Consider the following 70,930-nt stretch of genomic DNA (forward strand, 5'->3'; position numbering starts at 1 on the left):
CCAGGCAATGGAGCCCTGAGGCCAGTGGCCCCACGTGTGAAGAGTCGGAATGTTCCCTTGGGGTGTAAGGCCCCTAACTGCTTCCATGTTGGGCTTGGTGATCACTAGGCAGGGGTGGGGTGGGGTGGGATCCCTGAGCACCCCTACGACCCGATTCTTGTAGGCTCACTGTGAACAAGGACTCAGCGAGCTGCAGAGTAAAGGACAAGCCTCAGGAGAAAGCCGTGTAAGTCCGCGGGGCCGTGTGTCTGACGTGCTCGCCACTTGGCTGTGACGACGGCACATGGGGTTTGACTTCCAGGCAGCTGTGGTGTGGCCGTGGTGACGAGAGCTGCCACCCCAGGGCTGAGCGCGCAGGACACCCTGTGCTGGGGAGCAAGGGGTGGCAGGAGGTTACATGGACCTGCTGCTTGGAGGCAGGAAGCACTCTGTGTAGGTAAACTGAGGCACCACAGACACTCGGGGGGTCGGGCTGAGGAGCAGAGGGTGTGTGCAGACAAGAGCAGACGGCAGTGGGGTTCAGGCTGTCAAGGATGTTCTCTGCCAGGAAGAGTTGGGGGTATTCTGTTGTCAGGGGGCATCCTGGAATGTGCCTGGGCTGAGTGACAGGAGAACACCCCAGCTTGCTTCAGCTCAGAGTGGGTTGAGGGGAGCTGTGGGGACACCTTTCTGGAAGTCCTGTGCAAGAATCAAGTGCCGCAGCCCTGTGGTGTCGCAGACTTGCTTCTGGCCCGAGTGGGAAGGGTCAGTGAGGAGGGGAGGGCTGGGAGGGCCACAGAAGGACGTGTACAAGCAGCGGCGTTCCACAGCTCCACTCGGAAGGACGGATGGATGGGGCCCTCTCCACCCGGGAAAACGCTTAGCCCACACCTGGGCACCAAGGAAAAGACACTAGAAACACACTTCTCGCAGCTGTGTTTGTCGTCAGGCTCCCCTGAGGACCCTTTCATCTGCGTGAAATTGCAGGTTTGTCATAGTGGCCAGGGCCCCTGCCAAGTCCCTCAGTTAGCTGGGGGACATGAGCACAGGGTGCAAGACACTTCTCCTGGGAGCGTCCTGAGCTCCCTAGGGGGAGACAACTGGCTTCCGCTCCCTCCTCCCGCCTGACCCTGCATGCTTGCATCATGGAAACTGCTTCCAGAAACCCGTTGCCTGAACTGCCCAGCCGCAGGGAGGCAGGGGTCAGCTCAGCAGGCAGCACTCAGGTGACTGCGCAGCGGCCTCTCCCCCGAGACCCCCCAGGCCAGCAGGGCCAGTACCCCCGAGCTGTGACGTCACTGTGGCTCCATGCAGCTGCCAGGCGCCCAGCAAGAAGGCCCCTCCTGGCCAGCTCAGCACTGACGCAAATCAAAAGCTTCCAGCTCCCCAAGCAGCTGCCACCCGCTCAGCCGCTGAGCCAGTGGCCCTGCGGGCCACAGTGAGGGGTGGGGGAAGCAGCGGGCTCCAGTGTGGGGCCTGGCATTTGAGATAATCAGCTGTTCTTTAAAGGGAGGCCAACGTGGCGTGTGTGGCTCCTTGGAGGTCAAGGACAGCCAGCTACTCTCGCAGCTCCCTGTGGAGCCCCAGAGTCCGTCTACCAGGCCACGGCCTGCCTCTCCTCCCCACCCAGAGGGTGCCTGGGGCCCTTTGCCCTTCTCATGGCTATTTACTGGAGTGGCACTGGAAGCATGGGAGTAAGTCAGGCCAGGTGGACCCACCCCCGGGCAGAAAGGGCAGGAGACAGGCCAGCCTCTCTGTGCTGTCACACAGGGTCGGGTTCTGTTTCCTCTGGGTCTCCTTACACCCGCGGCTTGAACAGCCGCCACCCAGAGCAGCTACAGCCGGGCCTCCCTTGGCCTCCGGTGGCTGGTGGAGTCTCACCTTTCACAGATCCTCACAGACCGGAGTGGCTCACAGACACGAGGCACACATCATGTGCTTGTCAGAGGGAAGGGGGGAGCTGGGCGTGGTGGTCATGAGGACTGAGAGCCCCTCCCAGGCCCCTCCAGACGAGAGCTGTCCCAGGAACCAGGACTGCCCTGGAAAAGGCCACCGGTCCTACAGGCATACTCTGCCAGCCTACCAGTGTTCTGTTCTTCCTTAAACACATGTGCACACATACTCACACATACTCACACGTGTGTGCACGCACATGTGTACACACATAGCTCACATGCACACAAATGCATACATGTGCAAACACACAGCATATGTGTACATGTATGCATACATGTACATAGCTCATGTGCACACAAATGCACATGTGCAAACACACACAGCACAATGTACACACATACACACAAGTACACACATATACTCACAACAGCATACATGTACATGTGCACACAAACATGCACACATGGCTCACATGCACACAAATGCACATGCATGCAAACCACACTCACACACGGTGGGTTCAGCTGCTCTCCATTTCCAGATCAGCACTTGCTGTAATCGACAGGGCTCTTTTCAGGGTGTTGACCACTTCCTGCACAGCACAAGGACCCTCCTCTCCTCTCTTTCTGCCCCCCCAACATACACACACACTGTGCAGTCAGGACCACACCCTCTGCCCAGGGCTCAGAGAAGAGCAGGGTGTTCAGGGGCTGAGAAGGGCCACCTGAGAGGGTGACAGTGAGGCAGCCACTCAGGGTCAGTTGGCAGGTTCAGGAGGGCGGGTAAGACAGGAGCTGAGGACGATGACACCTAGACATCTGTGGGCCCTTTTCCATTCGGACAGTCGAGGTGCCGTCCAGAGCTGAGGGTGGAAACACCCAGAACAGCGGGTGGCAGTGGGAGTTAGGGAGGCCGACAAGCAGACAGGCAGACTGTGGCTGCTGGGGCCTCGCAGGAGACCCCCTGCTGGCTGGGCTTCCTCTGAGTGTGGGTGGAGGCCCTGGACTGGAACCCAGGCTCCGGGGGCGGGGGGTCTGCAAGCCTCCTGGGCAGCCCCGTGTCCTTGGGACACCACAGCAGAGTCCCCAGGTGGGGCCAGCCTTGCCTAGCTGCACAGCAGCCCACCTGGGCGGCGGCAACTGGGGCTCCTTACAAAGGGGCTGTTCTCAGCAGGCACAGCATTCCTCGTGCCCCCCCCTTCCGCGTCCCTCTTTCTGCTCTCCGGGTTGAAGCTGGCTTTTGCTTTGTTTTGTTTTAATAACCTAAACAATTGGCAGAGGCTGCATCAGCCCATGGGCAGTCGGCCAGCGGTCACGCCATCCACGTGGCTGGGCTGGTGGCCGTCATGTGCAAGTGGGGTCAGGGCTGGGAGGGGGAAAGAGTTTTGTAGAGTCGTCCAGAGGTGTAAGGACCCCCTCCCTTCCATCCCACACCTACTTTTCCAGACAGGAAAGGCAGTCGGGAGGCACTGAGCCACCCCGTGCCCCGCTCCGCTGACAGAGTCCAGGCCGCCCGCCCATGCTCCCCCTGACAGAGGGGGCTGTTTCTTCTGTTCCTTCAAGCTGAGCAAGCGCTGCCAACACTTTCTCTTTTCCTGCCCACTCCCCGTCAAGCCGCTGTGCCAGTGCCCCAGAGCCAGTATTCCCACATGTTCCAACCTGCCCTTTACTTTACAAGACGTAAATATTTGCTCTTCCATTAAGAAAATAATCAGAAGTTATCCTTTAAGTGCAGTGTACACACTGGTGCCCTTTCTAAATGATGGAAGGAAAAGCTTCGCTGGGTGGCTCCAGGGAAAACCAACCCCGCCCTCTGCCTCCACCTGTCTGAACGTTCTGGAAGCCAGGGCACCTGGGAAGGGAGGATTGCAGGAGGCCCTGGCCTGAGACTGAGGTGGGAGAACACCCCTGTCTCCTCCGCTGGGCGGCCACCCATCCTAGGCTTGGAGCTGAGTGGGGCTGGGGCTGGGAGATGGCAGAGCGGGAGGCCCAGAGAATGTTCTAGGCAACATGAGGGGCAGAGAGTGAGCAGTCACTGCCCTGGGGCCCTTGGGGGCTGTTTGTCCAAGGACACACGGAAGGACACTCCACCCGTGAAACGAAGCTCCCGAGGCAGACAGCTTCCAGAGGGGGCACATTGGCCCCCATCTGCTCCGATGCAGGGCCTCCTGTTAGCGTTTGCTTCCTGGTCTGCTGTGGGTGCGGTCCCCCCTCCAGGAACAACGGTGACACTTGGCTCTGTCCTCGACGCTCTGACGTCTGCTTTCTGTACTCTGGGCCAAGACAGAAACCGAGTGAACATTCCTGAGATGGGATCTCCTTGTCCCACGGTCCAGTGGCTCCCAGACCACATGCAGGCGTTGGAAGGCTGTCTCCTCGCTGGGTTACCTCACCCCTCAGGGGTGGCAACGCCATTGTCCCCTGTCTGTTTTGGGGGGAACTTCCTTACAACAGGCAAGAGGAGCAAGAAGACGAGGGCCGGGGTGGTCTGAGCCTGGGCGTCCTAGGGGGCATTGAAGGCCATATCCTGACACCCCCCCGCCACCATCTCCCACCAAGAATCCATGGCACCCAGCCCAGGCTGTATGGCTGGAACCGCAATCCTACTGGTCCCTCCAGGATCCAACTGGGAAGGCAGGGCTGGCCCCACACCAACAAAACACATGACCCCAGATACCCCACACTTCTCTCAGTGTCCCCAATGCACAAGTGACTTGTCAGAGAAGCAGACTTCCTGTCCCCACCGTGGGGCACCAAGCTGCTCACATTCCCACCAGCCGGGACTCTCAGAGAGTGAGGTCTTACTTTTTTCTCCATGAAGAATGCAGGAGAGTTTCACTCTTTTTGGGCTCCTTTCTTCCAGGGCAGGGCAGGATGTAGGTCTGCTTTTTAAAAGTCATGTATCGATTTTAGTGCATTTTAGAAAAAATGCAGAGCCTCAAAACCAGGGTTGCGGGACTTGATTGCTTACGGGCAAGGCTGGCTCAGTAGCCATTAGCCTCCAGCAGACAGAATGAAAGGCACTGAGCACGTCTTGGACCCGGCTAACACCTTGCTGAGGTCTGTGAAAGCGGAAGTGTGGGAAGCACTGACTTGCCCAGGGTCTGCGCACGGTTTCTGGAAAGGGACAGAGGTTAACTATTTTAGAGGCCATGGCCACACAGTCTGTGCTGCAACCACTCGCTCTGCCATTGTATCTCGAAATCTCCCATAGACGACACACGCAAATGAGTGGTCGCGGCCGTGTGTCAATAAAACTTTACTCATGGACACTGAAATGTGAATTTTACATAATTTCCATATGCCGTATCTTCTTCTTTTTTGAGCCATTTAAAAATGTTCAAATCATTCTCAGACAGTGGGTCAGACACAAACAGGCCAGATTTGGGCCATCGTTGGCCACTCTGATCCCACCTAACGCTCCCATTTATAGATGAGGTGACAGACCCAGAGGCGGGAAGGGCCTTGCCGAAGTGCATGTGTGGCATGTGGCAGCAGAGCCTGGATTGGGGTCGATTGCTGTCAGCCCCGTGGAACAAGCCCCTGGCCCCAGCAGTATCCTGTCCCTTTGCGGCACAGGCGTAGCCCGACTCTGAGTGGTCCTGGGAGCTGCAAGTCTCAGAACCCAGCCCACATGGAGCCCGGGGTCTTGTACACAACCTGCCACCTGGCTAATAGGACTGGCCCAGGAGTGGGTGCCCAGGAGCACTGGGTGGGGGGGAGGAGGGAGAGGGTAGAGGCAGGCATCCTTGGATGTGGCAAGAAGGGGCTCTCGTTCCTCTTGTTCCCCTGAGGTCTCTAAGCTGGATCAACACACAGGCCATGGGGTGCTGTGGCCAGGACACCCTTGCCCAGGCTCCTGCAGGAAGAGAGAAAGAGGCTTCACCAGGAAAGAAGTGGGGCGGGAGATGGCAGAGACGTGGTGAGACCGCCTGCCCAGGCAGGATTCCCAACCATCTCCCTTTGTTACGTTACCTTGAGTTGGGATTTTGTTTTCTGCAGCCTTCCAAATCCTTTAGCTGGCCTCGTTCTGCCTGGAGGAGGGCCACACAGAGGACGCGGGGCCCGGAGCTCACTGTAAAGCAGCTCTGTGCAGTGCACGGTGGTGCTGCCAGGCCCGGTGGGGTTGGGGGTCAGATCAAATGCCGCGGCCCTGGAACACGCTGGCCCTGGGATGGTCTTGTCTCCTTTGTGTGCTCAGGGCCCTGTCGGCATGTCTCCACTCACGCCTGAAGCCCTCCGTCTCCGGGCAGCTGTGATTCATGGCCCTCCTCCGCCCTCACCCCTCCAGCCGCTGAAGCCGCCTGGGCCGCCTGTCGCTGTACCAGGATGAGCCCAAGGAGCTGGCAGCCAGCCAGAATATTCCAAAGGCCCAGGAGGCTGTCAGAAACTGTGACGTGTGGTGAAATCCCCAAATGTTCCAGGACAGGAAACCGGTTTAACACTTGTGTTTTCCCTACTGACTGTTACGTCAAGGCCTGCACCTCCCAGCCGCAACCTGCTGGGAGCCACCAGTTAACCTGACAAGGGTCTGAAACATCTTCCGGCAAGAACGCAGTTGGCAGACACATGAATAAAAGCTCGATTTCTTCGATTAAAGCATCGCTTCTCTAAGACAGAGCTTTTGTTTGTCCCTAAAGGAAATCAGGCAAAGGCTTGAGGGGAAGCCGCCCTACACGTCAGATCAACGATGTGTGGCAAGGCCGGACGCTGCAGCCTCTTCTGACGTCCCCTGATTGCAGCCCAGGGGCTGTGGGAGCCCCAGGGAGGTGAGGCCTCCGCCCTGTCCGCCAGGGCACCCTGAGGTGCAGGGCTTCCCTGGGGAAGGGCTGGCTGAGTTGGAGCCTGGCCATGCCAGTCCTCGTGATAGGACCCAGTGGTCATGATGAAGGCAGACGTGGTGTGCAAAGGCAGCAGCGAGAGAGGGTGACTTCCCTGACCCTCTCAGGGAAACCAAGGCCCGGGTGGCAAGTCCCCAGACGCCACATGGCACCGCTGACTCACTCTGGCCTTCCTGTGGGGGGGTGGGGCTGGACATGCCATCACTTTGGATGTGAGCCGTGTGGCCCCTGCTTTCACACATGCACAAGGCAAGTCCTAAAGAGCAGACCCCCGAGGCTGGGGTCAGGAGAGCAGAGAACAGTTCCTGGGAATCATCGAATGCAGACCTGGAAGCCTGGCTCCTTCTTCCACATCGTGGCTTGACTGGCAGAATATTCCGGAGAGCACTGGGTCAGGCGGAAGCAGCAGCCAAGCCTGTGCCACCAACCTGCCCTGAGCCGCCCCAGGGGACGCAGAGCAAGGGAGCCCTTTAGACCCTCACTTCTTTGGGTGTTCAAATTTCCAGCATCATAGTTTTTATTACATATACAAATATGTGTATATGCAATGAGTCAGATACGATTAGCAAAAGTGTATTTGGCCATAATTTCTACACAAGGTCCCATACATAACGACTGTGACTTTAAATACCTGAACAAATATTAATAAAGGTTTGAGTTCTCTGGTCCTTTAACTGACCTCTTGGAGGCTATGGCTGAATCGAGGCGTGTTCTGGATACAGGAGCTATCTGGGTCTTCCCTTCACGGCCAAACTTACTTCTCGCCCTTTCTCCTTCCCCCTTCCCCTCCCTTTTCCTCTCCCCCTTCTTCCGCTCTCTCCTCTTTTTCCCTCCCTTCTCTTTCTGTTTCACTGTCTGTCCCTCCCTGCTTCCTGTCTGTCTGTCTGTCTCTCTCTCTCTCTCTCTCTCTCTCTCTCTCACACACACACACACACACTCACACACACTCACACGCACACACACACACACTCACATATCCACTGCCTTTTCCAGACAGAGCCAAGAGTGACAGGTCCGTTCCGCCACGCACCCCATTACAGGCGGTCATGCAGGTAAGCCTTCTAACATCCCTCCCAGCATCCGTGCCAACTCCAGAGGTGCCAGGCCATAGATCCCATTGAACCAGGATTGTTCAAGACCTTCGGGGCTATGGGACAGACACCCACTCAGGCCAGGCTCAGAGGTGGGGCATAGAGATGTGGGGGTCCTCGGTGGCTCAGGGTGCTGAGGGGAAGATTGGACTGTTGGCAGTAGGTGACCAGCCATTCCTGTTTGTCCAGGATGGAGGGGATACAGAACTTTGAATGCCGAAACCAGGCAAGTCCCCAGCAAACCAGGACAGTTGATCACCGAGCCAGGAGTGGGACTTGGGGGAAGTCACCGAGGCGGCCGCTCGAAGTCACGGAGGGCCACCTGGAAGGGCTCTGGCAACAGCACTTAATGGTCACGCCGTCCTCAGAAATGAATCTTGGAGAAGAACCCAGTTTGGGCACATTCCCTGGATGGTGATTAAGGGCCCCAGAACAAGGAGTGGCCGCCCCAGCACAGGTGATGTGAGATGACCACGGTGAGGACAGAGACTGGCAGCATAAGGACGCAGGGTATTCAGGTCGGGGCAGACCCAGGTGGCCTCAAGGCCTCTGACGTGCTGGGCCAGGGCCAGTGGGCCCATCCACAGTCACGCCAAGGTCAACAGGTCAGCCAGACCGAAGTGGCTTCCACCCACGCTGGGCCGTGCACCAAGCACCTCTCTGGCCTCCCCTCATTCCCGCTGTCTGGGCCTTGCTTCCGAGGAGGCAGGGGACTGCAAACTCCCTTCCCAAGAGCTCGTGCCCACAACTGCTCGGTCAACCCTGCCCATGGGACAGCCAGCAAGGACCGACAAAAGCACCGACTCTTCCCTCTTCGAGTTTCCATCAGTGGCCACTGAGATCTTGTCCCCACACTGCTCAAGGTGGCTCCTCATTAGCACACCCAGATCCAACAGCAGCTCAACTCTAACAGCAAGAAGCACAGGTTCAGGGGGCCGAGAGCAGCCCCTAGCTCTCGGGAGCCCTCTTCTGCCTCTCCCCTTTGAAGCCCCACCTGCTCCATCCTTTCTTCCAGCACCCAGGTAGCCGGTTCTTGGAGTTAAAGCCCCTCCGCTAGTTTTTCTGACAAGACCCTGCCTGCTGAGCCTGCTGCCCTAAGTGCATCCACACGCCACTGAGTGAGGGAGCGCCCAGGCCAGGTGCAGCTGGGGTGAGTCCCGTGGTCTTGCCCGCGGGCCACTAGGCCCTCCTCCTGCAAACACAGCTGCAAGCGCCAGGCCTTGCCCCGCCACCTGTGGGCCTGCGCCCTGCAGACCCTCGGGCCACACGCGCAGTGACATCTGGCTGAGGGCTGTGTTGCAGCCCCATTTTGGATAGCAAACTCGTGGAGTCAACCTACGATGGTTACCAGCCACCTCACAGTAGAGAAGGAACTCTGACACGCGGGATTACCTGAGAAAGCAAAGTGTAGGCAAGCACACCACATGCCACCAGCTCTGAATAAAGGGGGTCAGACAGTGCAGGAGCCTGTGTGTTGGGGGAGGGATACACACCCCCATGGCCACACTCTCGTCTGTGGGAGGGGAAATGAGAGGAAGGGAGGACCTCCCTGAATACGTACCCCGCTGTGCTTTAGAACTTTAAAGTGTGTGCCACTACACAAATATGTATAAAAATGTGCTCTTTGTTTGAAGAATGAAATTTGAGGAAATGATTTTAGAAAAGACCGGAGGCCCCGGGAAGGTTGTCCGGGGGCTGGCGAACGTGCCTGCTTATTTGGCCGTAATGAGTAGGTGCTACCAAGAGCGGATGTGCCTAATGACAGGCCAGCAGGGCTGCCCCGCAGAGCCGACCGCCGGGACCCACTTCAAAGTCTCCCCCTGGCAGCTGGGGACGCTGCTCCTGAGTGTTTATGCCACCCCCAGCCAGCCAGAGGAGTCCGGCAGAGCCCCTCAGGGCAGTGTGCAGGAAGCACTGATGTCCCAGCCCCCGAAGGGACAGGCCACACAGCAGCCGGGAAGCTGATCTGCCCACGCCACCGATCGCCAGCAGCGAGGTCAGAGCGGCTGGGGCCTTGAGCAGCCGTGGATGCCAGACATGATGAAGGACAGGCTGCCATGGGCTCCAGGGTGAGCTCCACGACCATAGACTGACTACAGTGCCTTAACGAAATAAGACATTTTATATTTTTTATTTCAGAAGTGAGTGCATCTTGACAGTGGATTATCTGCTGAAATCTGTGTTTGATGTTTCTTTGTTGAAAGCTTTAGTGAACCTTGTTGAAAGCCCTTCCAGAGACGTCTCTCTGTGCTCCTGACTTGCTTGTTTTCTGTGCAGAGGGCTCTCCTTTTCTTCCCGTCAGCTCAGTGCCCACTGCTGTCACGGCTGGCACAGCACGCTGGGAAAGCCCTTCTTCCTAGGCCCTTTCTGACACTGGCCACATGGCCTCTTCCACTAGGGACAGACAGGTCCTATGGCTGACTCTGCATGCTGGTGGCCCAGTTTTCCCTGGTCCCGGGCACACACTTCAAAGGGGCAGCCTGGGTTGATGTCACTTCTAGAAATTTATCAACTGCATTAGAGTCTGGAAATCTGGCTGTAGATCAATAGTGCTAGTCTCTAAGAAAACAAACTCTTAGCAAACTCTTAGACTCTGCACTTTAAACACAGAAAACAAACACAGCAAATCTTCAATACTAAAATTCATTTTCTAGCAGTTTCATAGTTGCATATGTCTTTCCTGGCCCAAATAATAAAGTAGCAGGCACTGGGCAGACCTCACACAAATAGGAGTCTGGCCCCAAATCAATGAGTTGCAACACTAATCACTATTAATTAAACACACACACACACACAGACAATTTACTAATTTAAAGAATAACCCACTTAAAAAGAAATTAGTGAGGTGACATAAGCAAGATGGCAGACGAGGAGGTCCTAATGCTCATCCCCCTAAACAAACAAAAACAAAATAGAAAACAATGACTGAACAACTACGTACTGAAGAAAATAACTCTGGGACAGCTCCAGAGTATAATAAAGAAGCTTCAGAAACCCAGATGAGCGCAAACACCAAGAATGACAGCATAGAAAGCATGACAAACATTTCACCTGCATCACCCATCTGGCACACCTCAGCACCAAAAGAGATCTCCTTGGCATGACCTCCCAAACATGGCTGTGGACACCTGCAGCTTTCAACACCAAGGACAACCACAGTCTTTGCCAATACTGAACCAGCTGACAGTGCCGCCTGGAGTCTCTGCTGCTGCAGCCCACCCACCACCCCAGACAGGGAATGAGCAGCACTGCCCCATCCCAGAAGAAGAACCACCACTGTGCCTTGCCACCCGCCTGGAGCTGTAGCCGCCACCCACCTCCTGCAACTGTGCACACACCCTGGAACCCTGCCTGCACACTCACGTGCTTCAGACTCAGGCACTGCTGTGTCTTTCATGAAGTCAGAATCTCTGTTTGTACTCCCTCCCCCCATCTGCAAGTGCTGGATTCGCCACACCTTGCTCAGGTGGTGCCCTCACAGTCACCTGTAGGTGAAGGTCTTTCCCCACTGCAGTCAGTTTGTAAAGTCTGGAGGAGGTAACTCAGCTCTCAAACGCACAGACATCAACACAAGTCTACAAGAAACATGAAAAATCAAGAAAACATGATATCACCAAAGGAGCACAATAATTCTCTAGTAAACGACCCCAAAGAAATGGAGATCTATGAACTGCATGACAAAGAATTTAAAATAATTGTTTTAAGGAAGCTGAATGAGCTACAAAGAACACAGCTCCATGAAATCAGGAAAACAATACATAAATAAAATAAGTTCAACAAAGAGAAATCATTTGAAAAATAGAAATTCTGGAGCTGAAGAATATAATGACTACAATAAAAAGTGAAATACAGAGCTTCAACAGCAGACTCTGTCAAGCAAAAGCAAAAATCTGCAAACTCAAAGGCAGCTCATTTGAAATTATCCAGTCAGAAGGGAAAATAGAAAAAGGAATGAAAAAGAGTGAAGAAAGCCTATGTGATTTTTGTGACACAATAAGAGGACTAATATACACATTATGGGAGTCCCATAAGGAGAAGAGAGGGAGAAATGGGCAGAAAGCTTATTTAAAGAAATAATGGCTGTAAACTTCCCAAATCTTGCGAGGAAAATGGACATCTAGATTTATGAAGCTCAAAAGTCCTCAAAAAGAATCAACCCAAAGAAGACCACACAAAGTGACATTATAATCAAATTGTCAAAAGTCAAGAATAAAGAGAGAATTTTGAAAGCAGCAAGAGAAAGCAACCTGTCACATACAAAGGAACCCCGATATGACTAGCAGCAGATTTCTAAGCAGGCCACGTGAGAGTGGAACAATATCATCAAAGTACTGAGGAAAAACAACAACAAACCTGCTAACCAAAAATATGATACCCAGAAATATTATTCTTTAAACATGAAAGAGAGATAAAATCCTTCCAAGACAAACAAAAACTGAGGGTGTTCATCACCACTAGACCTGCCTTACAAGAAATGCTTAAGGAAGTTCTTCAAATTGAAATAAACATGCACGAAACAGCAATGTGAAAGCATAGAAAAAGCATAAGTCTCACAGGTAAAAGTAAAGGAACACACATATATAGATTAATATAACACTGTAAAAGTGCACTAATTACTTTTACCCTAATATAAGTCAGTATAGGAAACTTTGTTAATGGATACAGAATACAGAAAGAAGCAAACTCTGTTTATAAGAACACAAACAGTGTGTGTGGGAGGGGGCAGAAGGGAAATCTTTTTGTATGTGATTGAAGGAAAGTTGTTATCAATGGAATATTAAAGATTATAACTACAAGATTTTATGCAAATCTTGTGCTAACTACAAAGAAAAAAATTCTATAATAGATACACAAAAGATAAAGGGGAAAACAACCAAAGCAAATCACTACAAAAATTATCAGATAAAAACAGAAGACAACAAGAAAAAAAGAGAGGGACAAAGATACTAAAAGACAAACAGAAAATAATGAACCAAATGGTGATAGTAAGTCCTCACATATAAATAATTACCTAAGTATAAATGGATTAAACCCTTCAGTAAAGAAGTATACAGTGGCTGTATATAGCTCTGTAGGACCAGATTTAGTGATATTCTGTCTATGAGAGACTCACTTTAGAATTAAAGATGCACACAGTGAAGGGATGGAAAAGATATTTCAAGTAAATGGTAACCAAAAGAAAGCAGGCATGGCTATGCTTATATCAGATTAGACTTTAAGTCTAAAGCTCTCTTTAGAGACAAAGAAGGTCATTATGTAACGATAAAACAGTCAACTCAACAGGAAGATCTAACAATTATAAATATATATGCACCCAACGTCAGAACACCTAAATACATAAAACAGAGATTGACAGATCTGAAAGCAGGAATAGACAGCAATACTATAATAACAAGGGCTTCAATAACCCAGTAACAATACTGGATGGGACATCCAGACAGAAAATCAATAAAGAAACAGCTAACTTGAAGAAGACTATGGACCAAGTGACCTGACTGAAACACATAGAATTTTCCGTCCGTCAGCAGCAGAATACACAATCTTTTCAAGCACACACGGACATTCTCTAGGCTAGATCACATGTCAGGTCACGAAACAAGTCTTAACAAATTTAACAAAACTGAAATCATACCAGGTATCTTTCCTGACCACAGTGGATGAAACTAGAAATCAATAATGGCAAGAAAAGGGGGAAATTCACAAATATATGGGAATAAAAAACACACTCTTGAATAACAACTGGGTCAGAAAGGAAATCTAAAGGAATTTAAAAAGCATCTTAGGACAAATGAAAACGAAAACACAACGTACCCAATGTATCTGATGCAGCAAAAGCAGTAATAAGAGAGAGGTTGATAGAGATGAACACATACGTTAAAAAAAAGAAGAAAGATCTCAAATATACAACCTAACTTGATTAAACCTCAGGGGACTAAAAAATGAACAACCTAAGCCCAAATGTTAGCAGAAGGAAGGAAATAATAAAGAATAGAGAAGAAATAAATTAAATAAGTAACAAAAAATAGAAAAAAAATTTAAAAACTAAGAGTTGGATTTTTTAAAAGGTAAAAATCAATAAACTCTTAACTATATTAACTAAAAAAAAGAGGGAAAAGACTCAAATAGGTAAAATCCGAATGAAAGAGGAAACATTACAACAGAGGACTGAAAAATAAAAAGGATCATAAGGGACTGTTACGAGCAGTCATTTGCCAACAAACTGAATAACCAAGAATTGGATAAATTCCTAGAAACATACAACCTACCAAAGCTTAATCAGGATGAAATGGAAAGCCTCAACAGATGAGCAACAAATAAAGAGATTGAGTCAGTAATCAGAAATCCCCCGACAAAGAAAAGACCAGGAACTGACAGCTCACAGGTGAATTCTACCAAACACTCAAAGATGAATTAATACCAATTCTTCTTAAACTCTGCCAAAAACTAGAAGAAGAGAGAACACTTCCAAACTCATTATATGAGGCCAGCATTACCCTGATACCAAAACCAGGCAAAGACACTACAAGAAAAGAAAGCAATAGGCCAGTATCCCTGATGAACACAGATGCAAAAACCCTTAATCAAATGCTAGAAACCCAAATTCTGTGGCATATTAAAAGGCTCATACACCATGACCAAGTGGGATTTACCTCAAGTAGGCAAGGATGGTTCAACATACACAAATCAATGTGAGACACCACATTAACAAAATGAAAGAAAAAATATCTACACATTCATCTCAATAGATGCAGGAATAACATTTGACAAAGTGCAACACCCTTTCGTGATTAAAACTCTCAACAAAATAGGTATAGAAAGATCTTATCTCAATACAATAAAGGCCCTCTATAAAAAACCCAAAGCAAATGTGATAATCAGTAGAGGGAAAAAGCTTTCCCTTTAAGGTATGATATAAAGCAAGAATACACACTCTTGCCCATTTTTTTCAACATAGTGCTAGAAGTCCCGGCCAGAGCAATTATACAAGAATAAGAAATATAAGGCACCCATATCAAAAAAGAAGTAAAATTATCTCTATTTACAAGTAACAAAATCATGTATGTAAAAAACCCTAAAGACAACAACAACAAAATCTGTCAGAACTAATAAATGAATTCAGTAAAGTTGCAGAGTATACAATCAACATACAAAAACCAACCATAGATTTATACACAATGAACCAGCCCAAAAGGAAATTAAGACAAGGCCATTTACAATAGCAACAAAAAAGAATGAAATACTTAGGAATAAACTTAACCAAAGAGATGAAGTATGTGTACAATGAAAATGATAAAACATTGATGAAGGAAATTTAGGTTACAGGTTAATGGAAAGACATCTTGTGCTCATGGACTGGAAGAATTAAGGTTAAGATGTCCATACTACCCCAAATGATCAAATTCAATACCATCCCTGTCAAAACCCCAATGGCATTCTTTACAGAAATACAGACAACAATTCTGAAATTCATATGGAAACACGAAAGACAGCATAGCCAAAGCAATCTTGAGCAAAAAGGACAAAGCCGAAGGCATCATCCTTTCTGATTTCAAAATGTATTACAAATCTATAGTAACCCCAACAGTCTGAAAGTGGCATAAGAACAGACATATAAGCCAATGGAACAGAATAGAGAGCCCAGAAACAAATCCAGGCATCTGTGGCCAACTGATCTTCAATAAGGGAGCCAAGAACACAAAATGGGGAAAGAATAGTCTCTTCGATAAATGGTGCTCAGAAAATTGGATATCCACATGCAGAAGAATGAAATGGGATCCTTATCTCACATCATATACAAAACCCAACTGAATGGGTTAGAGACAAATGTAGGACCTGAAACTGTACAACGAGTAAAATGAAACATAAAGAAAAAAAATCTTGATAATGGTCTGAGAAAGGATTTTTTAAATATGACACTAAAAATACAGGTAACAAAGCAAAAACAAACAAATGAGATTACACCAAACTAAAGCAATTCCGCATGGCAAAGGAGACCATCAGCAGAGTGAAAATGCAACCTAAGGAATGGGAGACAAACATTGGCAAACCATGTATCTGGCAAAGTGTGACTAGCCAACATACATAAGCAACCCATATCATGAAATAGCAAAAAGCAAATAAACAACCTAATTTTAAAATAGGCAAAGGACCTGAAACAGCATTTCTCCAAAGAAGACGTATGCTAGGAGGTACATGAAATTGTGCTCAACCTCATTAACCATCAGGGAAATGCAAGGTGAAACCACAATGAGATGTCACCACACACCTGTCAGAATGGCTATTATTAGAAAGACAAAAGATAGATAACAAGTGTCATTGAGGAAGTGGAGAAAAGAGAACCCTTCCACTGTTGGTGAGAATGTAGATATTGGTGCAGCCACTACAGAAAGCAGCATGGAGGCTCCTCAGAAATTAAAAATAGATGCACCACATGATCCAGCAATCCTGCTTCTGAATATTTATCCGAAGGAAATAAAATCAGGATCTCAAAGAGCTATTTGCAGCTTTTTGTTCATTTCAGCATTATTCACAATAGTCACGATATGGAAACAACCTAAATGTCCACTGAAGGATGACTAGATAATGACATGGGGCACACACACACACACACACACACACACACACACACACTGGAATACTATTCAGCCTTGAAAAAGAAAGAAATTCTGCCATTTGTGACACAGATGGACCAGGAGGACATCATGCTAAGTGAAATAAGCCAGTCACAGAAAGACAAATACTGCGTGACCTCACTTCTTTTTTTTTAATTTATTGGGGTGACAATGGTTAGTAAAATTACATAGATTTCAGGTGTACAATTCTAATTACATCATCTATAAATCCCATTGTGTGTTCCCCACCCAGAGTCAGCTCTCCTTCCATCACCATGTATTTCATCCCCCTTACCCTCGTCTCCCTCCCTCACCCCCTCACGTTACCTCACTTCTATGTGGAATCTAAAATAGTCGAACCCATTGAAGCCGAGAGCTGAACAGTGGGGTGGGAAGTATAGGCAGATATTGACCAAGGGGTACAAAGCTGCAGTTACGCAAGATGAGTAAGTTCTGGAGCTCTGCAGTGTGACACCGTGACTGTAGTCATCGTACTTTATTGTGCACTTGAAATTTGCTAAGATCTCTCCCACCCCGCCCCCCGCCCCATCTTGGATGCGGACAGATCTCACTTTAATTGTAGCAGCCTTCATTTACGGCACACTCAGTAATGAACAAACAGCAGAGCTGTGACCGTTGAACATGTGAATATATAAAAGTCCCTTGAAATCCAGGTAGTCAAGACAAGGGCACTCCACAAGGAAGGCACTCCTTTTTCTGAAGGCCATTTTGCACTCATTGTAAAAGATGACCAGGCAGACCCGGAAGTTCAAAGTGGCAGGGTGTGCCTTGCAGGGGCAGAAGAAGAACACCTTCTCTATTATTACGTGAATACGTATCAGCAATGTCTCCTGACAAAGCGAGGTGGACGTCCTCCTCGCATCAGGTGAGGGCAGGACACTTAGTGAAAGGGGGCCCGGGGCGGGGATGGGAAACCAGACACTATGCAGTGCCAAACCAGTCGGCTCCATCCCCCTGACATAGCCGAGACACACCACTCCATGACCTCAGAAACAGCGTGCGAGAGCCACCGTGGGTGTGAAGGCTCTCTCACTGCCCGCTTGTCCAAGAGTTTCAGGTTAGCCCACGGACAGAATCCTTGATCAGCAAATTCAAATAAGAGAGAAAATCTCAAATTCAAAAGGAAGGGAGGAAGGGAGGGGAGGGAACCTATCTGAGGTAACAGATATGTTAATTAGCTTATTTGTGGCTTTTATTTCACAATGTATATATTTATATACACATATGTATATATGTGTATATATATATATATATATATATATATATATATCAAATTACCAAATTGTATACCATATACAGAGTTCCAAAAATATGTATACACATTTTAAGAAAGGAAAAAACTATTTAAATTTTAATGCTCAATATATACTGATAACAACAGATGAATACAAGTCACTTTTTTTTAAGTTTTTTTTTTTTTTTTTTTTAATTGGGGAAGGGGAAAAGGACTTTTTTTATTAGGGAACAGAGTGTACTTCCAGGACTTTTTTCCAAGTCAAGTTATTGTCCTTTCAATCTTAGTTTTGGAGGGTGCCGTTCAGCTTCAAGTTGTTGTCCTCTCAGTCTTAGTTGTGGAGGGTGCAGCTCAGCCCCAGGTCCAGTTGCCGTTGCTAGTTGCAGGGGGCACAGCCCACCATCCAATGTGGGATTTGAGGAATTGAATTGGCAACTTTGTGGTTGAGAGGACGCACTCAAACCAACTGAGCAGCTCAGCTCAAGATGCTGTGTTCAATCGTAGTTGCCGGGGGGCTGAGCCCACCATCCCTTGCGGGACTCGAGGAATTGAACCAGCAACCTTGTGGTTGAGAGCCCACTGGCCCATGTGGGAATCGAACCGGCAGCCTTCAGAGTTAGGAGCACGGAGCTCCAACCGCCTGAGCCACCGGGCCGGCCCAAATACAAGTCACGTTTGACTTCTGCAATTGCAAGAGGTGCTGAAAGTGGTTATCATCATAGTAATTTTAATACTTTTTTTTCCCTTTCTTAAAATGTGTATACATTTTTTTGGCAGCCTGTGTGTGTGTGAGTGTGTGTGTGTGTATTTTTAATTGTCAAACATTCCTTAATTTGAAAATATAAAAGAAACTAGCAACGCTGGCTTGGTCTTACACCCAAAGCTGAATCCCCACTTAACCCCCATGCTGCCTTTGAGAACTAAAGAAAAGGAAGGTCAAACCATGGCAGGACCTGAGGCCACACACCACGTGGCATTGCGGGCCTGGGGGCGGGACCTGCACAGTATCTGTTTCACAGGACCAGGCATCATTGTGTCTCTAACATCAGATACATTGTTCCCATCCAGTCAGTTCTTCCACTGGCCCAAGGGACAAGGAGAGAGACTCCGGAAGGTGTCCTGAAGATCTGAATCCACTCCTTGCTTGCTCAGCTGAGCCACAGGCACTGATGTCTTCATCCCAGGCAGGGAGGTTACTGGAAAACAGAAGTATCTGTCTGCACGGCCTCGGGTGGCAGGCTTTCTGAGCTCTGCTTCACAGATGGAACAGTGGAGAGGTTAATTAAATCGTCTGTAGTCCCATGTAGAGTCAGGTGGGGCTAGGAGGACCGGACACCCGCTGCCTTGTCCTTGGCTGAGTTGGAAACGGGTCCCCCACCCCCACCCCATCCCCCACTGCCTGCCCCGCAGGCCGTTCAACGCCAGCCTGAAGAAGAAGCCAGATCAAACCTGCAGTGATCTGTCTCCGTTCTTGTCATTTATAATTATTTTGTTTCTCGAGTTTCCAGGAATAAGAAATCATGCCTATCGACCAAATTAAGTGCAAATTATTTATATTGTTAAATGGCTCCAATTATTGTTTGAAGAAATTTTATACTTCAGTTAACAAAAGGACACATTGGGGCAGTTTCTGAACAAAGCCGCATTTTAAAATACTCAAAAGAATGAATAACTTGGCCCCCATGTCCCCTCTTGCAGACTTGCAGCCCGCTCTGACCCCCAGGAGTGCCAGCAGCTGGGTTCCCCACGAGGCCCCTCAGCGCAGGTGACAGACCTGCCCCACTCTCACCAAGGCGGAGCCCTCCTTTGGGAAGCAGGGAGCTGGGTGGGTCCAGTTTCAGGCCAGATTCCCCAGAAGCAAAGCCTGAGACAGAGATTCTTGTAAGAGTGACTTATGGGGGGGATCTCATCCCCAAGTGTTATGGACTGAATTATGTCCCCACAAATTCCTATGTTGGGGTCCTAGCCCCCAACACCTCAGAATGCCACTGTATTTGGAGATGGGTCTTTACAGAGGTGATTCCGTTAGAATGAGGTGGTAAGGGTGGGCCCCGATCCTACTGGATGGTGTCCTTACGGGAAGAGATTAGGACACACGGAGGGGTGTTCAGGGGTGCAGAGCACAGAGACAAGACCGAGGGAGGAACAGGGAGAAGACGCTGTGGTAGGAGCAGGGCCTCGGAGCAGCCAACATGAGCAGCAGCTGAATCTCGGACTTGCAGCCCCTAGGCCATGAGAAAATAACTGTCTTTCGCTGAAGCGCCCGTGTCAGTGCCATCTTGTTATGGCCACCCATGCACACTGATGCGGGGGAAGGGAGAGGGGCTGGGCAGGGAAGACGGCTAAGCTAAGATGTGTGCTGAAGACAGCTTCGACCTGGTCCCACGGGGCTGAGTGTGAGCGGTACTGTGGAGAGGACTCCGTTCCACAGCCCGGCAGCTGTGAGCCCCCGCAGGTACTGCGAGGCGTGGGTGCTAGGCCTGGTGAAGCGGGGAGCCAACAGCACCCACTGCCTTGCCCAGGGTTGCTCCAGCTGGCACAACCAACCCCAGCGCTGTGGGAAACCAACTGATCCCTGTCTCTGAGCAGGATGATGTCAGTTTAGCACCTGGACATGAGGGTCCCCAAGGAGCAGTCCTCAAGGTGAAGTGATGGACCCAGGGCACATAGAACTTTGTGGAAAGCCGAGACCAAACTCCACTCATGGTGGAGATTCCTCTGCCCAGGCATTCTCCAAATGGCACCTACACTCGGCTCACTCTGTCTCCTTCAGTGGTTGTCTCATTGCCGGGGAGACAGGCATTAGCAAAAGCGTGAACTGCTTTCCTAGGAAATAAAATCGATTTGGGTCCATGAACGTGCCAGTGTGAAATGCAGCAGCCCTGAACACCTGGGCATGGTAAGATCTAGAACTTAGCCAGCTGTGGGCTGCCCGCAGGAGGCCCATTCTGGTTCCAAGTATCGGATTGTTAATTGTATACAAAAATCACTAGCTTTCAAGACGTGGATTTTGCTGCAATATGCGGACGCTAGTGTTTGCATTTCAGCTAGGTGCTTTAAAGTGGGACATGGGTCTTCGTACTTTCTTGATGTTGTGGGTCCTGAAAGGGTGACGGAGGTAATGGCCCACAGAGAAGGAGAGCCTACGGTGCATAACTGCTCTTGGGGCGCTCGGGGCAGGGACGCTGGTGTTCCTGGAGGGTGAGAGCAGGAATTCAGTGACAGAGTTTAGCCCCAGGGGCGTCCAGGACCATGCTCTCTGGGTGACGACCGGACACCACTCCCAAGTGAGGCTCAGACGCGTTGTCTTTGCTGAGGTACCTCCACATCCAGACCTCCCGGCTCCCCCAAAAGTGAGTTGTGTGCCTGGCTGGGCCCTGTCCCCAACCTTCCCCATCACTGGCTGCTGGCAGGGGTCCCCTCACTCCCACCCTGTGCTCAGGGAAGACCATGTCCAGCGGCCCTGTAAACAGTCAGCCACTGCAGGGGCTGGGGTGTCCGGCGGTGTGAGAGTTCTCCCTTGCAGCTTTACCCCTGTGACGTGACTCAGCCTCTGGATGACAGCATGTACTCCTTGGGCTCCTACTCAAGGTACAGAAGGAAAAAAAAGACATTCCCAGGCAATACGGGCAGCCGCCCAGCTTCCCTCACCACCTGCTGGGCTGTGGTGTGTGTGCAAGGTCTGTGGCTTGTACAAAAGAAGCTGCTAGCCCTGAAAAGTAAGGGTCCAGCCAGCCTCACTGAAAGAAAGTACCGTGGGCCTCCGGTGTGACACACATGGGCATCTGGAAGCCGCAGACCGCGTGGCCCAGTGCACGCCATCTCAGAGCCATCTCTTAGCAGCGTTCATTCACAGTTGTGCAGGTTCGTTTAGCTCTCTGCGCCCCAGTTTTCTCCTCTATAACATGAGGGCACACTCCGCCATGACGACTAAATCAGACCTCTGCCAGGCCCACGTGGGAGCCCCTCAGGGAAGGCCGGCGGTCTGTCCCGGCTGTCATTCACGGCAGCGCTCAGGCATACCACATGGTTCCTATTCCCCCAGGTCCCAGACCTGCCACTCACCACCGCTCTTAATCACCAGAGCACCAGGGGGGGCCCAGGTGTGATGGTGACATGACAATGATGATTCTGGTCTCTACGAAACCATCCTCTAAGCCACACTCATGGAGTCTTGCTCAGGCCCAGGCCAACACGGAGAGCTGCCCGCAGCCCTGCTTAGTCTGGCGGCTCTGGCATAGTTACAAAGCAGAGCAGCCATCCACAGCCAGAATTTGCACAGCGCCCTACAGTTCACAAGTCCCTTGCACCACCGTGGTCTCCTTGAAGACCTCTGAGGCACACCCAACACTTACCCACCCTCCCCATCTTACAGACCCCATGGTGTATAAATGAAATGCCTGACGTGGCTTTGAATCTCTTCCTCTCCTGATGGGCTGGGCCCCGCCCGCCCACAGACCCTCCTCCCAGCTCTGGACAGTTCTGGCTCACATGTGCCCTTTGCACAACACCGAGCAGAGTGGAAGGGAAGCTCGGAACACTCCCACACCTGAGCATTGTACAACAGGTGCACTTTCCACCGTGGACTTCCAATGCACAGGACACAAAGACAGACAGAAGCCATTTCCCCTTAAGTTAGAACAAAAGTGGTACCATACCACCGTGATGGAACCACCTGTGTCTGGGGCCAGGCACGCCCTGACCACCTCCGTCCTGCAGAGATCAAGGGCGAGAGTTTGTCCGCATAAAGTGGCCTCTTTAAAACCCTTCTGCGTGTGAGCAAACACAGCACACCCACGGCCGCCCTGCTGCCCAGCTCGTTCATTGTTTGTAGTTCCCAAACCTTGCAGATGTGGTTGGTCACGCTGGTTTGGGTGGTGGCCTTATCCCTCAGGGTGGGACAATGGAGGGCTTGGCCGTCTTGAGTTCTAGTGTCCATGTTCAGGAGAGAGGGCTGGGGTGGGGGTGCAGGGGGATGTGGGTTTCGGAATGACACTCTGAGCCCACAGTGCAGCCCGGCGGGTCCAGTTCCCCACAGCCTCTGTTTATACCAGCCTGGGACTGGTCCTGTGTGCATTCAGGACAATACACGTATAAACAACTTTTAGCCAAGAGTGGGGGTAGAGCAGGGGTAGGGAGGTCAGAAAGGATTACAGCACTAGCTGGCCTTGGCCTTTGTTGATTCCTTTGGCATTGCATGAAAGGTTGCAAACCCAGCCCCGCCAGACAGCTCCCTCCTGGCGACAGGCGGGCAACGGCTGGAGTGCAGTCTGCAGAGCTGGAATCTGGCTCCCTTCTGTCCCTCTCGCACAGGACAGCAGAGGAGTCATTGACTTGTGGCTCCCCAATTTCCCCAGCCTGTCCACAAGCCCTCTCTGTGTTCCTTGGAGGGAGAGCGCCCTGCCACCTGGGGCCACCTGGGGCCCTGTGGTGGGCAGGCAGATGTCACCCACCCCAGCTGCTTAATTTAGGCGCAGTGTGGGACTCTGAATCATGGCTCAGAAGGGTCGGCTTGTTTTCCAGGGCAAAATAAAAATGTCCAGAGGATCTCTCTCCTCGTGTACTTTCTCACAGGCCTTCTTCCCTCTAGTATCACATTTCACGATGAGTATGTCTGTCGTCACGCATAGCGTCACCCTCGCTCCCCGCGTCAGCTGCCCAGAGGACTTCACCAGTGTCACAAGCCGCAAGCAGGGTGTGGCTCCCCCACACCCCTCCCCGCCAAGGAGTCTCCCAGCGGCCACTTCCTGAGCGACGGGCTCCACACCCCAAGGGAGCCACATGGGCACTTGCTCCCGGCCAGGCCAGCCGACCCTGCTGCCTTTGGGGGCTCCCGGAGGACAAAAGGGTTCATTCATGGGCTGGACGTGTTCCTAAAACACTGTCTCAGTTTGAAAGAGCAAATCACACAGTACATGCACTCAGGGAAGTGGCTTTCAGTGTTCTGGCAAATTACAGGTGTTCTTTTCTGGAAAAAAAAAGTCTAGGAAAGTGAGTTCCTTTTTCCTATTTTCCTTAATTAGGAAGATGGGATTTTGCATGTCAGGTTTCTTGAGGGGAAGCAATCCCCTGAAATCATGTTTATGGTGGAGCATGACCTGGGCGGCCCTGTCATTTATGCTCCAAGCCGGGCCCCTTGAGGATAAAGGAGGACCTTGCGAATACAAATGGCGGCCAGCACGCAGCCGCTGGACCTGCCTGGGGTCCACTGGTCGCCGGCCCACCCTGGGCACACCGGGAGGTATTGGCCTTCCCTTGGCATCCGTCTTTGCCACGATTTTCTAGACTTGCTTCCCGGGCCAAAGGCCTCTGGGTCCTTAGTCCTGACGGTTTCCCTCTGCTCTTGTGTCACCTGTCAGGACCTCATTTCTGACTCCCGCTCGTCCATGACACCAGCTAAGCAGGCGCGAGGCTCAAGGGCCCCCTGCACAGTGTGTCTGCTTCCAGTGGGACAGAACCAACAGTGAGCAGGGCCTTAAAATGCCCCCATGCCCCATCCATCCTCATTTCACGCTGGTTGACCCTCTCCCATCAGATGGCAACTGTGCAAAATGTGTGTCCCCAGCAGCGGGTGTAGCCAGACGGTGGCTCGGTAGCTCGCTGTGGTACATCAGTTCTCAGGGAAAACGTCCTCTGAGACTGCAGCTACAGGAAGACCTGGGCTTTTCTGGTGGCTGCACCCAAAGAAGCCCCTGTAGAGCTGCTGGCCTGTCCTGTGTCCTGAGGGTAGGAGGAGTGGGGTGCTGGTCATACAGGAGTCAGGAAGGCCTCAAACAGCAGGCATCCTCCCACTTCTGGGTGACAGAGGCCAGCTCAGCTTCCCCTAGCCTGACGGGCCCTACCCTATGACAGCTGGAAGGAGGAAGCCTAGAAAGCATGCTGTCACCCTTGACGGTATGGCCTGCGGGTGGCTCAGTGTGCTCAAAAGATGGGGCTGTTTGGGTCAAGGACTGGCCCCCCCACATCCCACATTCCTGCATCCTGAGGGTCGTGGATGCTGCGTGGAGGTGTGGCTGGGAGATCCTTCAGGTGCTCACCTGCTGGTCCTAGGGAGGGACAGAGGGCCCAGCACCCCTTCAGGGAGTCCCCACGCCTGAGATGACAAACACGTTGAGAACGTGGCCTACACAAGGCCTGCCTCTCCCCTCCTGTCTCGCTTCCTCTCCTCTCTGTTGTCACCAGGTTGGTTGCTGTGGGTCAGAAGGGCCATTACCTGGGGACAGTGACGCTCGGAGTGTGGCCCAGAGATGCCTTGAAACAAGCGGACGCACCTCAGGGTCCTGACCCGTGAGAGGCCCTGCCAGCTGCCAAGGCCCTGGTCCCAGCTGCTGGCTGGAAGCAGCAGCCGGAAGAAGCAGGTGCCCGCTTCACAAGGCCCAGCCCACCCCTGGGCACAGCCAGGGGCCTGATCAAGGGTGTGGGCCTCCAGAGCCCAGCAGACTGAGGACACCCCCTGGACGACCTCCTGGGGGCTATGGGGAAACTGGCAGAGTCCTCTCTGCCTATAATAATTCATGAGGATGGAGGAATTTCCAGGCCTGGCGCCAGCCCCTCCACCAGTCCAGCCGCCAGACCTCAAGGCCCAGTAACAGCCAAAGCGGGGGTGGAGGGTGGGGGGTGGGAGCCGGATAGGAAGAGACAGAGCAGCGAGTGAGGGTCAGGCTGGCCCCTGGTGTGACCTGTCCTGTGGGCGGACAGGCTGCTGTGCCACTGGGGCTCCATGGCAACTGGCCAAGAGGTGACTGATGAAGAGTGGGGTTGCCAAGGCTGCCCTGGACCCCCATTGGTAGAAGTGCCTTTGACTGGCCACTGGCACACAGCTAGTCAGCACCCAGGCAGGGCCTCAGCCCAGTTCAGCGGGCTCCAGAATTGGGTACCCCCCTTGTTCAGGGAGGACTGGCTGCATTTCCTGTGAGTCACATGCTGCAGATTGTGGGGGTCACCCACAGACACCAGACCCCTGCCTCCTGTGCCAGTCAGGCAAGACCCAGGGCTGCACAGCATTGCAGGGGGAGCCCACCCACTGCCCCAGCATGCATGCCCACGCCATTTCTGCTTGCCTGTGGTTCTTCCTGTAATTGACGGCTTTCATTTATCGTCAGATCAACGGCTTCATTTAAAAGCAAGTGTCTAAATTATGGAGACAGCAGAAAGCTCAGGGGTCGCCAGGGGTTTGGAGGAGAGGCCAGGATGAGTAGTGGGAGCACTGCGAATGTTTAGGGCAGTGAAACTACTCCGTGTGATGCTATAATGGTGGGCACACGTCACTGTACATCTGTCCAAACCCACAGAAGGCACAGCACCAAGAGTGACTGAGCACAGTGTGGGCTCTGGGTGACGATGACGCGTCACTGCAGGTCCACCAGTTGTAACAGACGCCCCACCCGGCGGGGACGCTGACGGCTGAAGGCTGTGCCTGTTGCGGGGGGTGTATGGGAAATCTCTGTGTTCTATTCAGTTTTGCTGGGAACCTAAAACTGCTCTATAAAAATAATGTGTTTTTTTTAAAAAAGCATACGCCTGAAAGTCCTTCAAAATGCATCTTTCCTTAAAAATTTAAATGTATGTTCATTAATAAAGTACAATATATATATTTTAACTTTTAAATCTTTGCAAACATCTCTTGAGAGTGATTACATGATTTGTTCTCAAGACACTGCCTGTCTTTTTAAGTCATCTTTTGCTTCTTTTTTATTTTTTAAAATTAATTTATTTTCCAATTACAGTTGACACACAATATTGTATTACTTTCAGGTGCACAGCATAGTGGTTAGACATTTAGATAACTCAAGAAGTGATCCCTCTGTAAGTCTAGTCCCCACCTGGCACCATCCATAGTAATTACCATATTATTGACTATATTCCCGGTGCTGTACTTTACATCCCCTTGACTGTTTTGTGGTTTGGTTTTGTCTAAAAAAAATAAATTTTATTGGGGAATATTGGGGAACAGTGTGTTTCTCCAGGGCCCATCAGCTCCAAGTCCAGTCATCATTTTCAATCTTTAGTTGCAGGGGGCACAGCCCACCATTCCATGCGGGAATTGAACTCGCAACCTTGTTGTTGAGAGCTCACGCTCTAACCAACTGAGCCATCCGGCTGCCCCATCCTGTGATTGTTTTTACATCTGGCAGCTTGTACTTACTCCTTTCACCCTTTTCACCCATCCCCCAACCTAGCTCCGAAACTGGGTGGGCAGAGCCTAGGTCCAGCTCCATTTCTCTGGAAAATGCCCCCACTTCTTGGCCAGATGCCCCGGATCCTCGCACACCCTTAGGGGCGCTTCAGGGACCACAGCCAGGGCTCATGTGCACGAAATGGGGGCTCCACGTCTGCCCAGTCAGCACCCCCCTGAGCTCAGGGAAAGGAGCTTGTTCCTGTCACCCCCTCTCCAACCTCCTCCAGCTCATGGACTGGCCTAATTGCTCAGGGCTGGTTCTTTCCAGAAGGGCGATTGCAGGAACCCTGACAGTGCTTCTGACCCACTTGAAGTTTTTGAAGAGTAGCTAAAAGGGAAGAATGCTCTTTCCTGCCGGAAGTTACTCCCTCATTTGTTCTTTCCTCCCTTGCCAAATCGGGATCCGGGGGCCTGGCACCACTGAGTAAGACGCAGCTCAGGGCATAGCTGGACCTGCATGCCCAGCGTGTGCGTGTGGGTGCGTGCAGGAGGTGTAACCTGCCCATCCTTGCTGTGAATCCACCAATAGAACCATTGCAGGCAAAGCCGAGAGTCAGCTGTTTTGCTTCAGCAAAAGAAACGTCATCCTGGAAGCTTTAAGCATATTTCAGCAATGGGCTTTAATTATCAGAAAAGGTTGGCAATACATTTGCATTTTAATTAAGATTAATGAATCATGCATGATTCAGTGGGCCATTCCGGCTGTTGGCAGGGGAGTGAAGACAAAGCTACCATATCTACGAGGGTTCATTGCAGTGATAACGTGTCAGGTTTGACACATGAGAGGCCCTCACTTTGGCTTTGGGCAGTGTTCTGTCCTCACAGGCGCTTACTATGGCTGTTCCATGGCTGTTCCTCGGCCATGTGACCTGAGGGCACACTTACATAAAGCTTATCCCCTGGGATGTCAAAATGTGACATTAAACAAACTAAAAGAATTCTATTGATAAGTGTAAGGCAAACAGAATCGTGTGTGTTTCTAACTGCGAGACTTCTTAGAGCCTTTAATATGCTCATGTGCGCTGTGAATCCACAGATTTCTTTCAGCACAGAGGCTTTCCTTCCTGAAATCACTGTTGGGATTAGCCAAACCAGGGAACCGGTAATCCAGGAAAACGCTCCTCTGTGGAATGCTTAGAGCCACGAGAGTAGCTCCAGCCATCCCCCGAGGAATGGCTGCATGGTGGAACCAGGGGCATGCAACACACAGAGATGGGGGCTCCTCCACGACATTCCCACAACAATAGGGGCATCTGCTTAACTCTGCCCGACATGCATGTCCCCTGGGTGGTCTGTAAGTGCTGTATGGGGCCATCCTGGCCTGGCGTGTCAGTGCACCCCCAGCACCCCGGGGGTGCCTGGAGCATGATGGACACTCCCAGGCAGCTGCTGAACACTCACGGGGTGCACGCTGAGCCCATTTCTGCTAAGGAGCCTGTGGTGGCTGCCCAGGGTGGCAGAGGAGTGGCAGAGCACCTTGGTAACCCTTCCAAGCCAATGCACACAGGGACCCAGGTCGGAAGGAGCTTCTCAGAGGTGGGGATGTGAAGTCCGCTGCCCTTGAGAAGCAAAGGCCTGTGGTAACCCACTCAAGGAGTCAGGGACCAAGAAGATAGCTGGCTTCTGGGATTTAGGAAATTGGGAATATTTCTGGGGGTTGGAGTTTTCGTTTTGTTTTTAAGGTTGTTTCTTCGTTTTCCCCTAGTGGATACGGATATTAACTCTCCCTCCCCTTTCCCCCTACCAGGCAATGAGGTCATTGTGTCCCCCAGGGAATCCACATCAGGGACCAGATGGCAGTTCCAGGCTCCTTGCTCCCTGTCCCCTAGCCCAGCCCCGGGGAGGTGAAGGAGAACAGGCCCAGCCCAGGAAGGAGGTAGAAGGGACAAGGAAGCCATTCATGGCCAAAGGGGACGGCCATGGGGGATGGGGAGTGGGAGCTGGGGTGCGAGGGCCTGGTGAGAGGGAAGGGGGTGAAGCCACCAGGGACCTGGGGGCTCCAGGGGAGTCACCCCGATGGTGTGTGTATGGGGAGCACTCACCTGGCCTGGGACCCCTTTCTGTTTCTGCTTCCAGGACCCCCCTTGTCTGCCTGGAGCTGGGAGTCTGGCACCCATCTCTCAGGAAAGTGAGAAGGTCTCTGCAGAACTGACTTCTTTGAAAGCTGGATCTTGGACCCGGGGAGTCAAGCAAAGCTGGGAAGAGGGGAGACTCAGGCACACGAGACAGACGCCCAGGCTGGTGGCACCAGGCTGACCAGCTACTCTTCCCCATCCGTCCATTCAGAGCTGCCAGGACTCAGCCTCAGCCCTGACCTGGCCGGGGTGAGCTCTGCGGCACACTGGGCCTTCCCGTCTGGGGCACCTGGGGTGCATTTGGGAGGTGCTCCTCCTCACTCGCCCTCTTCAAACGCTGCCACTCACAGTTGTGCAAATGTAAACGTTTCTAGATTTTCCCGTTTTCTGAGGGGAGCTGAAAAACTGTGTTTTCATGTTGACTCTCCCAGGTGGTCAAGAACTGAAAACCCTGGTTTGGCCACTCACCCCATGGAAGCTTTGGGCAAGTTCCAGAATCTTCCATATTTGGCTTGAGAATCCTAGTAAATGGTGGTGTTTGCTGAGATGGGGAGGTTGCCGGAGGGGTGGGAACGGAGAATTCTGTCAGACACAGTGGGGGACAGAGGCGGAGGAGATACTCAGATGTCCTCCCTAGGAAGCTGGGGAGCTGCCCCAGCCCCAGGCCCCACATGCAGCTTCTTCTGGAGTGTGTGTGTGCGTGTGTGTGCGTGTGTCGGGGGGGGTGTTGCCTGGACTACCCAAGCCTGGTCAGCCCTGCACAGGACAGAGTGGAGAGCTGGGAGGGGACTCGACACCCCGCAGACTCGGTCCGCTGCTCTAGGGCAGCCGGTGCTTGTTGGCTGCCGCTGTTGTGGATACAGCCTGCCTAGCTGCCTTGTCATCCCTTCCATCTACCACCTACACTGTCCTGGGACCCAGCGGACGGAGAAGCATCAGACAAGAGGCCAAAGAGAAGACAGTGAAAGGAAACAAAAGGTGTGCTGAAGTCCTGTCTGGGCCCTGGCCGATCCCATCCCTGGGGAGCCCGGACTCGGGAGCTGGAGCCCACTTGCTTGCTTGAGAACCCGGGCAGATGGCATTGCTGAAGCAAGGCGACTCCAGAAGAGCCACTCACTTGTCAAGCCCCATCGTAAAGCGAGATCAGGACTTGGGGGGTGGTTGACAAGAAGCCCCTAACACATACCCCCCTGCCCCGGGGTGAGCAGTTGCTGCCCCTCGTCTATTTACAAAACGTAGTAACAAGCCCCCAGCATCAAGCTTCGGGACAACTTGCAGAGACGATGAGGAGAAAGTGTCCCTTGCGCTTTGCAGGTCTGGGATTGAGCCGTCCACAGACCTGCTTCCCAATACACCATTCGTGTTGACATCCTGACATGTGGTTCAGTGAGACCCAGACTCCAGAAAACAGGGCAGGGACTTGCTCAGACCAGATAGAGTGTCCTGCCCTGGGGGCACCCGGGCCCAGGGCCAGCCTGACGGGAGGCCCACGTGAGTACTGGAGAGCAGGGCCATCTGGGATAAGGGGTCGCTGGCCAGTGCTGCCCGTGATAGGACCCCCAGACCCCGGTCTGGGAGGACCCACCCCAACCGTCAGACCTCTCCTGCCTCAGAAGCCTCCAGGCGTCCCCAGCACTGCCTGGTCACTGCCCAGGGCAGCGGCCAGCCCAGGGAGAGCAGACCTGCAATGGCCACACGTGCCCCTCACGCTCCTCCCCCATTCCTCAAGCACAAGCCCCTCCAGGGTTTCCATGGCGACAGCCCAGGTGTGGGAGCAGACAGTGGGGAGGGAATCCCTGCCAGGAAGAGCGCTGGCTTCCAGCCCTTCCTTCAGAGGGAACACAGCTCTAGGGGTGAGGAAAGGAAGTCCCTTCTTTGGAATTTCCCAGAGCCCAGCAGGAATCCACCCTATTGTCGGAGCCCCCTCTCCCAGACCCCAGGGCACCAGGAGAGGCTAAGTGGGTAACCATTGAACTGGGCAGAATTTTCTAGCACCTTGCACCTTTCAGGAATTCTTTTAGAGGTTGACCATTAGTAATAAAGGAAAAAACTGTCAGTGCTTCCGACTACATCGTCTTTATTAAGAGTCATCAGTCTCCAGGGCTACTGAGGATAAGCCTGAGGGATAGATGAAAGTTGCTTCCAGATTTCTAGCTGGGAAGGTTCCTTCTGTTGGCAGTTGGCAGTGTTTTGACAGGGGTGGTGAGGGGAAGAGGGGTGCCAGGTCTGAGCCTGACAGGAAATAGATGTACATTCAAATTGGGTCATTTGAGGTGCCTTTCACAAAGGGACATTTGCAGGAGTATAGACATGCTTTGGGAAGTAAGGCAGGTTAGGGGGTGTCCGACTTACCCAGGGGGGCCTTGTCTGCCCCTAGACCTGGGGGGGCAGGCACTGACCTCTGAAACCGTCGGTCACAGCGATAGCAAATCCCACTGTGCCGGTGGGATATACACACACGCATGAATATGCACGTCCACATATACACGCATACATGTGCACGTGGGCTCACACACAGGGGAAAGGGGTGTCTACTGCTGTGTAACAGAGGACCCCCAAAACTTAGCATCCTAAAATGACATTTGCTATCTCAGTCTCTGTGGTCGTGGACCTGGGAGGAGCTGGGTCGTCTTCACTGGGTTTATCGGTTGCAGCCAAGATGTCAGCCACACGTGTGTCTCCAGAGAGCAGCTTGAGTGTCCTCACAACAGGACAGCCGGCCTCCCCGGAGCGCGTGATCCGAGAGAGAGCTTGGTAGAAACCAGTGTCATTTGGGACCTAGCCTAGATGTCACTGCCTGTCTCACAGAGCAACCCAGGTACAGCGTGGGAGGGGACTCCACAAGGGGTGAGCACAAGGAGTGAAGACCACCGGTGCTATCTTGGAAGCTGGCTGTGACAGGTGGGGTGAAGCTTCTACTACAACCCTGGAATTGGGCATGAAGGTGGAAAATGGCAGCGGTACTAAGCAACCCCCTGCTGACACCCTCTACAGACACACACACACACACTCACACACACCCCACACACATGCACGCACATATGCACACACAAACACGCACACACCAGCCACACAACATGCATACGCAATGCACACGTGTGCACGTGCACACACGTGTACGTGCGCTAAGAGGTCCTCCGTGCAGGGCTTCATGCATGAGAACCCAGCATGGTAGACCCGAGGCTCCTCCCCACCCCAGCCTGTGGTGGGGCTGGGGGAAGCAGAGACATCAGAGTTGGTGGCTCTCTGGGGGAGGGCAAACTCGCCTGCGTCCCCAGCCCAGGCATTGAGAGACACCAGCTAACCCAGGAGGGAGAGAAAGCAGTGAGAGGGATGTGAGACGGATACTTCAGACCCAAAGTGACCAGCGGGGTCTGCACAGGGGCTGGGGGCGGGCGGGGGCAGGGATTGACAGCATGAGGGAAAGCCACAATTGACCAAAATAAAAAAACAGTTTTGTGCTCACAGCGACTTTAGGCTCTGCAATCCGTCGTGTACACAGACAGAGCATGTACGTGCATTGTGGCCTTCCTGCTTTTCCTGCAATAACTTACACCACTTAGAGAATTTTAAGAAGAACAATTACAGCTACTATGAATGCATTTGTTTGCATTTTAGGGAGCTAGTTTTTAGCTTGGCGAATAAAACAGAGAATAAAGACAAAGGAAGTTAGAAAGGAAATACTGAGAGACACAGTGAGCCAGAAAACCTGAGCGAATGTCGCATTCTGAGGCTTCACTATTTCCTGCGGTCAACGGCAGATCAGACCTGGGATATCTTGGCAATCTCTCGTACTGAACCCCTGCATTGGGCAAGGGTCCCAGCAGCGTCTGCAAAGCAGGAAGCCCCTCCTGGTCCTTGGGGAGGGAGGGCTTCACTGAGCAGGGACCAAGGGCGAGGGTGAGCACCTACCACCACAGCAGCCCCAGGAGGCAGGGCCCTGGGTGGGGACCCGCCGGTCGGCAGAGCTTCCCAGGCCAGGGGCTGCAGTCCCCACCCCCAGAAGGATCTGGGCAGGTGGACCAGCCTGGGCAATTCTGCACGTGTGTCAAGGCTGCTGGGTCCCTGCATTTGGTTTGTGTCTATCGCCCCAACCGAGCAAAGAATAAGTCACCTAAGTTTCAAAGCCAAGGTTGAAATAACACCTGCAGAGGACCCATGTTTACACAAAAACAGAGTAACATGTGTGCAGAAAGTCAGCCGAGCTCACACCCAGCAAGACCAGGACTGAGCTTTGCCCAGAGCCAGAGAGATGTCCGCTTGTGGCCCCACTGGACACGGAAGCAGGCACAGGTGGCCGGAATCTCGGCCCCGAGGCCTAACGGAGAGAAGCCTAGGAACCACGGGATGGCCGAACTGGCCCCCCAGGCGCTGGCCACTGGCCGGCTCTGTTCCCCACAGGGGCCGTCTTTGGGGCATAATATTTGACGACAAACTAAGGCTATGAGGAACTCAGTTTACAGTAAACTTTCATTGCTTCTGCCTGGATGCGCAGGAGCCATCGGACCAGGAAAGAGAAAGCCTGAACTGATCTGATTTCTGGCCTCAGTGGTCACCTCCCCTCGGCTTCCTCGGGTCAAATGTGATACTGACCCTCAGCCTGGCAGGGCCTGCAGCCCCTTCCAGGACACTTTGCACTGTTGTGACCATGTTGCATTTTTCCTGTTGCAACAGAAGCTCAGACTCAGGAACACACACACGCATGCACACGCATGCACACACATGCACATGTACACACATGCATACACACAAGCACACAAACACACATGCACACATGCATGCAGCAGCATTCCACACACATCCACTCTGTCATTGCGGGACAAGCACAGCTGGCACGGGCGACATCAGCGTGGCTCTCGAGTGGCCAGGACCCCCAGAACCACAGGTGGCCCCACAGCTCTGCACGGGGGTGGGGGGAGGCAGCAGAAGCCCGTGCTGACGGTGAGACCTCTGGCCTGTGGCAGAGGGAAAAAAGGCACTGAGAGCTCGGAGTTGCAGCCGCTCAGCCCATAGACGCGGAAGAAAGAAAGGCCCTGTCCATGGTGGTGCCCGCATACAGGGCGCGGGGTGGGGGTCCATTCCTCTGCCCCCTCCCATGGAGGCCAGCTGTCTCATCCTGCTCTGGGGGTGGGCATTGACCGCTGTGACCAGCTCTCCCCTGTAGTCACCTCTTCCTTGTGGTCACTCCTCCCTTGTGGCCACCTCTTCCCCTGTGGTCACTTGTCCCCTGTAGTCACCTCTCCCTGCGGTCAGGCTGACCAGCACGGGATGCTGGTCTCCTGCCAGGGGCTCACCCACCTGACCTGTAGGTCAACAGCGCTGCTCCCCGCTCTCAGGCACCTGACCTGCTGCACCGACTGGTGGGCGGGGCTTCGTCTGAGTCACCGAGCCTCTCAAATCTCAGCTTCCTGCACTGCAGCAGGGGAAAAACGTTTGTTCTTCAAGTCTGTGGTGGGGGTGAGTCAGGGCAGGGGACAGTGGGTTCCTGTGCCTGCATGCACCCTGCTCTGTGTACACATGCGTGTGTGCCAGTGTGTGCAGAGCACACCATGGAGCAGCCCCCAGCGGGGTGTGACCACAGGTGCGCACTGCACCTGCACAGGCATGCAGCTCCCTGTTGTCACCGTGCTGCAGGGCCTGCTGCCTAGACCTGTCACCCCCAAGGTGAGCCCTTGCAGGTCCTGGCTGCTGGTGACTCTGCAGCAGCTCCTCCCTCCCCCTCCTTTCCTGCGGACTGTCCTGCTGTCTCCAACATGTGGCACAAGCTACATGCCTGCCACCTCCAGAGGGGTGCCTCCCACCGTCCTGAGCTGGTGGAACACGAGGACGGGGCCTTCCCTGGGGAGGAGTAGTGACCGTGTTCTGGCTCCTCTGGAATAAGCAGCCCCCCCCCGCCACCCTGAGGCCCAGAGGAGCCAGACCCACTCGGCATGCTGCTGTCCCCTGTCCTGGCCCATCGCCGCGTCCCCTCCCTGCTCCTACCCCCTGTGAACTGCGGATGAGTGGATTCCGTGGGGGCAGGAGTGGGGTGCCCACGCCCTGCCCCAGGCAGCACCACCTGCTCCCAGGTCTCTGCTGGCTGCTCTGAAGTGGGAGCCCCACCCCACAAGAGGAGCCTGATTACGGGGTGATGCCCTGAGATGCCCCAACAGGCTCTTCCCAGCACTGAACGGCTTTCCCGTGTGTCCGGGAACTGGCTGTGTGAAGGCAGGGCCCTGTCCTTTCTAGAACCACGACCAGTCCAGGTCCGCTGCCCCTTCCGCATAGGGAGCCCTAGGACTCTGTGCCCTGCACTTGCTCTGCCCGCCTCGGGGCAGGCCACTTCCCTCTGTGCTTTCAGTTCCTTTTTCCCAAGGAGGGAAGACCATCTGCCGTCCCCCAGGAGGGGTCCTAATCAGGGTGGCAGCAGTGGGAGCTTTGGGGACTTGGTGTTCTTCCTAAAGACAAGTCAAGAGAGGTCCCACTGGTCCCTAGAGGTGCTGGGCCTCAGGGCCAGGAAATGGCCATGGTCTGGGCCCAAAGTCTGGCTGCTGGAGCAGCACAGCTCACCCCTCACAGCCGCGCCCAGGCCCAGACTGCACCAGCCCCACACCCCTGGAGCAAGGTGGGAGATGGTGGGGGCAGGCCCCTTCCCAGTTCACCCCAATACAGCCACTGGGGTGCCCCATCAGACCAGGACAAGTGCCCCTCAGCAGCCTGCAGCCCAGCCGCAGGGAGGTGTGTGAGGGTGTGCAGCTGTCATGCCAGGATGAGCCCCTCACCTCGGCCCCACACCCAGCCCTGCTGTCGCCACTGGGACAGTGCTGGCCCCAACATAGCCCACCCCTCCAGGGCCTCCTCACCAGGCCTGTACCAGGCTCCCCACCTCCGCTCCACCCCCAATGGGCCGGGCACTGGCCCAGCAGCCCCCAACCCTGCAGGGTGGTCCTTGCCTGCTGGCTGGCTGCTCCCTTGGTCCCTTAGCCCCAGGCTCTGGGAGCAAGGCTGCCCCTCCAGGAGGGTGACTGAGGTCCCTGCCAGCCCAGGGGGAGACCCCTGAAGCCTGGCCTCACAGGCAGACAGCACCACAGGGGGGTCCAGCAGGGAGGGGTGCCTGTGTCCCCACTGGAGTTGGGTCTCTGGACACACAGCGGGGCACACCTTGACCCCATCCCACAGGAAAGCGTGGATGTGCCGCACAGGCCGGATCTCACTTCCCTCTGAGATCTGGGGTGAAAGAGGCCAGGCTTCCCGAGGGGTGGGGGCGTCATGTTTCCTGTTTCCCACCCCCTCTGCCTACCCCAAAAGGCCGGTGTCTCCAAAGATGTCTGTGCTCATGTTCCACGGGCTGCGGGGCAGGGAGGGCAGGGAGAGGGCACATCCGGGAGCAGCCACAGCACAAAGGGAATGAGGCATGGCCACTGCACGTGTTCCCCACCAGGACACCTCGTGACCTAGGCCGTGGGTTCCTCCCCTCAGAGACAGGAACTGGCCTGGCCTGGCCTCTGTAGCACTGTCCCATTGCTACTGCATCAAATACCACAGACTGCAGGGGGGCACCTAAAGCGACAGAAATGTATTCTCTCCCAGGACAGACTCCCAGGTCTGGAGTCTGGAAGCCCCAAGTCAATATGCCAGCAGGGCCACACTCCCTCCAGAGGCTCCAGGGAGGGTCCTGCTTGCCTCTTCCAGCTCTTGCAGCTTCTGGGGGCCCCAGGCACCCCTTGGCTTGTGGCAGCAGCACCCCAGTCTCCGCCTCTGTCTTCACAAGGCTTCTTCCCTCCGTGTGTGTCCAAATTTCCCTCTTCTTATGAGGAAAACAGGCCTGTTGGGTTTAGGGCCCCCCCTAGAGACCTCAGCTTACTTGTTTACATCTGCAAATACTCAGTGTCCAAATAAGGTCACACTCTCAGGTACAGGGGTTAGGACTTCAACATGCCATTTTGGGTGACAGAGTGCAACCCACAATACCCTCTTTCTTACAAAGAAAGTACGAATGGAAACCCTCTCAGAAGCGGGGGCTCACCTCCCTCTGGGGGCCTGTGTTGACTGCACTCCTGCTCTAGGCAGTGTCTCCTGGAGGTGGCGGGGGGAGGTGCTGCATAGGGCAAAGGACACGGGGAGTCCACCATGGGGAGGCTGCAGAGTCCTGCACCTCTGGGTCTGGCCACCGGGCGTGAGGGCACTGCTGTTCACCACCTGTGTGACCTGGGACGAGGGACCTCACCGCCCAGTGTCTCCATCTGTGAAGTGGACTGAGCGGGAGACAACCTGGGAAGCATTAGAGGCTCTGAGGCATGCTGTCACGCTGGCCACAGAACCTCCAGCCCCCAACAAAGGGAGGGAAGAGGGGCGGTGGCGCCGTGTTCTGCCAGACAGGCCTGAGCTCCCCTCCACCGTGAATCTCTGAGGTTTCAGTTTCCCCTCTGCAACTCCGTAGGGACAAAGCCTCTTTGCTTCCAGCCTCCCCGACAGATGAGGCTCCAGGCCTTCTGAGCTCAGATGAGGAGCCCCAGGAATGGAAGGGGGAGAAGGCGCAGCCTACCTGGCCCTGCCTGTGGGGGGTGCCCCCTGCAGAAGGGGCCCACAGCCCACCCCTCCTGCAGCCGGAGACACTGCGTTCACCGTCCATGCCAGCACCTGCTTCCCGGTGCCAGGACAGCCACTCCCTCCTCTGCAGGTGCTGTTCCCTACCAGCTGCCATCAGGAGACGCCGGCGAGGGCAGAGGAGACCCCACAACTCCTCAGCACAGGGGCCTCACATGTCAGCTCTACCTGCTCCTCCGAGGCCCGCTCTGACGGCTCGCTACCGGCCATGCGCAACGCAAAGCTGCGGCAGCCCCTACCTCACTGGTCCAGGGGGCCTTTCTCCTGCCACCCCTATTGGGGTACATCCCCTCTTCCCCCCACAGGACCCAGCTTTGCTCTCCATTCACAGAGGGCAGCCCCATCCAAGCTTTCCTGCCCCCCCAGCCACCAGCCTGGTGACGTGCCACACCACTCTTGGCGTCGCCCTGCACCTGGGGACTGCGTGTGCTTCTTGGCCCTGCAGCCTGTGGGCGGCATAGCTGTGGTGGGCAGTTCCCCCACCTCTGTCTGCCCCTGAACTCTCTCCTGCACCACCCTGCAGAGCGGCGAGCTGTGGGCACCCTGAGTTCCCAGTTGCCGCGGGCACATGTGCCCATGAGACAATCACCGTCTGACTCAGACAGGCAAAGACCATTGGGCTGTCATGCCTATTTCAGGAAAATTAATTATACCCCATACAGAGAGGGAACTCGCCCATTAAATGTCTTCAATGCACTGGCCCGGAATGCCACAGCACAGCCTGCCTGCTACTCAGAGCGCGGGAGGAAGTGGGCAGAGCCTCCAGGAGCCCCAGGTGTCAGGAGGGCTCCCAGGTGGTGGCCAGCAGGACTCCAGGCCCTGCCAGCTGGGCCCCTGTCCCCGTCATCCATCTACCAGCCTCCACCCAGGGAGTCCCGCAGGTAGCAGAGCTTGTCAGCCAGCTCCTGCCGGGAGGGGCCTGGGCTGGAGCTGACCCAAGAGCTTGGCTGGCCCTGGCTTGCTTTTGGGGGCTCTGTGTCTCGGAGGCCCAGGTGAGCCACACGTGGAGAAGGCTGTCCCTGTGTCATTTGAATGGTTGGCCCCACCCCAGAATCCCTTTCTGTCCCTCACTTGCTCTTCGGGGGCTTGTGGTTGCCCAGCAAGAGGAGATGGACAGGCATGTCCAGGGACCAGAGCTAGGAGCCAGGCTCAGCTGGCCTGGGCGGAAACACCAGCCACAAACATCTGGGCTCCACCTTCCCCACCCGGCAGGAGTTGAAACACACATTGGCATCCAGGTGCCAAATGACAGGGACAAGCTTCTCAATGACAAACAGCAGCAGCTCATGTTGCTGGCACCCCTGCTCCACGTTCCACCTGTGTCTGTCCTCGCCGGTCCTCAGAAAGCCTGGGGCATGTGCTGCTGTTATCCATGTGGCAGGCGGCAGGCGGTAGGCAGAAGAAGACAGGGGACGGAGGGCTTACAGCCTGACCAGGTGCATAGACGCAGGGAATCAGCCTCCCTCCAGAGACCCGCTCGCTGCCCTGTGTGGAGACGCGAAGGCCTACAGATGAGCCAGGTGGCCTTTGTGCCAGGCTCGGAGCTCACGGAAAAGCAGACTCACCGGTCCTCACGAAATCTCTATCTCCACATCGGTCAATCCAGCCTGTGTGTTAGTTCGTGGTCTTCAAACTTTTGTCATTATTGCTGTTATCATATTTGAGATCACTGCTCTAGGAAACAGGAGAAAAGCAGGCAGCTTCGATGAAGTCCTCAACCCCCCCATGTGTCCACAGTCCGGCCAGTGGGCAATGGGCAGGGGGGAGGCGCGCTGCAGCCCCTCGCCACGTGGAGACAAATGGAGTAATTAAGACACATTTAACTGCTCTCTCAAAGAATCAAAGTGGATCGTAGGTGTGGATATAAAAGCTAAAAGAATAAATCCTCTAGGAGGGAACAGAGTCCACGTTGGGGTACGCAGAGATTTCTTAGACAGGACACAGCAAGCACTAATCATAAAAGATAAAATAGTAAGTTGGACTTGATAAACTATAAAACCTTCAACTCTACTCTTCAAATGAAAGGCAAGCCACAGATAGAAATATTGTGTGTGTGTGCATACATATATATGTGTACAAGATATTTGTGTATACACACGTGTGTATGTACGTATATGTATATGTGTGTGTAGACACCACATATGTATATATACGTGTGTGTACACCTATTTGTATCCATACACATATATGAAAAATGAACTGTTAAAATGGCTAGAATTTGAAAGACCGACACTATCAAGTGCTGGCAAGGATGTCGAGCAACTAGAACGCCCGTAACCAGCGGGCGGGAATGTGAGCTGGTGCAGCCCCTTTGGGTAACAGTGCGGCAGCTTCTTATAAAGCTAACAGCTATCACTCCGCCCGATGCAGCCAGTGTGCTTCCTCCTCCATGACCCGAGAGGCCACACAGAGACGCACACGAATGTTCACAGCAGCACCCTTCTGACGGTCCCAAACCAGCCACGACCCAAACGTCCATCAGCAGGTGATGGATAACGTCTGGGCTGTCCACACGCTGGAACACCGCTTAGCAGTAAAAAGGACGGAACCAGCGACACATGCAACACCTGGATGAGTCTCCACATAACTATGCTGATGAAAGAAGCCAGGCACACTGTGTGACCTTTCGTAGGAAATTCTAGAAAATGCAAAGTAACCCACAGTGACAGAAAGCAGGCCATCAGCTGCCTGCGGCCCAGAGAGTGGGAAGGTTGCTCTGCAAAGGGCCTGGAGGGCCTTCTGGTGACAGAAACGTTCTGTGTGTTAGTTCCAGGGGTGGCCACATCACACAGGTCGGAATGTCGTCAAAGCTCATCGAACCATATTACAATAGGTGCACTTTACTGTTTGTCAGTCACAGCTTGGCTGATTTGGTCTGGGGTGTGCTGTTCCCGTGGGGGTCTCACATGCCCTGTGTCCCTCATAGACTCTGGTCCTCAATCCAGTGGGACCTGGGAGCTCTGGGCCTCTCACTTAACCCCTGGCTTGCTGGAAGGGGACGCACTCCATGAAGGAAGAAAGATACCTTCCTCTTCAGATTTAACAAAAAACAAAACAAAACAAAAAACCTGCAGGTAAGTGGGCTGGCCTGGAGTCCATGAACTTCATCTACCACGCAGCCTTTCAAAGATGAAAGGGACAGAACACTCTGGCCAGCCGGGCTTCCTGAGAGATGCTTAAGTCCTTTCTACTTTTTACAGAAATCACATTCAAATAAGTGAAATAATGATCATTAAGGAGGAGTGAGTCAAACTGAGACCCCGGGAGTTCCCCAAGAGTTGCACACGTTTGCTCAAGCTCTCGGCCCGCCCAGCCCTCTCTTCCTCCTTCCCTCCGCACCCCTCCACTGGCCTCCCAGCTGCACAGCCCTGAGCCCACATTCCAGGTCCCTGGGTTCCCGTTCTTTCCTCTAAGCCTGGACAGTAGTCCACAGAGCCAGGCCTTGGGAACCTTAGGGGGCCCTGAAGCACTCTCCATGCTGGTTATGTTCTTGCAGGGGACCCCTCACCAAGGTCAAGGGTCATGCACAGGGTGGCTGTGTGCCCTGCCCCTGACCACAGAAACCCAATAGGCCAACACATTCTCTTCCTCCCCAAACAAGTCAGTTCCTCTTAAGTCAGATTCGGTTCCTGCCTCTGAGATGAGCCTCATCTCCGGCCTGGAACTTCCCTCACAGCCTGTCCACACTGTCCCCATGCCCCCACCCACAGAAGCCGGTCTCATTCCTGAGCTATCTAGTTTCTGCACGCCCAGAAGGACTTGCTCCTGAAAGCAGGGTATGCACTAACAGACATGACCCCATGGCCCAGCAGCAGAAATGCTACCAGCTCTGGGTGACAGCAACCCATGGAGGCACCCAGGCAGCGTTACTGAAGGTCTCCTACCTCCTGTGGGAGGAGTCAGCATTTGCAAGCCAAGCACTGAGACCAGCAACCCACTGCACTGATGCTTCTTCCCTCGTGGACAGCTGCCCTCCTGGCTGCGAGGGCACAACGGGTCCCGCTGTGCCCACAGCATGCTCACTGATGCCAGGAGCTCTGCTCAGTGGTCCTTGTGGGGGTTCTGTTTGCATAGCCCTAAGAAGTAGATTGCATTGTCCTGTGTGCCACCTGGAAAACAAGAAAGCCAGCTCTGTGCGGTCACTGTCCACTGTCACGGGATGAGGGAGCTGCAGGGCAGGGAGCAATCCCAGGTGTGCCTGACACCAGAGCCACCTGCTTAGGCCAGTGCTTTGTGCGTGGGGCTCTCTGGGTTTGGCTGCAGCTTGCATCAGCAAGGACTCAAGCAGACACTTGGTCTGCAGCGCTCACTGCTTCAGGCTATACCTGGATCCTCCCCAGAGGGCCCGGGAGGAAAAAGAATCTCAGAGCCCACAAGTGCCCACCACTCAGATGTGGGGATGTGGCTCGGGGACATGCGAAAGCACGCTCAGTCTTGCCACACCCAACACATCCAGTGTCAACACCCTGTGACACACCCCAGCAGCTGCGCCCATCCACAGAAATGTTGACAGAGCAGGTGGTAAGGCCCAGAGGGTCCCTTCACACGCAGCCACGCTGGCCTCTTCATCTGTGGGACGGGAGATGGGAGATGGATCATGAGCAGACAGTGAGCCTGGCTGGGACCTGGTCCTAGCGCCCACAAGGTCTCCGAGCAGCTCCTACGTGAAGCCCCAACCCGGACCTGAAGGTCCCAGGGCAACAGTAATGATGAGAATACTGTTGAAAGGGCCGGAAGAACCACCGAGCAGGTGACGGGCTGTTTGCTGGGGAGCCTCACAGGCCGGGGCTCAGTGGTCCTGAGTCGGATGCGTCCTGATGGACCCCGCAGGAGCGGACCACCAAGTTGGGGAGCCAAGATACACACGCCTCAAGTCTTCCTAGTTTACAAGACTGCGTCCCACTCAGCAACCTGAGATTCCCCTTAGTCTTCTCCACAGCAAACACCACAGAGCCAGGCCCTGTTCTCAGGCATGGTGACCAGAGGCCGAGTGTTTCGAGCCAGCTCCCTGACTGGGCCACACGCAAGCCAGGGAGCGAGACGCCCAGCAGGGACGTCTCCTGGGGGTTGCTGGGCTTTTCTCGGGGGTGTGTGGTGTGATTGGCCTTCCTGTCACAGCCGCTTCACAGCTCCTTAGTCCCCGGGAGTCACAGCTCATGATGTGGGACGGTGTAACTCTGTTCTCAAGCCAGCTGCCCTAATTGCCCAAACAAGGAGGCGTTTCCTGGGGCCTCCTCCCACGACCAACCATGAGGTTGCTGCAATAAAGCAACACTGGACACTGTCATTCCCAGGCCATGGAAACACATTCTGAGTCTCCAAGGGGTTCCCATGGATGGGACTCCAGTGGCCTGCCCTGCGTCCTCCCCTCACTGCACTCGCCCCGCGCCCCGGGCCTGGCCCTGCACAAGGAGCTACTGTCCGTCTCTAGGCATCTCCCCCGAAAGATCGTTTTTCTTTTCATGGTGGTAAAACACACAAAATTCACCAGCGTATCCACTTTTAAGTGTACAGTTCATTCACATTGTTGCTTGGCCATCACCATCATCGTGTCTGAAAACGTCCATCTCCCCACACTGAAACTCTGCCCACCATCTACGGCCTGTCTCTACGAATCTGACTGCTTTACGGGCCTCGTGTAAGGAATTGTACCGCATTTGTCCTCTTGTGCCTGACCTGTTTCCTGAGCATGATGGCCTCAGGATTCATGTCAAACCGTGTGTCAGAAGGTCCTTCCTCTTTAGAGCTGAATAACACTCCCTGTGAGAATGGACCATGTTTGTTATCCAGTTATCAGTCAGTGGACACGTGGGTGGCTTCCACCCTTTGGCTACTGTGAAAAACGCTGCCATGAATGTGTGTGTGCAAGCGTTTGTTCGAGTCCCTGCTTTCAATTCCTCTGGGTCTGTGCCCTGCGGAGTTGCTGGACAATCTGTTGATTCTGTTTCAGTTAAGGAACAGCCGTCCGTTGCCCACCAGGGCTCCAATTTCTCCACCATTTTTGGTGCTGGCCACATCCGATGGACACTTGTCCCATTAGGGAGACCACCTCAGGGATGATGTAGATGCCTGACCACTGCACTGTACACCTGAAGCTGAAGCTGAACAATAATGAATGTCAAGTATAATTTTATATACGTATGGTCACAGGATGTGGAGGACAGCATAGAGAATAGTCACTGGAATTGTAACAGTTACGTATATACCATGTCAGAGGGGGAGTAGGTTGGGGGAGGGGGGTTATCACTTTGTCAGGGATGTAAATGTCTCACTAGTACATTGTTTTGTACACCGGAAACTAATTAAAACCGCCACCTGAGCTGCCATTGCACCTGGAGTGAAGCGGCTCGGAAGGAAGGCACTTCCACAGAGATGAACTGAGGGAAAAAGCCGACGTTTTTCCCCCCAAATATTTTATTTAAATATTAAATTAAAAAACAGACATCCACTAATCATTTGGCGTACATTTCTCATGTTAACATAAGAAATAAAATAATTAACTCAGTTACAGTAAAAAACAAAACCCACCCAACAGACACCTTGCTCAGACGCGAGTGCCTCTCAACAGGCTATTGCATCCGTCCGAGCAGAGCGCGGTGGGGAGACCCAGGAAACACACCACGCACGCCTGAAAACAAGACACACAACTCGACTTACGGCAACGAGAAAGAAACTGTGAAAGGATAAAGTGCTTGTCATGTTCTGAGGCCTTTGATCTCTGGCATTAGAACAGCCGTGTGAGAGGGGACCAGGCTCTAGTGGGCCGCGTGCTGCCTCCGTGGGAAGGGGCTCGGCCTCGCTCCGCCCCAACCTTCCTCACCAGTCGGCGGGAGGCTCTGGTGGTGTCTGCGGCCTGGCAGCCAGGCCAGTCCACTGCCCAATCCTTGAAGCAGCCAGTGCAGGAGGGACAGCAGCAGCAAGCTCGGCAAACGCAGCCACAGGGGCCGCCCACCTGCCCACCCTCCAGAAAAGCGGGCCATCTTTGGCTTTGACGAATGCCCACCTTCCCCCGTGGTTACCTGTGTAATACTGAAGGGTGTAAGAGCCAAGTGAACGGAAGGCATCTGGAGGTAAAGGGCCATGCTGACAGGTGCAGGGGTGTGCAGGGACGACCCTCCTTTCCCTCCAGAGGCCTCGGACCTACAAGCCACCACCTGAGTCTCCCTGCCAGGTAAAGACGCACCTTGTCTCCCTCCTCTATGGACCTGGTGTCAGCGCCTTGCAGTGTTACCAGAGGGGAATTTAAACTGGGAACACAAAGGTGTAGTAAAAAATATAAAAAATAAGTAGTGTCTATTTGTCTCCTATTTATATACATATACAGTATTTGCTTTAAAAAAAAAGGAGCAAAGCTTGAACAATACTGACCTGACCTGTCATTTCACTTCCGTGAACGAAAGCCTAACCAGGAGCCTGGGTAAGGTTGGGCCGTCCACGGGCTGCCACCCAGCGGGAGCAGGCCAGCCACTGGCATGACCCTTTACCATCTGCTCCTCCCAGGCCCAGGTCTCCATATTGCACATTCCCCAGTCAGCTGTTCTTTTTGGACCCTGATAATGAAATGCATAAAAACTTAATTAGCAGCGGAAATCAGACGGGCAGCAGGAGGAAACTCCTCCGGCTGAGCAAGTGCCCGGCTGGAGTGCCCCACAGCCAGCCCGCCCGCCCTTTTGAGGTTCTTCCGAAGAATCTTGGAAACCAACTCTTGAGCAGTTTATAAAACTTCTCATCTAAAAAAGAAGGTATAAATGATCCTGTGGGTTCTGACTTCAGGGGAGAGAAGTCCGAGAATTTGTAGATTATCTTCTCCTGGGCTGGCCTTAGAGCTTTTTAAAAACCGATACATAAAGCAGAAAGTTCACAGCTTACATTTGAAGCCTAAGTGTTTCCGGAAGTGGATAGCTGTTAACTAAAAAAAAAGATACCACTCAACGCGCGCGCGCACACACACACACACACACACACACACACGGGTGGAGACATGCCTACTCGTTTGCACGCATAGGGCTCACACCGTGTTTTGCCCAATGCAATGCTCGTGAGTGACTCCGTGGACCAGGGCGTCACTGGGCCCCTCCTGCCACCAGTGGCTCCAAGCCAATTCGCTGAGCCAGCCGTCACCCATCTCTCACCTGCTCCCCTCCCTCCCGCCCTTCCACCCGCCCCACAACACACCCTCATTATTTTTCTTTAGAAACTGTCCAGTCCCGACGCATGTTAGCAGCCGCTCAGTGCAAGGAGAAAATGAAACAAAATATAAACTAAAAAGCCAAAACACCAACGTATTGCTTGTTTTGCTTCTCAGAAGTTATTGGCTTTGAGTCCGGAAACGTCTTCACATACTCAGATTATTGCTTCGAGGAGTCAGCGGCCCATTTGGGGCAGAGGGCAGCGACCCGTGTTCCTTACTGCACCAGGACGAAGGTGCCCAGCTGGCCGGCGGTCAGGTCCTCCATCTCGCAGTCCCCCTGCGGCAGCCCCATGGGGTTGAAACCTGGGGGCAGCATGGCAAAGTGTGGCTGCAGGTGCATGGTGGTGGGGAGGGCCACCGAGGCCGTGCTGATGTGTAGGTGGGCGTCCAGGAGCTGCGCTGCCGAGGCCACCGGGGAGACCCCAGCCTGGACGATGTGGGGCGGCAGCAGCGGGCAGGGCCCCAGCCCTAGCTCCTTCTGGAATCCTGACACAAGGAGGGCACCGTCGCAGGGGGCCAGGACCAGAGGGGCCGGGGGCGGCTGGGGGGCCTGCGGGCAGCTGGGCAGGCCTGCCGGGTGGTGCTGTAACTGGAGCAACCTGGAGGGAGACGAGGGAATGGGGAAGGCACAGGTCACTACCAGCTCCACTCGCTGCTTCTGACATGTTCCACCCGGCCAGGCTCAGACACTATCGGTGTCCACGCCCCGTGAAACTGCTGGCTGAAGCTGCTCAGAACACGCAGTGCTGTGTGACTAATCCCCTGAGCAATTCCTGACATTTCCATTCTCCAGCGTGCTTTTGTCGCAGCTCAGAGATGCCAACCAGATGTGACATTTTTACTCACTGCCCCCGTCCACCCCCCTTACAGGCTTCAAAGTGACAAAACCTGACGGCTCCCCACCTCTGCCACCATCTGCAGGGAACAAGGCCCCACAGGTCTGCACTTGGGGGCAGGGAAGAGTGCTCATCTGACTCCATGGAGAAGGGGGAGCTTAAGAGGAAAGCCCCACATGCAGGAGCCTGTGCCGAGCGGGCGTACCTCTGTTGGTGCAGCACCTCTTCCAGCAGGCCTCTGCCCTCGCGGCTGCCAGCCCCACTGCTGTGCACGCCCAGGCTCTGTGCAGGCAGCTGGAAGGCACTCAGGCCACCCCGCGTGGCCCGGCTGGCGGACGGCTGGCACACCTGGCGAGCCAGCCCCTTGATCTTGTTCAGCCCCAGAAACCCTTTGGTCCTTGCGTTCTTCCTCAGCTGCTGCCGGAAGGCTTTCAGGCCTGGGGGGGGGGAAGATGAAGAAGCCTACAGATCTGGTCCCGCAGTGCAGGATTTCCACACGGGTGGGGTGGGGAGGAGGAGGAGGCACGGGCAACGCAGAGGTGACAGATACGAGGGCCAGTACGCTTTCCTGCAGGGCTCAGGGCGCTTGCTGGGCAGCCAATCACTTTTGACAAACCACCCATCCCTCCCTAAGGCTGGGAAGTCTTCTTCTTTTGGGGTTTGCTTTGGGGCAGTAGTTCCAACACCAAACAGGCATGCGCCTGAGCAGACCATAGACCCTCCATGGAAGAAGGGTGCGATCAGTGCCAGAGGACCCAGCCCTGGGTCGGGGGGAGATGCCCAGGCAGCTAAGTGGGGGGATCCCTCCCTGACCCCATCGCTCCTGCAGGCAGGAGCTGCTGCCTGGTATCCGAGTGTCTCGGGCCTTTAAAAAACAGCCGATGACTGTCCCAGAGACCAGGCTGTTCACAATGGGGTAGCACTGCTGCTCTACCCAGACCCGGCTAGAGGACGGGGGAACACCCGCCATCAAGGACAAAGTGATGCCCTCCAGGGCCACACACAGCATCTCCTGGGGAAGGTGGAAGTGAGACCGAAAGGGGAAGTCACCTTGAGTGAGCGAGGTATCTGAAGCCCTCCGGCCTTCCTGGAAGCTGACGGGGAGCAGGGCGGCTCCTCCCAGGGCCCCCTGAGCCTGCAGCACTGGGGTGGCAGACTGGGCCCCCAGCAGCGGTGAGGCCAGTCTGAGTGGGGAGCAGGTGCCCACCAGCCCCTGAGCGGCCAAGCGTCCACTGAGCCCCCCAGGGCTCTCGCCCGCTGAGGTAAGACAGCTGTCAGAGCTGGTGCCTTCGGAAGGACTCGTTGGGGAGGAGGAGGAGATGACGATACCTGCAGACGGAACAGGGTGTTCTTGAGGGGGGCTCCCCATGCTCTCCACAGCCAACACAACCCAAGGCACCACCAGTTTTCACAGAAGAACTGGCTCTGGCCCCTCCACACGCCCACTGCAGCGACACTAAGCCCCCAAGGCAACCCTCACGGCCCGGTGACGGGCAGACAGCTGTGCTGGGGGTGTGGCAGTCTGCGACAACCAGAGGCCACCAGAACTGGGGAGGCTTGACAGTCGGCTGCAGCTGACCCGGGCGCTGACCCAGGACACAGAGGGGCCCAGGATGAGGACCTGCCCTCCCAGGACACTGTCCCCACCACCAAACCACCACAGGGGTATCTCAGTGTAACCCTGTGGCCTTTGCGGTTAAACCAATGGCAGAGCTGGGAAATGTAACCACAAGAGGTGGATAAGCAGAACAGGTGCGTTTGGCATCAGCCCTGCACAGCCCTGACTATCACCCTGCTCAGCGGCCACGCGCCTGCCCACGGGACACTTACACGGAGTGGCGCATGGGGAGAGGGTGGAGACCTCGGCCAGCGTGTGCCTGCGGCCCGTACTACCGGGCAGGGGCCTTTGTGCCTCCCGTTCCGCCTCCGCGCCCGGCCGGACCTCCTCGCTGATGGCCGTGTCCAGCGGGCTGCTGGGGGAAGCCGAGCGATGCCGGAACACTCCACTGCAGTTGGCATCCATGGGGAAGAGCAAGGGCTGTGCAGGACAGACACAAACCAGTGAGCCTGGGGCTCCGTGAGAGCTGGTGCAGGGTCATCACTGCGGCCGGGAACCAGACGAGCCCCCTCCCCCGACGCCACACAGCGCAGAAGCTCACACACCTGCAGTGAGCTGTGCAGGTCACAGTCCATTTCGACCTGCCCCAAGGTCTGGGGCTGCGGGCAGAGCAGGGAGGATCGGAAAGCGTCACTGGGGAGGCCTTCCTGAGGCACCTGTGGGTCGGCAGATGAGGACGGGGCCATCAGGCAGCTGGCTCTGGGGACAACCGCGACATCGCGAGAAAAGACCATGCTGGCTTGCTCTGGCGTTAACAGGTGGCAGCCACTAGCTGCCTGGCTCAGGACATGTGAGCTCTCCCTGAGGCCACGCTGGTTGAAGGTGACCAAGAGGAGCATGGAGAGGCCAGCATGAGGGACAGCTAGGAACAAGTTGCCACTCGACGGACCTGACCCCCAACAGAGCATCAGCACCCCCCCTTCTCCATGCAGCTTCTGGTGCAAGGCTCACAGGGGAACCCCGTCAGGGCTTAATGGGTAGTGTGCGCTGGGACGTGGGGGTCAGCACGCTCATCATGCGTCTCACCCTCCAGCGTGTCTGAGCAAGGAATCCCTAACCTGGGGACGCATCCAAGGTAGAGACAAGGGTGGGGCTTTAGAAGGAGCCCCCTCACCTCCAGGCAGCTGTGATCAGAGCTTCTGGGCCTCTGCGGCCGGGCCAGCCGGGGCCGGGACGACTGTGGGGGGCTGCGGTACTCCTTCAGCCGCTCCAGGAGGAGGTAATAAATAGCCGCAAAATGGTTATAGCTGCTGTTCTGCAGGGACTGCGACAGGCAGAGAAGCGGGTCAGAGCCAGGCCAGAGGAGATGGCGGAGAAGCAGGGCTCCCGCATGCGGGTGGCGCCTTAGGACATCTCCTCGAGTCGCTGAGGCTCCCTGACGGGGCCATTCCCAGGGTTATTCTTGGGTGGCCGAGAATATTTTTTAGAGGTGTGGACAAGCTGGCCCTTAAATTAGCCCATGTTCCCATTTTAGCCTGACTGGAGAGCGCCTGCCCCCCCCGGAGGCCAGGCCCAGGGAGGGCGGAGCGCTCACCTCCACGGTCCTCTGCCGGTCCACGCCGAGCGTCTGCATGACGGCCAGCACTTGCTCGTCGTAGTCGCCCAGCTTGGAGCTATAGCTGAGCGCAGCGCAGGTGGGCGGCGGGCAGGGATGGGCCTGCATCCACCGGTGCTGCCGGATCTGGGCCAGGGTGATGCGCTTGCCAGGCTCCACCACCAGCATGCGCCGGATCAGCGTCTCACAGTCTGGGGGCGGGGCAGGCGCACTGAGTCCCGGTGGGGCGGCGGCACGCTCCCCCACGGCCCACCCGGTCCCACAGCAGCCCCGCAGGGGACGAGGCTCCCATGATGCGGGGAAACGAACAAATGACCGTCCTAAAGAGTGCTGGCCTGTGCCATCAGCTCAGACCTGCCACCCGACAGAGCCCCCCCACTGAGGGATGGGCCTCTGTGGGGACACAGTCTTCCCAAGTGGTCCCCGCAGATACCACTTAGACTCCCCATTCTGCTGTGGCTGCACACGTTCGTGGCCAGTGGGTCACACGTCTTTACTGAATGGAGAAAAGCACGTGTGTAGAGTGGGTGAGACACAGGGACAGGGCACTGGGCAGGGACTCCAGAGACCAGGCCTTCAGCCGGCCCTCCGGGAGACACCCTCGCAGGAAGGGACCTGCCAGGCCCGTAAGTAGGGCACTGGAAACACAGCCCGTGGGTTGGGTTTCTCTCCCAGGTAAACACCCCGCGTAATACAGGCCTGACTCACAGACCCGATGGCAGACTCAGAAGACAGTCAAGCCGGCATTTCAGGAAATGAATGCGTCCTCCCCCTCCTCCTCCACAACTCCCATGGCGCTCCGCGCCCCCCAGCTCAGGAGGCCCAGCTCACACCTCACACGTACCTCGAGACATGAAGAAGGGGATGCGGAAGCGGCCCTCCAGCACCCGCTGCCTCAGCGCTGGCAGGCTGGGCCCGTCGAAGGGGAGGGACCCGCAGACGAGGACATACAGCACGACTCCCAGGCTCTGCCAACGACCACACAGCACAGTCAGCGCCAGCTCGCCCTCACTGGCTAGCATCTAACACGCAGTGCACACGCGGGCTCCTACCCAGATGTCCAGCTGGGGGCCTTCGTACTCCTTCCCCTCGAAGACTTCTGGGGCTGCGTACGGGGGGCTCCCACACCACGTGGACAGAGGCTCTCCCGACTTGTAGAAATTCCCAAATCCAAAGTCTGAGAGACAAAGAAACAGGTGATGAAGGTACGGTGCAAACGGCAGGGGCCGTGGTTTCAGAGGTGCGCGTACACAGAGCACAGGCTGCCGCCCCACCCCACCAGGATGGCACTTCCTGGGTGCAGCGTGCCCCCTACCTGCCAGCTTGATGTCCATGTTGCCGTCCAGCAGGAGGTTCTCGGTCTTCAGGTCCCGGTGCACAATGTGATGGCTGTGGCAGTACTCCACAGCCGACAGAATCTGCCAGAACTTCTTCCGTGCTTCATCCTCGCTTAGGTGCCCATTGGAAGTCAAGTAATCTGAGGAGCGACAAAACAAAGCTCTAGCTCCCAAATCTGCGAGTCGGGCCCATGTCTCGGGCACACTGAAGAATGCTGTACAACTGTAAAGTAGGTACACCCCAACACGAGACAAGCAGTACCCGCTAAGTCAGTACCATTGGCCGTCAACAGACACTAAAACTAAGTGTGGCTTACCGAACATTTCTCCATTTTTTGCAAATTCCGTGACAATATAAAGCATATCCTTTGTTTCCATAACCTACAAAAATGAAGACATGACATTTAACCACACAAAAAGAAAGCATACCAACGGTATAAATATTCCACCTGAACCCCAGTAAACTGTTAACTTCTCCGGGATGAGTACCTTCATAATTTTTGGAAAGAAAAGAAAAACTTCGACAGTAAGGAAAGAAATAAGGGGCTTCCTATTCAAAAAAAGAATTTAAAAATCAGAGGTGAATTCCTCACTAGACTGCCTATCCTGATATTTCTTTGCTCTCAAAAAAAAAAAGGTTTAGAATTCTCCTGTATCATAGGAAATAAATATAAATACAAATGTAAAATAAATATTAAAAAAACAATAATAATTCACTTTGCCTCACCCACCTAGAGGACTCTGGAGGCTACTGAAGTAAAAACAACTTCAAGAGTTCTGCTATGGCTTTCTTCTAGAAGCCGAGTGTGCAACAGATGATTCCAGCCAAAGGCCAGCACAGCTGAATCACAGATAGCAAACACCCCCCCCCCCGCCACCCCCCATGTGTTAGTGACATCACTAATTAGGCCACGAGAAGCCAGCTTTGCCAGGTGAGCTACAACAGTCTGCTCTTTGTACTGCAATCTGCTCAGCGGTGTCAACAGCAACAGCCCATGTCGGGTACACCTTAAAGATTCCCTTATTGACCGAGAGTTTTATTTCACTTTGAAGAAAATGTTTTACAGAGTTTAAAACATAACTAAGAAACAAAGAAAAATTCAGACCTTTGGTAGCAAACGAAGTGTAATTACTATCTGTGTATTTTAAACTAGTTCTGAGGGAGGCAGAGAGATAATACATTCTTGCAGAAAAAGACTCCTTCAGGTTTCAGAATTACTCCTTTAAAAAAGGTACTTGGAAAACAACTGCTTTGAGCTGTAAATCTAGAAAGAAACCTGAACACCAAGCAGTTCGGCTGGAATTTTCACTGCCCTTGTGCTCAATGTGTATAACAGAGTGGCGAGTAAGACAACCACTGTTCACCCCATTTCTCAATGAAAAAAGTGACAGAAAAAGAATGAAAGCGAATGTGTTTTAAGTTTAAAAAAAAAAACCGCAAGGAAAGAGTTTAGTGCCTCACCAAGGTTCTGGGCCTGGGCGAGCTGGATGAAAATCAGACGCCAGCGCCAAAACCAGGCTAATCACCATCCTTGCTGTCCCACTGCATCGTATGTCTCCAAATGGTTAAAGCAGCCCACAGAGCAATGAGAAAATTCACCCCGGAAAAGACCGAACTTGGATCCCGTGGGCCAGGGATCGCTAACTGGGTTAGTCCACACAATGGGCCAGCGGGGAAGCCATGCTCTGGCTCATCCTTCCAGCACAGCCAGAAACAGACAGGGGTCAGCCCACTCCTGCGGAAACAGGCACATTTCTCAGGCACTGACATCAGGGACCGGGGAGGAAACTCCTTCTCCAGACGGCAACTTACAAATGACAACAGAAACAAAACACGAACCAGAGAGCACCTGATGAGACTGCTGCACTAACAGCGCTGAGTAAACTGTCATTCTGGAAACACAGCCCCGAGGACTCCACTTCTCCCTTCATTTTAACAGAGAAGAGCCTTGCGTGGGATCATTTCAACTACTGTCCCGTCCTACCTCACTGTACACCTAGCCCTGCCTACAGCACAAATACATACACTGTCCCATATTCATTTCAGACTCTCAGGGTTTTGTGAAAGTCATCAAAAGGAACCTCCAGCCAACACAACTGGACATAACATCGAGAACTTATTCTCCTGAACGAGGCTGGATTTCATCTTTACAGAAGTGGTCAGCTAAGTAAGAGAGCGCTTTGCTGTCCTAATTAAACCAGCACTTATTTTCCAAAGACGCAATTTATTAGTTTCAACAGAACAAAAATAAAGGCCCAAAACAAACCAAAAGACGGACAGGGTGAGGCCTGTTCTTAACGTGGATTAAATGACAACCTGCTTGCTCTCACCAGGGCAAAAGTATTCTCATCTCTCCATTTTTGATGGAGGAGTTTTAAAAGGGGAAGACAAATGCTTACTGCTGCCTTTGCAAAGATAAATTAATGAAAACTAGTAAGAGCAGCTGGTTTGTAAGTTTAATAATTATCTGAAGAGGCGGAAGTGTCTAGTTTCACTTGAATATGTTCTACCACAAATGCCTGACTTGTGGCAATACACAGATCTGCTTGTTTCTCTTTATAGTAAGAGTAACATTGACCTCAACGCATTTAACACTGGACAAATTACAATACTAAATAAACCGTTCATGAAGCAATTATGACCCAAAAGCAAGAAAATAGGTGTGAATACCTCTGCACCACTTACAGAAATTAATCTATTGACCTTATGCAACCAACTCCCGGACTCCCACATACACACAAAGAGAAGAGCAACCTTCTGAAACTGCACGTTTAGGTTGTCGGAAATAAGAAATAATACACTTGCCAGAAGTAACAGGGAAAGGCAAACTTGAGCTTACCTGGTAAAGCTTTATGATATGAGGATGATTCAGAAGCTTCATGATCTGAACCTCACGGTATATTTTCTCCAAGTTGCTTGAATCTAGGCGTGTTTTATCGATTATTTTTATTGCAACCTACAGATTTTTACAAGAAAAAGGATATTTTGTTTAAAAAAAAAAAAAAACCAAACCTCTCACTTAACCTAATTTTCGTTTTTTTGCAGGTTAATTTCTAAAACACTCTGTATCTCCAAGAGGTCCCAAAAAGTTTGGGGGGTGGGGGGAATAACCAAAGTCATCGTTAATATTATCCTTTAGCACTTGGTCTTTACCCTTCGATGTTCATACACATTAGGCAGAATCGTAACATAAGAGTTTTTCTTTCCCGGACTAAAACCCGTCGGCGTTTAGACCCTCGGACGACAGCTGGCCCCGCAGACAGGGACGCCACGCGGCTGGCTGCGCCCAGGCGGGGTCCACCCCAGGCCGGCCCTGCCGCCCCACGCACCTGCGTCTTGGTGACTCGATGCCGGGCCAGCTTCACCACCGCGAAGTTGCCCTTGCCCAGGGTCCGCTCAATGTCGTAGAAGCCCACCCGGAGGGGCTTCTGCTGGCCCTGGCCGGCGCCCGCTGGGGCCGCGCTGAACTCGGACATGATCACCATGGCTCCGGGCACCTGCGGACGGCGGAGCGCTCAGCGCCCGCCCCGACCCCGCTCCGACACCCGCGCCCCGCCGCCCGAGGTCGGCTCCGCCCGGTGCCCCGGGCCCGCTCAGCCCCGCGGGGCGCCGACCCGCCCCCGCCGCCCCAAAACAAAGGGAGCGGGCGACCGAGGGGCGAGCGGCGTCCCGGCCCCGACCCCCACGCGCGCACCCGCGCCGCCACCGGACACCCCAGCGCCGCCCGCTGCCTCACCTCCGCCACCCCCGGGGCTCCGAGGCCGGCACGCCGCCCGCCCCGCTGCCCCCGTCGACCGCTCGGTCGCTCGCGCTGCTCGGCCGCCCGCTGCTCCGCTCGCCTCTGCCGCCGCCAGCCGGGCCGCGCCGCATGTCAGCTCTGGGGCCGCGCCGCGCACCCCGCCGCACGCGCCACCGCCCCGCCCCGCCCCGCCCCGCCCCGCCCCGCCCCGGCCCCGCCCCGGCCCCGCCCCCGGCCTGGCCCGGCCCCGCCCCCAGCCCGCCTCCGCCAGCCCCGCCCCGCCGCCGCGCCGGATTGATACATCCCCATTGACGTCGCTTTGACGCCAGAGCGACGCGCGGCCCAGCGCCAAGCGGAGGGAGAGCGGGAGATCGGGCCGTTGCCAAGAGACTGGCGGCTCTGACGCGCGCGCTGATGAGGCCGTTGCCCTGGCTACCGCGGGGCGGTGACGTCAGAGGCGCCGGGCGCCTAAGGCCCGCGGAGGTCCGCCCGCGCCCGCGTTCCCGCCGGCGCGCGCCCCCTACCGGATGCTGTGGACGCTGCAGGCCGGTTAATCCTTGGGTTTCCTGGGCGCACTTTCCGCCTGCACACTGTCACACGGCCTCCGTGGTGCGTGCCCCCTCTTCTCGCACCCACGCAAAAGGCTTGGGTCTGGGGCGGTTCCGAAAACCCTGGAAATGCAGCACAGCTGGGTCCTATTTGGACCCCTACTCCAAGGTCCCGGTTTTCGGGGTACAGGTGCCATCTATCCCCCAATTTCGTTCTGAAGTGCTCAGCCTTGAAGCCTCTATAAGGAAAAGTAGCAGGTGGGATTAGGGAAACTTCACAGACTCGCTGAATGGGGCCATACAGCTGTGCCACGTGACAGCACACCGGCTCCCACACCCCAAATTGGGTCGCCCCTTCCCAGAGAGGGGCTGCCCACTGCCGGGACACTCTGCAGGGACACACCCCAGGGCCTTGGGGCCGCCCAACTTTGATTACTCTTGTTCTGTGTGAATCTCTGTTGTTCAGCAAGTTAGAGACAAGCCCAGGAAAACTGGTGAGCATCCCTGGCAACTGAGCACCGGGGCATGGGGGGCCACCCGCGGGCCCGAAGACCCCAGGGTGCTGCAGACCCGGCAGCTGGAGTGGAAACCCCGGACTGGGGCTGGCCCTGCCAATTCTCCGTCAGATACGCTGTCGGAAGCCAGCTGATTGTGGAAGAAGGTCTGGGTCCTTTATGATGGATTTACTTTGGACCCTAGCAGGGTGGAGAGAGGAAGAAGGGCTGAAGCGGGCTTGTTGCCAGAGCGCCAGGTGGAAGTGGACTCCGCCCACCAAGGCCTTCAGATTCCCAGGTTCTTGGGACCAGAATACTGGGAAGACCAGTTGGCAATACCCTCAATTCAGCGCGTGAAAACCCACTTTTTCTTGTGGGTTCATCCGACAAATGTCCACTGAACACAGGCCAGGCTCTCTGTCCCAGACAGAGGAAAGGACCCTGTCCTTGGGGGAATGGCCCCTCCTGGCAGGGCCAATGGGTAGAGTCAACAATGGGCTAGGACTTCACCCCTTGGCGAGAGTACACAGTTTGCAGGCCTCATGGCTTTTGTTACTTTTATCCCACCTGGCCCACGTTCTGCCTCCCCAGAGCTGCCGGGCAGCGGTGGGGCAGGACCTGTGCCCCTCAGGAGTGAAGTCCTGGTGGCCTCACCTGCACTAGAGGGGAGAGGGGGACAGGATGAAAATGGTAGCAGGGGACAATTTCTGTTGGCATCACTGCTCACTTTGTATTCTTTATGCCTTATCAAAAAAATAAACATTTTCTAAACAAACAAACAATTTTCTAAGGAAAGACACAGGGTATGGCGACTGGTATTTTTTAAACATTAAGAAGGCAGCAGTTTGGGAATTTCAATTCTGCATCCAGCCTAGTTTCATTTTTCCTTCTGCTAAATAAAAGTACCACTTCACAGAAGGAGATGGGGAACGAGAGTTAAGCGGAATGGACACAAAACTGGGCAACATGGTGGAGGGGAGGCTGCGTGTGTGCGTGGGCAGTTGCCTGGAGCCCTGACTGGCCTGGCCAGGGCACCGGGCGGACTCAGATGTGCTCCATCGCCAGCGGGACCAAATATTTCCCAATCACCCCCTCCCTGGCCAGTGGTATGTGGGCCAGTAGTTTGTTTGGAAAGGCCTTTCAAAGACACTGATAGTCCCAAAGTTTTCCTTAGTCTTTCAAAAGTGCCCTCATTTTCAGTCCCATTATCTGTCCCCAGTAGGAATATTTCTACTTCCTTCCAGCTGAATAGTTTGCAACCACTTTTCTCTCCTTCTGGGGCCCCTCTAATCTACCTGTTCCTAGGAGAGTAAGACGCAGAGTAAACACACCAGAGACCTGAATGCACTCACCTGCAGTCCTTTATTCTGTGACTTAAGAGCTTTCAGGCTCCTGGGCCCCCTCCCACCCACATACCAAAGGGCAAGCCCAAGCCTTTTGAAAAGTGTGAGGTGTTTGCAAACACCTGGCCGGCTATTTGGAAACAGTTTGTCCCCGCTGCTTAAAAACTGCAGCCAAAAGAGCTGGAACTGCCTCCCCAGAGAGGGTCGCAGGACCCAGGTGCACTTGACCTGACCCTTCCTGAACAGCCCTGCGCAGGCTATGGCCATTCCCCAGCCCCTGGCGGGAGGCTGCTCTTGACGAATGCAGGCAGGGCAGAGGAAGAGGCTGACCTCTAATGGTGTCATCTCGCCCAGTGGGCTCCCCCACGGACCTCTGCTTGAGGTGAGTGTCTTTGCTTGTTCTTTGTATCCTTGGCCCCTGGAAGCTGTACTTCCTTCCAGAATCCTTGATTTCAGATTTCTAGTCTCTACGCTCTGCACACGTTTCGAGGGAAAAAGTACACTGCATGAGCATCTACAGACTTAATCAAATTATCCAGGAAAGTCTCCACTTCACACAATGGAGGAAATACTCTCAAAGTCTGTGAGAATGCTCCCTTTTGTATATCATTGCAGATTTGGGAGAAACAGTAAGTCAGTTTTCTTTTCCATTTGGAATTTCTTTAGCCGCTCTTGCAATTGCGCTGTTCTGGATTTCATCTTACCATTTTTAGATCGTGAGCCTGGAGACCCCCATCAACAGGAAGTGGGTCTTTAATACTCACAGGTGCCTGGCCAGGCACCCAAAGATACTGAGAATGGGCAGCCCATAAAATCCTCCAAATCAATCAATCAATATGGAGAGCCAGGCTGGAAGGCAGCACATACACAAATGAGTGAGTGAGCCAACCCATGCCACGTGTGCTGTAAACCTACTCCCCTTTGTAACTAAATGTGGTGGGACAGCAGGCCCCTTTCAAGATGACTTTCCCCATCACCAAGAGTAAGACAAGGTGCTTTTCTTTGTTGACACTCTCCTCCTAGAAACCCAAGGCCTTCTCTGTCCTCTTGGCTGTGTTTCTTCTGGTTTTGCCTGGTTTACTTACAGCGGCTTCAGCCTAACAATTTCAGGTCAAGCTCTGCTCACCGGCAGCACCCTCGGGTCTCAGGGGTGGCTCTGGTGCCTTCTGCCACCTGCTGTGTTTGCAGAGATTGACACAGACACGCTCAATAAACAGGTCTGCACTGTCAGGGAATTGCAGCCCATAACGTGGGGTCCGGCAAGTGGGAAGAAAGCGCTAACCCTCAGTGGACGGCCCAGACGTTCACAGGTTGTCAGGAGCCCAGGGGAACCGGCGGCCCAGACACCAGCCAGTGTTGGCACCACCCAATGGAGCACCTACTGTGCCATCATCTCCTGCGCCCCGCTGCTCCTGGGTGCGTTTGCTCTGTGATTGCCTCGGTGACACCCATACCCCTCAGTCCAGGCCCTGGAGAATCCTGGTCCTGGGGACATTGGGACTGGGGTGGGGGACCTGGGGAGTCCGAAGAGGCAGCCACAGGACAGGCAGGACAGAATTCCAACATTTTGGCTTTCACACACACACACTAACAGAAACTTCCTATTCACGGACTACTGGTCCTTCCAACTGCAAAGTTCTAGGGTTTCTACTTCCCATGTCTGTTTCTGTCACAGTGAGCAGTCACTGATGGACTGATGGGAGTGCCTGATGTTACAGCAGGTCGGTAGTTGATACCATGCCTGAGGACCCAAGAGGACATAAGGTGTCTGTCTCCTGAACCCATGTTCTGAAGACAGCTGTCCTAAAGGAAGCTGGGGGTGGAGCTGCAGGATGGAGCCAGGTGAGCAGCAGTGACTCATCAAGGGCCCAAAATAGATGTATCAATACTCAGTGTGGGAGCTCCTTTCAGAAAAGCAGCATTAAGAAACCAGGTGGGGTGTGGTCACTTGTCCTGCCTGCAGCCCCAGAGTAAACCAGCTGGAAACTTCAGGTAGAAGGAGCAGCGTGCTTAAAATGCCAGTTTTCCACTGTTTTACTGGTGATGCCACGCAATCAGGGAGAAAAGTTTCAGCTCCTTCCACATCACTGAGCAGAATCCTCTGGGTTGCTCTGGCCTCGTGCAGACCTGGGAACAGGGCCAGGGGCCCCAGTGTGCGGCCCAGGGCTGGCCACATCCTTTATTCTGGGCCTTCCTCAGGGGCTACACAGAGTGCCCCGATTCCTTCTGGGAGATGCTAGACTTCTACGTGGTGGCTCTCATGGTCTCCAGGGCATCCACTGGCACCAGGCTCGATAAACTATACATTTTTTTATTACTATTCAATCATTCAAAAAAATATGCGAGTTTCTACTCTTCACAGGAACTTTTGCAAGAACTGCACCAGGCAGTGAAAGTAAGCATGGGACTGCCTTGAATTGTGACAGACAGATACTCTAGTAGGGACAAAGAGGGATGGGAAGGCGCAGGTCCCGAGGGCATGCGGAGGGAATCACCACCAGGTGTCCACCCAGGCTCATGAAGCACCTACTGTGTGCCGCAAAGTGGGAAGGGAACAGACAAGATGCCTTCTCTCAAGGGTTGTCATCTAGTTAAAGAGACAGACAGTAAAGACGTAGACAATGAGTTAAGATGGTCTCAGAAGGCAGGAACTGAAAGGAAGGAAATAAATAAGGCTGATGGAATAGAGTGGCTTGTCAGGGAAAGTGACCTTATGTGGGGACTCCTGCTGTTTCCCCAGAGAGAAGGCAGAGAGCATGGACACAGGGCGTGAGGTGTGGTGGGTTGGCTCAGGGGGAAGAAGAGGAGAGAAGAGATGGGACCAGCTCCGAGACTGATGGAAATAGTCAACATTGTCCAATGTCCACGGGCAATTTATTGCCCAATGGCTGTGATTTTTCTCTGTAGGTGCTTGGGTGAGGACAGTGTGACACAGTGGGTATCTGGGCTTCACCAGGCTTAGGGCTCTGCCAGGAGAGGGTGGTGATGGGGGAAAAGGGGCTGGGGGTGTCGGCCTGGCAGGGAACCTGGTCCAGAGCGACTCTTCCATCGTGGGAGGTCCTGGCGGCTCAGGAAGTTTCAGCAGTTTGTCAAGTGCAGACCTTGGTGGAGACGCAGGGGATGTCCCCCACCACCCTACCCCGACCCCGGTTCCTCGGCAGGGCTAAGGGAGGAGCTGGCAATGACTGGACTGGGGCATGGCTCTCTCTGCGGCTTCTAGATGGATAACTTTCAGTGACATTAACTGGGAACAAGATGAAACGCTCCCTCAGCAGAATGGTCTTTTATTATAAAGCACTTTGTTTTTCTCAGTATAAAAATCAGTAGGAAACATTCAGTAAAAAATTTAGAAACTAAGTAAAGGTGAAAACAGAAAGCACAGGTAAAGGATGCTATTGACATCATGGTGCTCCCTGTCCAGTCTTTCCCGGGACATGATCACACCCTGCCTTTTCCCCAGCCTCACTGAGGAAGCATCTTGCCATGTCATTAACTGGTCATTAGAATCGTGAGTTTTAGTCCTCTGCCTGCAATTCCGTTATGGGAGTGGCTGTCCCGTCCCTTTCAACCCCTCCTTATCTTCCTCCTCCGAGCCAGCCGACATCTTGGTCACTCGGAGGGGCCTTTCCTCCTATGTTGTCCAGAAGACTTGCTTCTCTGAGAGCATCCGGCTCAAGGCAGGACAGCTGGCCCAGCACAGCCCCTGAGGAAGGGGGTGGGCTCTGGGGGCCAGGAGTGGAGTCTCAGACACGAAGGGGCTCCCAGATGCTCCTGGCTACCACAGAAGAGCGCCTCATACCCTGTTGCCAAGGTGACGCAGAGGTCTCTGATGGCCCAGAAGGACACGCCGTACCTCCTCGCTCAGCGTCCAGCTTTTCAGTACAGTCTGCAAAGGTGTTCTCATTCTTTCTGACCTAGTTTCCAGGGCTTTCGGTATTGTTGTTATTTGTTTTAAAAGACACACACACACAGATTTACGTCATGAGGAGGCAAACACAGCATCATCATCAACTAATAAAAACGACCATGAATTAGTCCCCAGGGCAAGCGCCCTGTAATAACAGGGACATTGTGGCAACTAATGAGCCATGCGATATGGGACAAAGTGGGACAGAGCCCAGGGCACTAGCACACCCTCGTCAAGCTGGCATCTCCACGGTGGTCCCTGCTAAACCAGAAAGAAGAAAAGCTTGGGTGGGTGAGGAGGGAAGTACACTTCTCTTGTACAGCACAGCTCAATGAAGAACTGCTTAGAACAAGGTGTGAGTTGCAAGGTGGGCAGGGCCTCTTGGGACCAGCTGCACCAGGAGGAAGGTCCAACCAGCCCTGCCTCAGGGCCAGGAGTCTCTGGGTCACTGCACGGCCTGGAAGCAAATTTCTAGAACCTTCTTCTCACAAAGAAACCACTGGTGCCAAATCAGCAGTTCAGGTTCAGGACCTGGGCCACCAAGACTGGAAACACAGACCTCTCAGATCCCCAAACCTGTTCTCAGAACTGGTGTTCAGGTGCACAGAGGATGGGGTGGGCCATCTGGGGTATCCTTCGGCAATGTCCCAGAGCAGATGTGAGATGTTTTGTGATGATGCAATGTGATGGGATCTACACAGAATCCAAAAGAAACGTAAGCACCTAAACAAACAGGAAGCACAGAGGCCGGGGCATGCCCAGCCCTCTGCAGTGCTGCTTCCATCTAGACAGAGGAAATCTCGGGCCCTCTCAGGAAGCCCATGCTCTGCCGTGCCTGTAAATACCACGCAGAGTCCCAGCGGACTCTGGAACACTGGGCGAAAGATCCGTGTTCCCTCGTTACCCATGGCCGGCAGCTCAGAGCTGGCTCCCAGGACCTGGGACTGTCAGGAGCCGCTGGCCAGTGAAAAAAGCTGGGCTTTGTCAACTCTGAAGCTGGCTGACAGCCCAGCTCCCACTGTCTTAGCCCTCTGTTCCTGGGAGCCCCACCCACGGTCTCCTCTCCATCACCATTAGAAAGCCACGTCCACAAAACCACCCATCAAGATGGCTATTGTTTTTTTTAAATGAAAATAACAAGTGTGGGCAAGGATGTGGAGAAGTTGGAACCCTGTGTCCTGTTGGTTGAATGTAAAATGGTGCAGCTATGCTGGAAAACAGTATGGAGGTCCCTCAACATGAGCTACCCTACGATGCAGCGACCCCACTTTTGGACAGAGACCCAAGAGAAGTGAAAGCAGAGACTTGAACACATACTTGCACACCTGTTCACCCAGCTGTATTCACTGCAGCCAGAGAGGGAAACAACCCAGGTGTCCATCGACAGGAATGGAGAAACAAATGTGGTCCGTCCATACAACGGGCTTTTGCTTCGCCTTAAAAAGGAAAGACATTCTGACACCTACTGCAACAGCCAGTCCCAAAAGGACTCATAGGCTATTGAGTCCATGATTACATGAGATTCCGAGAATGGTCAAATTCAGAGACATTAGAACAGTGGTTGCAGGGGGCGGGGAGGAGGAGTTAGTGTTTAACGGGGACAGAGTCTCTGTTCGGCGTGATGTAGAACTTCTGAGATGGATGGTGGTAAACAGTAGGCAACAATGGGAATGAACTTAATGCCACAGGACTGGCCATTTAAAAGTGGTTAAAATGGTACATTTTATGTTATATATATTTTACCATAATAAAAACAATTTTTAAAAGCCTGGTGCAAGGGTCCAGCAAGAGCCTAAAGCAACACAGGGCCACCTGGCAGCCCCCCACCCCGACCCTTAGAAACCAGAGGCCACCTCTGGGACCCGGACAGACCAGGCAGGTGCTCTCTGGGTGGACGTTGGCTGCCTGTGTAGCCTGCCTGCCGGCTCTGAACCTAACAGATGGCAGCTATGTCTAACCTGAGGGCTGGAACCCACAGAGCTGCAGAAAGAGCAACCACAGGGCGGCCAGCTTGGAGTCGGGGCTTTGACACATGGTCTTTTACTTCTACTGTCAGTTACATCTGTGCCTCATGGTCACGTTCTCATGCAACAGTCAAATAGGACAGGTAAACCCAAAGCCCTTCCCTCCACCCCAGGTAACATGCTTTCCTCAGAGGAGAGCCGGCACTCACATAGGTTAGGGAACAGAAGTGTGGGCAGTGTGGGTGCCCGTGTGTATGCGTGTGTGTGCGTGTGTGTGCGTGTCTGTATGTGTGTGCCCGTGTGTGTGTGGTGCCTGTGTGTACATGTGTGTGGATGCTCGTGTGTGTGCTGTATGTGTTTGTGTGTGCCTGTGTGTGCGTGTGCGTGTATATATGCGTGGGGGGGCTGCCGTGTGTGGGCCCATGTGTGTGTATGTGTGTGCGTGTGTATGCCTGTGTGTGTGCCCGTGCGCATATGTGTGGGTCCCTGTGGGGCGGAGGACACTGCCGTGTGTGTTGCCTGTGTGTGTGTATGTGTGTGCCCATGTGTGTGGCATATGTGTGTGTGTATGGGTGTGCATACGCATGTGTGCTTGGCTCTAGCTGTGGTCAGAGCTGTGTCCCTGCTTTGGGACTCCCTAGGACTGACCCCACTGACAAAAAGGGAAATGAACATTTTTGGGGTTACAGGCCTTTGAGCATTCCATGGACCGGCTGGTGGCTGTGGGCACCCGAAGGTAGAATATTCTTCAGTGGAAGGGCATGGGGGCAGCAGATTGCAGGCTGCCAGACAAGGACAGACCAGGAGCCAGAGCCCAAGGCAGGACAACCTGTCCTCACATCAGAGGTCCCAGCCCAGGCAGCAGCCAAACCCACCGGGAGCCCAGCCTGAAGGGTCAACCTGACTGGTCAGCCTCACAGGCAGTGTTCCTTCAGGTCATGTGACTATCAGTAGGTGTGGGTGTCAAGGGAGCGCCCCTGAGGTGGAGTGGGGGGGCCTCCAGTCCCACCCCATCCTTTGGTCCTTGGTCTGCCAGTGGCCCCAGCAGTCACCCACCCACAGAGGGGAGCTCTCCCCAAAGGGTACTGGGAACCCTGTGGTCCCACAGATGCCCTGGGTTGGACCCCTGGAGGGGGGAGACCTGAAGGGGTCCATGCCCTCAAGCCCTGAGGCTGAGAACCAGTAGCTCGGGCCTGAGACATGCTGGCCCACCCAGCCCCCCTGGTGTCTTCCGGGAGCTGCCCCTCTCCTGTGCAAGGTGACCAGGGTGACTAAGTCCTGGGGAGGTGGTTGGCACTGCCCGGACCAGCACTGCAACTGGAGCCCGGCCAGGACCTCCCTGGTATTGCCTGCAGATTGGGGACAGTGTCCATTGCCTCACGGGCAAAGGTGGACACCCAGCAGTGCTCAGCTGGCCCAGAGTCCCACGTGGTCAGGTGCGAGCCTGCCCTCCCCAGGTGGTGCCCACCTTCCCATCAGTGGTCCAGTGAACCCACCGGGTCCCACCCACACTGGCAAAGCTTCAGAGGGGAGCTGGGTGGGGACAGTGAATTATTAAAGCAGAGCCTCACCCCTCAGCTAGGCCTAATTCTAAATGCACAGAGTCCCTGGAGAACTTGAGGGGCTTTCCACAGAAGTTTGCAGGGGCAGGGAGATGTGGTCAGCTTGTCACATAACTCCGGGAGAAGATGTCGGAGGCCTGGCTAGGTGACACTTCTGTCCTTGGACAGTACGGTGGGACTTCTCCTTCAGTCAGGGACACTTGGTCACAGCGTGAGCTGGGGAGTTGGGGGGCAAATCCCAGCCTTGTTCCAATTGGGTGACCTAGAGCAGGTCAGGCCACCCTGGGGGTCCAGACACTCTTCTCTGGGTCATTGTCCCTCCCGACTCCAACACTCACAGATTAGGGGACAAATAGGGGGAAAGAAGAAAGGCAACAATGAAAAGGCTAGAGCACGAGGGGTCCCCCAACCAAAAAAATCACTTCATGTTAAAACTTGGATTGAGACAGGTTCTCTGGCTTGGCCAAGCCCTGGAGGGTTTTGGGAAGTAGTCACATGTTTGCTTTGTTCCCCGTTGTTTGCTTTCTTCCTCGTTGTTTCAGGAGAAACACCCATCCCTTACTTGGGTCTTTGTTACCGAATTTACGTCATTTTACTACTTCACCAGCAGTAAGTTTTGTGGTCTTCATTGGGTATCATGATTACATATTGGATTTTTCAAAGATTGTTACTCCCACATTATTTCAATCAAAAGTCAACACAGTAATAATTTGGAATTCTAAAACTTTTTCCTGATCATAAAATTGAATATATACCATTATAAGAAATATATATATATGAAGAATCTGTAAGAAATAATAAACAATAAAGTTAAGATAATCTATAATTCTACCACCCAGATATCGCCACTGTTATTGTTTTGGTATATTTTTCTAGTTATATAAATATGTTACAAGTATTTTAAAAATAAATTTGGATTATACCCTACGAATATGAATAGTTTTATATCCTGTTTTTTTCTATGTACATAAAGAGAATTTCCGTGTCGTGTTTGATTTAAAGACATTATTTTAAATGTCAACTATTTCATTATGTCAAACATATATTTAACATTTCCACTTATTTAACCTTTCTGCAATTTTTAGACATTTGTTGTTTTTATACGGTACCATAAGCAATGTTATCATGAGCACCTTTTCCAAATACCTTCATTCTTACATGAAATTTTTGTTAGGATAAAACTTTAAAAATGAAATTACCATGTTAAAGAAGAGAAATGCTCTTATAGCCTTGGGTACATGCTGCCAAGCTACAAAGTGACTCCTGACTTTAAACCTGGCCACCACGTAAGCATTTTCATTTAGAAAGTATTTTTGTTAATTGCAGTGGTGGAAATAGTCTCTGTATTTGTTTCCTGGGGCTGTTGCAACAAAGCATCAAAACATGGAGGGCTTCAAACACCAGAAATGTATTCTCCCAGGTCCGGAGTCCAGGATTCGGGATCCAGGTGTCCCAGGGCCGTGCCCCTCCCCAGGCTGTAGGGGAAGATCGTCCCTGATGTCCCAGCAGGGTGAATGCTTTTCTTATTTCCTCTGGGAACTCTTTATATGTAAAGGATACTAGTCCTTTATGTCTTTATTACACATATTTTTATTACATTTGTCTTTGTAGGTTTTTTCCTGGACACCAAATGCTGCCTTTTGGGCTGTCACTACCACGGCACTCTTGCTCTATGGTATCATTGCATGATAACGTTGTCAGGGATTTCATCAGACCACATTCTCTGAGTGTGAACTCTGCCAGACATCGAGCAGAAGCGGAAGAAACCTGTGGCTGGTACTTCAGTAACTGAATTGGCATTTAAGAGTTTATCTTCATTAGTCCAGACGTCACAGGTGAATGCTAAAGCAAAGAAATTGTTACTGCACCTAATAAAAGCATGGCTGCACCTATCAAAGTCTCCGGTTGTGCAACAAAAGAGAAGAATGCAGGCTACTCCTGCAGGAGTAGGTCTCAAGTCCCCACTCAATCTTAACACCTGTGATAAAGGAGTGTAACTTTGAACTCATTTGCCTGTGACCGGGCTAGGGATGAAAGGTGAAGAGAAAAGTGGCCTGACCCTCCCAGAGGCTGTCACCGCCTGCCTAGAAGGAGCTCTCAGGCGGGCCCTGGGACCGGGGGGCCCGAGGTCTGGCTCCTGGCACCACACTTCTCACCCCTGGCCTGCCCCGTTCCTTCCTCTCCTGTCTCTCTTGTCCTTTCCAAGGGGTGGATTCTAAAATTCTCTGGGGGGGGGGTCCCTGATAACTCCTTGAGGTCCCCTTTCACCATCAGAGTTTCAAGTGATGTCCCCAGAGTAATAGCACCGTGGAGCTTCCTGATAAGAGGGCTGCTCAGCTGTGGGCCTGGGAGGACACGTTTCTTCTGCACAACTGGCAGGGAGGAGCACGTTGGGGCCAGGCCTGAGGCAGGGAGAGCAGTGAGGGGTGTGGGATGGTCACAGGGGCAGCTGTGGCCCAAGTTCTGCCTGGATTGTGCCTCCACCCCCTGCTCTGGAGGAGGTGACCTGGAGAGCATGCAGGGTCCCCGCCACCCCTCAAGGTGCAGGCCAGCTCTGGCTACACTGCAGGGATCCAATTCTGTCCCCTTCACAGCCCCTGCCCAGAGCTAACAGAAGCTAACAGAAGAGCTAACAGAAGCACATGGGAGGTGACTTGAAGGAACCATGGGAGCCAGGAGGCACAGGGCGTGAACAATGGAGAGAGGGTCATGTCAGATGGGAGCACCCAAAAAGTAGGCGTTGTATTAGTCAGTGTTCTCCAGAGAAATAGAACCAATCGGACCAATAGGTAGGTAGGTAGGTAGGTAGGTAGGTAGGTAGGTAGGTAGGTAGGTAGGTAAACAGAGAGATTAGATAGGTGATAGATCATAGATAGATAGATAGATAGACAGATAGACAGACAGACAGACACGTAGACAGATAGGTGATAGGTGATAAGCAGGTGGATCTATTGTGAGGAATCCACTAACACGATTATGGGAGCTAACAAGTCCTGGGGTCTGCCATCTGTAAGCTGGAGACCCAAGAGAGCCAGTGGTGGCTTCAGTCTGAGTGTGAAGGCCTGAGAACCAGGGGTGACCACATTCTACGTCCTGGTCTGAGTCCAAGGGCAGGAGGAGAAGTGATGTCCTAGCTCAGGGGTCAGGCCGAGAGCCACGTGCCCTTCCCCCACCCTGGGGAGGCAGCCTGGCCAGAGAGCTCTGTGCAGTGCCCCTGCTGCTGGCCATGGAGCTGGGGCAGGGCCAGGAGAGAAGGGTTTACACAGGACTGCCACCCCCATACACCCCTCCTGCTGCTCCTCCAAGGCTGCTGGGGGTCACCAATTTCTTGGGGGCTTGGCATTGACAGGGAATATAACAGCTCCCTGCAACCTTGTGGTTTGTCCTGGGGCCTCCACACTCAGGGAGGAAGGGGGCCAAGCTGTCACAGAGCAGCAATGGGAGTTCCCGTGTTTGATTTGGGGATCCTGCCTTCCTGTAATTTTATTTTATTCAGTACATGTGATTTAATTTTCTTTCTCTATAGACTTCACGTAACTCCACAAATCAGAAAATTGTTTGCAGACCCTTCAGGGTCGATATGGACCCAAACACATGCTCCCCAACACACACTCTCACACTCATCCCCACGTACACAGCTGCACACACACACACACCCTCACATGCGTGCTCACAGCTCCCTCTGCACCCCCTCCTGTCGGCCCCCGCTGCGCCCCACCCCGGCACCATTTCCCGCTTCCCTTCCCAGCCACCTGGCATCACCGCAGGCCTCACGGCCGGCGTGACAGAAGTGGTGCCAGCGTACACTGGGCTAACCCGGGTAAACACGCCTGTGGCAATTTGCACAGGAGGCTGCCTCTCGGGCCTGCTGGCCGTGCTTCCTGCCAGGAAGACCATGGTCCTGAGGCTCATTAGGACCAGGTCAGCCAACTTAGCAGCCACCAGCTGGCCGCTTGCCCGCCCACCTGACAGCACAGTCCCCTGGCTGCTGGAAGCCAGCTGGGATTGGGGCGGGGGCAGGGTAGGGTCTCCACCTTGCAGGAAAGGCCAGTGAGGACAACAGCGGCCACACCCAGGCCCAAAGACACCCCCGCCTGTCAGCTGAGGGATGTGAGCGCCCAGGGAGGCTCTGGGCTGCCGTAGCAGGAAGGCCGAGCCCAGGGCGTGGGTCTGAGGGGCCCAGGCTGGAGGTGGGAGAAGGAACGGGGTCTGAGGCCGAGTGAGAGCCAGCAAGGAGACTGTCAGAGGGGACAGTAGGGGCCCACGGGGCCAAGTTTCCTGCCCAGGCCTCTCCCCACAGGGGGCTCTGAAGGGGCCTGAAAAAGACCCTCAACCTGACCCATCCCAGGCCCAATCAAGGTAAGTGCAGCACAGGCAGACCTGTGCAGCAAGCGCCGCTTTCTTCTAAACTGACCAGTGTCCTGGGAGAATAGCAGGGCCATGTCCTTGTGGGGACACTCATCTTCAGGGTAGCCACTGAGGCTGAGGACCAGGTTCTCATCAGGTGACCTGCCCTCCCCCAACAACCTGCCCTCAGAACCCCGGATGTGTCCTCCCAAACCCCCCGCTGTGACCTGACACCACTTAGGTTCCCGCAGGAGCTGGGGCCCGGCCCCTTCTGCCGGGGTCATTGGGTCCATGCTCATTTCACACAGGGACGGCCGGTCACGGCCCTTGTCCCAGTCCTGGAGGCACTGGCCACGCCCTCCTGAATGCCAGCCTAGAGCCTGAGTCAGAGTGTGTCCCGGTGATGGGCAGGCCACAGCCATCGCAGACGACGGGTTCACACACAGGCTCTGGGGTACAATACAGTCATTTTCTTTGGCCCCTGCCTCTGCCCCTGCCTGGGGCATTCCCAGGGACTGCATGACACCCCGCGAGCAAAGTGCGACCAACAGGGCCGGGACGTAGTGGGTGAACCCTCCGCCTCCCTGCCCGGGGGCATCGTGCAGTGGGTGCCCCCCACCCCTCCCAGTGACCTCGATGCCCAGGGCAGCCAACAGTCAGCAAAGCATCACCCCCCCCCCACTGGGCTTCCTGAGATCACCTCCAAATAGACTCCCCTTACCCAAGCCCTTGCCCTTTAGGTCACCCAAACTTGGTTTGACCAAAGTGACAGCTCTGAGCACCATAGGAGCCCCCTGGGGAGGACACCCAAGCTGTTTCTTTTCCTTCCAATTCTAGCGCGTTTGGAGCCTGGGATGAGCGACCATGTGAAGAATGAAGACACTGCTCGTTCACGTGGTTGGCTCAGCAGCATAAAGAAACAGTACTCAGAGTTCAGGGTGGGGAGGGAGAGGACGGGGAGAGAGGGGACTTCTAGAGACACAGTGAGCCCTTTGTCCTCAGACTTGTCATTGGATGCCAGCTGCGTCACAGCACAGGCTCCAGTCACCCTGTGACGTCGCCCAGTGTTTGCTCCCCTCCTCTCAGAGCTGAGCTCATGAACCCCCACCTTATTTAGATCACGTAGGAAATAACTTCAGCCACAACAAATGGCTGATTTAATCAGAGAGTGGACTGGGGGTCCTATTAGGACTTGACCTAATGCAGCTGAAAAGCTCCTACCAGCCACAGCCCTGGCCTTGAGGGGACCACACCAGGGCGTCCATGCAGTGACCCCGGGAGGTCCCACCAGCCACGCCTGCAGCTTCAGGAAACCTGATATATTAAAATCCAAATGTAAATAAAATGCAGTTCCTGAGGACTGATTTTCTTTGCACAATGGTTCCCAAAGGATTCCTTCAAATCTGACCTGATCAATAAACACTCTTTTAAATGCGCCTTTCCCGACACCAGTCACGGCAGATGGGGTCCCGCCCCCAGCTAGGTGCCTGCGAGACACGGGAGAGGGCTGGGTGTGGACGCCGCCTGCGCCCTGTGCCCTCACATGGTTGTCCCTCTGTGTGTCTGTGTCCTGACCTCCTGACAAGGACACCAGTCCTACTGGATCACAGCCTGCCCTAATTACCTCTGTAAAGGCCCATCTCCAAACCCACTCACATTCTGAGGACTGGGGTGGGGTGGTCCGGGCTTCCGAGGGACACAGCCCATGACAACATGGACGACAGGTGGGCTTCAACAGGACAGTTGCTGGGAATTCCCTCGTTTGTCAGCTTGAAGTCGTGTTGTATCTTGTTTTCAGTGAAGGGGGAAGGCTCCACATTTCTCTTTGGGGCTGAGGCACCAGCAAGTGCAGGAAGAGGACAGTTGAGGAATAAATGCTGGCCCTTCCCAGCTCCTCTGCCCTCATCATCTCAGATCTAATCCTGTGTGGAAGCCTCCGGCCTGCCGACCTGCCCGTGGATTTTGTCTTGAGCAGC

The 70,930-nt window shown here is 53.9% G+C and overlaps 1 protein-coding gene across 1 annotated transcript; it reads right to left on the reverse strand.

Moving 5' to 3' along the window:
• Positions 1-43,886: 43,886 nt before the first annotated feature.
• Positions 43,887-54,913, reverse strand: SIK1 (salt inducible kinase 1). Its single transcript, XM_081067617.1, has 14 exons — positions 54,787-54,913; positions 54,380-54,547; positions 53,890-54,006; positions 51,367-51,430; positions 51,028-51,189; positions 50,765-50,889; positions 50,557-50,680; positions 49,692-49,903; positions 49,272-49,421; positions 48,703-48,813; positions 48,370-48,577; positions 47,590-47,868; positions 46,745-46,976; positions 43,887-46,302 (listed from the first exon to the last, which is right to left on the reverse strand). The coding sequence occupies exons 2-14, from the start codon at positions 54,533-54,535 to the stop codon at positions 45,918-45,920; spliced, it is 2,325 nt and encodes a 774-aa protein (XP_080923743.1). The 5' UTR covers positions 54,536-54,547; positions 54,787-54,913; the 3' UTR covers positions 43,887-45,917.
• Between the last annotated feature and the right edge of the window lie 16,017 nt (positions 54,914-70,930).

This window comes from Rhinolophus hipposideros, assembly GCF_964194185.1.
Source record: "Rhinolophus hipposideros genome assembly, chromosome: 2".
NCBI lineage: Eukaryota > Metazoa > Chordata > Mammalia > Chiroptera > Rhinolophidae > Rhinolophus > Rhinolophus hipposideros.

Bases quoted from the DNA above. Each gene is read 5' to 3' on its own strand.
- SIK1 (XM_081067617.1), bottom strand. From the start codon at position 54,535: ATGGTGATCATGTCCGAGTTCAGCGCGGCCCCAGCGGGCGCCGGCCAG. The intron at 54,007-54,379 runs GTGCGTGGGGCG...AAAAATCTGTAG, and splicing joins ATCGAGTCACCAAGACGCAG to GTTGCAATAAAAATAATCGA. The intron at 50,890-51,027 runs GTAGGGGGCACG...TTTGTCTCTCAG, and splicing joins CATGGACATCAAGCTGGCAG to ACTTTGGATTTGGGAATTTC.